The sequence below is a fragment of the Hydractinia symbiolongicarpus genome, chromosome 3, assembly GCF_029227915.1.
Source record: "Hydractinia symbiolongicarpus strain clone_291-10 chromosome 3, HSymV2.1, whole genome shotgun sequence".
Taxonomy (NCBI): domain Eukaryota; kingdom Metazoa; phylum Cnidaria; class Hydrozoa; order Anthoathecata; family Hydractiniidae; genus Hydractinia; species Hydractinia symbiolongicarpus.
Window position 1 is genome coordinate 21,686,200 of NC_079877.1, and position 67,219 is coordinate 21,753,418.

Consider the following 67,219-nt stretch of genomic DNA (forward strand, 5'->3'; position numbering starts at 1 on the left):
TTGTTTGTTATTCTGAATTTTGAATAGTGAAACATACTCCAATACGTTTTTGTTGATACATGTTGTGTAGATTTGAAGGAACACATTCAATTAGCATTGGATTTTTTGGGTAAAATGCAGCCATCACAAAACAGTTCTCAACTATCATGGGTAAACTTCATGAAATGTTATAACAATATTGCGGGGACATTGGTGTACCTCGTGTTGAGGAGAAGTCTGGCGAAGACAGTGACTTCGATTTCCCATGGATGGAAAATACAGGAATCGATGGTAAGTAGAATTGTTGTTACATTTCTTGACACTTCATATATCACGATTTTACGCTAGGTACTGTAGGGTTTAAAAGATAGTGGCAACAACGAAAATGAGCTGTTAAAAAGATGTGAAGAAGAAGTCGGCATACTCAAAAAAGAAATGTCTAGCTACTAGATTTTTTACAAGATATTATGGAATAATTGGAAAATGAGATAGATGTCAATAGCTCCAACTTTTATGCGAATGAGGTATGGTGAATGCTTCTAATTGTGCTAGTTTATATTTATTTTTTTGGTTTTGTCAAATGTACAGGATTCTTCTTTATTGTGTGCTTCTAATTGGGATATCTTGACAACAGCTGGAAGGGTGTCAGAAATTTGCGGGTGTTATTGCCATTGATCAAAACATATCTGCTGTAGACAATGAAGATGATTTGAGCGACAAAAACAGTGACATTGAAAGCGATTTTTCCCTGTCCGGCTCAGACAGTGACCCGGAATAATGTAGCTTTTATCGTCTGTATTTATTATTTGAACCACCATAGCTCATTTCCGGGATTACATATTTTTTTAAGATTTCGTATCGTATCCGAAATTTTGTTTAAACGGGCTTTTTCCTCCTTCGTTTTCTCCTTCTCCTTCTCACTCATTCCACAGAGTATGTTCTATTGTTTGTAATCAATTTATATTATCAACTTGTGTGAAGTCATTAAAGTATGTTTCTGAACTATAAAGGGAATAAAATAAATTAAATTTGTTCCGAAATCTTTTAGCCTGCAAGGACTTTTATTCTACTTCAAGTAGAATAATCAAGAAGAGAAAAACTATTAGCTCTATACTATATTTCAACTATTTGTAGAATATATATTTTTTCCTTTTTAACAAGTAGTTAATTGCTTCTTAGAATAATACAAGACGTATAGTATACGTAAAACTAGCACACCTCATACGTGACACTGTATTATACATATTCATTTGTGAAAATAATTTGAAATCAACCACAATGGGCTATCAAACGGAAATTGAATGTTTCAAAATATCATTCCCGGCATGCTATGTAATATATTAAAAATGATGGCCACAAGCTTGATCATATTTGTTTTGAAGTAATCATATAAAAAACTTCCTATATTAACAAAAAGCAATATATAAAGAAGTAGCAATCTTCTTGTGAAACATTCTGTGATGCCACGGATGCTAATGGTTTTGACTTTCGTAGTGCATGAACATATTTTTGGAAAAAAATAATTATTTGAGGAAACTACAAAGAAATTTTGAGTTACTGTCAGTACATTTATATACATTATGAGAACCATCATAAAACCATTCAATAAACCTGAAAGTATAACTCATAGCTTTCGGTCTGTAAAATACAAAAACACCACTAGATTTCATCAAGAAACCACAACTACAAACTGCAATCGTTCAATATATATTAACAATTATTTCAAAAAAACAACGGATTCTTCTATATTCGAAAGCATAACAGATTAATCCTTAACGAAGACGGCGTGATACATATTTGCCTAAACTTTGTTCCGGTATATGTTAACAAGTTTTAATTTGTGAAACAAAAAAAGGTTTCGTTCAACCAAGAGATAACCGGTATATACAAAAGTATTCAGGTCTTAATTCATCGAAACAAGACGAGTGGAGTGTGTATATGTGACAATACCTTAGACACATTTCATTTTCCGGCCAATATTAAGCGAAACGAGAGTAACATGGAGCGCTTAACTGATAATGCCATAGACAAGTGCCGACTTCGGTGATTTTTGTTCTGAAATTTCATTTTATTGTCAAAATTGAATGAAACAAGAGAAACATGGAGAGTTTAACTGATACTATCACAGACAAGCACCAAATTCGGTAACTTTTGCTCTGAAATTTTATTTTCCGGCCAAATTTGAATGCTACAAAAGCATTATCTAAATGGTTATGAAAGGCCCAATTCACCAAAACAAATGAACCTGTTATGTATAGACTGCTTCTTGAAACATTTTTCTGAATTTTTATCAATGGCCTAGCTCACCGAAACAATCAAATCTATTATGTACGGATTGCTTCTAGAAACAGGATCTTTTTCCTGAATGTTTATCAATGGCTCAATTTACCGAAATAACCGAATCTGTGATGTATGGATTGCTTCTAGAAACAGAAGCTCTTTTCTGAATGTTATCAAAGGTCTAATTTACTGAAACAACCGAATCTCTAATGTATGGATTGCTTCTAAAACAGGAGCTTTTTTCTAAATTTTTATCAAAGGTCTAATTTACGGAAACAACCGTATCTCTTACGTAATGCTGATCACTCGCCTTCACTACTGGTATTTGGAACATACACTGCTTGTGATGTATTCTGTAAGGCTCAAACAAACTGATCATGTATGGATAAACACTTTTTCCTGTATTGGGGGGCATTCTAGGTATTTTAAACTCGTTGCATGAGCACAGTAGAACACAAGATGTGAAATTGAAAAGGAATATTTAACCGGGTCTGCTAAATTGCTTCTTTGTATGTGATATTCTGATGAACACTGGCGAATCGCCCTTTATGCCTTGTTTATCTACCAACTACACTTTATTTGCTGATAAAAAGCTCTTTGTGGGAACATGTCCAGATTTTGTTTCGTTTTTATATAGTGCGAGACCATTATGGCGATGGTAGTCTTTTGAACGCCGTTTTCGCCAGTTCACTTTGACTGAATAGTTAGAATATTTTTTGAAACTATTTGTATGAACCTTTACTGTTGTAAGCCCCTGCGTTTTTTAACCATAGTCTTGGCTCCGCGAATATTTTTTTTTGTAAATAGAGTTTGTACAGTGATGAATTGTAATTGGCTTTTTGGTCACATTCTAAAAGTGGATGACAATGTTGCACAAAACTAGAAAAAGACGCCGTACCACAATCTACTACAGGCTACTACGCTCCACTACACCGTACTACACTCTATTACAGAGTAATATGCTGTACTACTACGCTCTACTACAGGCTACTTCACTCTACTGCAGATAAATACGCCGTACTACAGTTAACTACACTCTACCACATAGAAATACGCTCTACTACGCTCTACTACAAGCTACTGCACTCTACAACAGGCTACTACACTCTACTACAAGCTACTACACTCTACTACAGAGAAATACGCTCTACTACAGAGAAATAGGCTCTACTACAGAGAAATACACTCTAATACAGAGAAATACCCTCTACTACCGAGAAATACGCTCTACTACGCTCTACTACAGGCTACTACACTCTACTACGGGCTACTACACTCTACTACAAGCTACTACACTCTACTACAAAGAAATACGTTCTACTACGGCCTGCCAGAGGAAATAACGTACTGCTACACATCGCTACGAAAGATTACGCTTTACTACATTGTACTACAAGGAAAGTAAGGGCTTTCTACACTCGACAACAGACATTGACGAGCCTCACTACAGTGTACTACATGGAGAATAGGAAATCATTATCTCCACAGTCTTGGGAACGTACACAGGTGTAACGCATGTTGAATACGTTATCTCCTTCATATTCAGAAAGTAATACGTGGACGACTTACCGAAAAAACCCTCCTAATTGGTTTCGTTTGGTCCGAAACTCAAATTACACGGCATCGGTTACAAGAAAATTCAATGATTATTGAAAAATCCATGCTATGTCACATTTTGAATGCCGTAAATATGGGTCAAAGTGGTCAGTTTTTTGTAAACCAATCAGAATACGTTATTTCGGCCGGCAAGCCAATTACATTGCATGAGAATTCTTCGGAAGTCAGTCGCTTTTTGCCCTATCCATCAACTCAGTCACACAAGAGAAAGGTCCGTAAAATAAAGGTCAACGGCCGCAGGGACTGCAGGATCACAGTACCCTATTATTTTTTACAATTCTTAGTAAAAATTATGTCAGTCGCGTGACGGCGCTGACGTACACTGAATCCGCCCCTGAATAGTGGGGCCTGTCCTTTTTGGGTAAGATTTTTAAAAGCACGTCCCTTGTCAATAGTTGGGCCTGTCCCATTTTATAACACATTTTTTAAAATTGCAGGATTCTTTTGTGTAAAGTTGAGTTTGTCCTATTCGATGACCCGGTTTTTAAAGGCGGGAGATTCCTTTGTCAATAGTTGTGCCTTTACCAACTTGAGACGAATTTGCATACATTTGTCTAAAGTTGGGCTGGGCCTGTCAATAGATGGGCCATCCTAGCTGCGAACGCACTGACCCGTCTTTTGACGGGGCGTCCTGTCTAAGAACGGGCCAGTCCCGCGTCCAAATTTGGGCGGTGTCCGCAGTTGGGTCAGAACATCACTATGGACAGTGGAAATGCAAACGGCATATGAGAAAAGTGAGACTTCATACCCTATGTGATACCCGAGACCAGATACCCTGACAGCGATAACCGAGACCCGAGACCCAATACCCTGATACCGATACCCGAGACCCGATTCCCTGATTTTCTTATTTCTTGTTTTTTTTGGCAATGATTTATTTTATTTTAATAAAAATCCTAAATTTTTCTAATTATTTTCTTGTTTTTTTTAACCTAACATATCAGAGATGATATGGTGGTTTATTCGAAACAAGGCGTACCATTTGATCGATCGAATGAATAGTTAATGAGAACGTCCGAATTAAGCCTGTTCGAGGGATCGAATGAAAGGAAAAAGCAAAGAGTGAAGGTCGTGTTGTTAGTGAATTTTACACCGCATTTTTATTTTACATACAATTACAAACTGGAAAATAGATATCAGCAGTTCTTTATAACTGAGAGCGAATTTTATAATATGATCCCGCGACCCAAAGGAAAGCTGAAAGCGATAAGTTCAATGCATTCTTGCTCTATGCTGTGAAAAACAAGATACACCAAGAAAATCTGATATTACTCAGAAGAAGAAAATTACTTCTTTTTAAATTCAAAATTTAGATGAAATACTTCTTCCCAAATTCAAAATTCAGATGGAAAAGACGTCGAGATTGTGAAAACGTTAAATTGGATTCCAGAGTCGATAGTTGAAGAAATACTGAAAGATGCTAGATTGTTAGCTGGTAACAATGTCAAAAATGCTAAAAACGAAAAACAACCATTCACAGTTGGAATAAAAAAGAAAAAAAACATTTTAACTTGTTGTGAAATTTGCTTTCGGTTTAAAAGCTTTGGAATATGTGCGCATACTGTCTGCATTGCATTCAAGTTAAATGTGATCGAATCTTTTTAAAGCAATGCGAAAAAAAGACACTAAATATCAGAAACTTAGTGGACTTTCCTGAAGAGAAAAAACGTGGGTAGAAAGAAAACGAAGGCAACTTAGAGAAGAAGAAGGTCAGCTAACGTTTAAACGTTTGTTTGTCTGGGCATCCTGAGGCTTAAAAAGCCTTTCTGCAAGGACCTTGTTGTAAGATTTCACGAAGGCTGTGAATGTATGGTGATACTTTGTGGTTGCCCTCCTAATTTCGACCCCCTTGTTCTCCAGTAGCTTGGTTACACCCGATTTGAATTCGGAACCATTGTCACATTGGAGGGTTTTGGTGTAGTGTAAAGGTCCCGCTTTGTATACGTCCTTCAACATATCAGCGACTTCGCTAGCATTCTTTGTTCATAGGGGTCTTGCTACTTCTTATATTGAAGCCACGTCAATGCCTGTCAATATGTATTTGTAGCTGTTCCCATATAGCTTGTCATGTGGCATATAGAGTAGGTCGAATTGATGCATTTCATTCGGTGTCGTAATGGTAAAATGGGGGTAGTCTATACGTTTCGGACCTCGAATGTGTCGTAGCCACAAGAGTTGACGGGATAGCCAATGAGTTACCGGCTTTTTGGTAAGGCCGCTATCCTTCGCGAGTAATTTATCAGCCTTGCGGCCAGTCCACAGATGCCCCGGAGTGTAGTAGATATCGCTTAGCCTTTCAGCCTCCTCCTCCTCCTCCGTAACAATGTGTGATGCTTTTGACATGTTTATTATATATGTCAAAAAACGTTCCTATAAGTATTTGTAGGCTATAAAGCTTAGCAGAGATAAGGAGCCAAGGACAAACGTGAGTTCCCCATCCTGTTGCTGCTTACTGGGTACATAGAAGTCCTTCAGCTGAGGGGCCTTTTTGTCAGAGGCAATATAAAATTGATACATATCGTTGTCCAATCCACGAAGGCTTTTTCTGCTTTTATTTGCCTCTTTCCTTTGCAAACCAGTCGAGCTTGGCTTGTCTGTCTCTGCTCCATTGGGCCTGGGCTGTATTGAGCTTTTCAACGGCTTCGTCATGTCTTTTCCTCACCGCCTCCCCGAGTCCTGCAAGTTTAGAAAACAAGAAGTTAGTCCCGCTGAATGCCAATGCGTTAATTGCCGCGCCTGTCGCGATTACGGCAATAGTTGCCATTTATTAATATTCCACTCTGTCCAATCTGCCGTCTAAAATGTTCATCTGGGCGTCCATCAGGAGATATACATAGCATTTGAACTCACCGGTTCCGTCGGCTTCTTTGGTGATGTGGAGGGTGATCCCATCACTCAGTCTTTGTAGAGGCCTGCCGCTACCATGTAGTATGTCATCGGGGAGATCCGAAAGTCCACAAACAGGGCATACCTTTCGTTAAAAAACTGTCCTATCGTGACACTTGAGTCATGAGCTCCAACAATGTTGACTACCTGTTCCAAATGGTCCTTCGGAAGCATGGCATGGGAATACAACTCATTAGGCTCTCCCTCAATGGTGATGCTAATTTTTTTCAATTTTTGGGTTATAGAAGACATCGTTAACGCCGGCATAGGGCTTCACTTTGCCGGCGTCTATAAACAGTAGCAGTACGCCTTTGAACGACTTTGAAGGACTATCAATCTGGAGGTTGTGGCTAGTGTCTGATTTTTTCATGTCAACTACCTTCATCCTGAGTACCCTTTCATAAGGCAGGGCGAGCCTCAAATATCGGCTCATCATTGCGCCCGCGAGACCTTCATTAGTAATCTTATCGAATTCAAGCCTGATATTGCTGATCCTGTACGCGGCATCGGCCACCTTAGCTGCCGTGTTCCCCGAGGACGCTGTACCTGCATCCTTAATAACGTCACCATAAGGCACGAAATTTATAATGAATTGCAATCTATCGTTAAGGTCTGCCGGATAGAATGGGAGGTCGCGGATTAACTCGAACATTTTTCCAAGGGGTATGCAAAACATGTTCCCATAGGCCTTAACGATGGCCTTCTCTTCATCCGTTCCCACGTGATCGCTGGCCTTGACCTGCAGGGCTCTAATGGTACCATCATTGGGATTGATACCTTGCAGAATAAGATTGTTATCCCGATCAAATTTTGGCAGCCAGAGGTCCCGGTACACTGCCAGTATATTAAAATCCGATATGTTTTGGACATCTTTGCCGTTCAGAGTGATCCGTAAGTTTTTAACCAGACTTTTCCCTATGTTTGACACGATGTTACGTTTTGTATTGGTTCCTGTCAGCGTCAGATCAAATAGGAGCTTGAGACTGCCCGGGATAATGACATCATTTTGTGGCATATTCGGAATATCAACGTATAGGTCCTCGTTCTGGTTGATGGTTGAGGGTGTATGCGAGATTTGGACACGTTATCGACGTCCTTTCATACCCAAGATAGGTTTTGAGGATTATCAAACACCCAACAAGAGGATTACATGCCTTTGCTTGAAAAGCTCAAGATACAGGGTCCTTGCCGTTACAAGAGGAGGGGGTGCGGCAGCAGGTGCTGCAGGTACCGCAGGGGGTGGTGAAAAAGGATTCGTGCAGAAGCAACTTGAAAGGCTCGGAAATTTCCTTAAATATCTGGCAGGTAAAGCAGGTGCCGCATTACCCGGGATCATCAGTACGGTAGTCTCGTTCTTTCTGAGGGTAGCGTCGACCATCGTTACATATGCGGCTAAGCATCTCTACATGGCAGCCGCTACTGCTGTCGGGTTTGTCGTGCTATACGTGGTCTTTGGTGGTCTTTGTATTCTCATGTTGATTTTGTGGTTGTTCTGATATATGAGGCGATGTTGCATGCCCGGGAGGTATAGATGGTATGGCCTGTATGGTATGATCAGGAGGTATAGGGGGGGAGGGGGGGTGGTATGCTTTGGGGGTGTAGGTGGTATGGTATGTATAGGAGGTGTGGTATGCCTTGCAATAGGCTTGTTATTTAGGTCAAGCCGTATACCGATCATTGCATTTGAGGGTGCGATCAAAATATTGTAACATGTACACGTGGTGCATTACAGCGGAATTCACCGGGGTCCGGGCATATTGCAACACCTTCTGGAATTCAGTTATGTCATGGCTTACATTCGCCTGACGTTCTACCATAGCCTCAAATTTCTGTACTAGAATTTGCCTTGCTGTATAGTTATCTGCATTGGATCCGATCAGGGATGCCTTGGCACCTGCCTGAGACCACAGCAATAAGACCACGTAAACCCGGATACTCTCGCTTAATTTAGTCAACCCTTCAGAGGTTAGGCCTTGACTTGTGGGCATAATAAACTTGGCCCTATCACCGTCAACCTGCGGCCACCATCTGCCATTTGTCAATGACTACATAACAGCCTTGAATTTATACAAGGAATTAGTATACTTACGGCGTACCTGCGCATACCCGCATGGCGTACTTCGTGAACTCAGAGAATACCACAGAAATATGGGACTCCGTACTCACGTACAGATCCTGGTGCTCCAAAATTGTAACACCAAGTGGTCATTCTCCCCTGTTACTTTTGTACTTGGTCGAGTGGTTGTATTGGTATATATTCATCTTTGTTTTAAAACAAAGGATGAAACAACTTTACATCACTGATATCGATAAACCTACTATATTCGAGGTCTACCTTGGGCAAGACACTCGTATAGCCTTGAAATCGGTAAGTATCAGGCCCGGATGGTTGAACCTATACAGCGACAATGACATTACGATCAGGAAAGTGGGACCCGATCAGAGGGTGACTCGTATCGAGATTATGAAAGGGTTATACAAAATCGAGAACATCGCGGCAATTATCAACAGCCAGGCAGAGGGTAAGATTAAGATTTTCGTATTAAAAAACGGCTACTGCAGGCTCCGTGTCAGCGATGGGTACTCGGTGGTGATTCATCGACCATTGCAGGAGCTCCTAGGCCTACCCTATGACCGGCGAAAAAGTATTATATGAAGGGTGACTATGATGCCTTATACAGGACGGATACATACCAGAGATTGGGACTTTTCTGTCCACAATTGGATGAAGACGACTGCCTTTTGGATAGCAAAAAATCCAAGGTTCTGGCCCTACTTCCCACCAAGGAATTGAACGCTTGAGGAATATGTTAACCCGGACCTTTGACAGTCCTGTATACCCACCACTGAAGGGCTCCACGGACCGTCTAGAGCTTATGCTAACGGACGTTAATCATCACGAGAAGAACGTGACGTTCTTTACATAACCATGTGCATTCTGATAGAATAAAACAATGAGTGATAATAGCAAACTTTACCCAAGTTTACCAAGTGCACCCGCGCAAAACTCTGATCAGGATGAGGGACAGGTTTTCAGGCTTAAATAAATTGACGAAGTTGAACAATATCTCCGGGATGAAATAATCAGCGTAATAGACTGGAAAAGAGACTGAAGATGCCCAATGGATGGGTACGCCTCTGTGACCATGGTCTACTTGGCGTAAGCGTTATTACTTCAGGGCTTGGCATTGGGGCTATGGTGTCAGACCTGGGGGTCCCATTGGCCTGTGCAATGGGAGGACTCGCGATTGCTGCTGGAATAGGGCAAACCGGTCTTCGGAACGCCTCAAAACGATTGCGTGTTAAGTCTAAAAAGCACGAAGGCATCAGGCTACTCGCTGAGGTTAAATTAAACTCCATTGTTGACCTCATCAGCAAAGCAATGGAGAATGGTGTTATCAGCGACTACGAGTATGGCCTCATTAGCCGTGAAAAGGAGAGGTAAATGTTGCACAAGGAGCAAATGCGGCAGAGGTTTAATAGGATCGCGAATGCTATCAAAGAACAGGAGAGAGCCCAGTTAGTTGCCAAGCAGGAAGGTAGAAAAGAAATGCAGGATGAGATTTTAAAAAACATTCAACCTGCACAGTATGTAAGCGGTACTTAAAGTCCCCACCTGAGTATAGGCTATAGATTACTATATTTTATAGGTCTAAAGGACCTATAAAATATATTTTTAGTTCTCACCCAGCAACCATTCCTTCCTAAAGTCTTTGTACCGGCATTCCGGAATATGTGTCTGAGGTTAGTAGCTTTTACCTTGTACATATACTGATGAAATGTCCAGAATTGCACTAGCTTAGCAGGGCTCATCATAGGGTACAGGCATACCATAAAATTTAGTGGTAATTGCATCATTGTAATATTTAAGTTTGGCGTTCACATAGCGATCTTTTTTAACAGGCTCTGTCGTCAATTGCTCAGGTATTAGATCTTCAATTTTTTGCCATATTTGTCACTACTTTGCAACTCAATCGGGGTATTCCTCAAAATCAAGGCTCATTTCCGGTACTGTATTGGTGTTATACCGTGTCACCCCATGTGCGGACCAGATTTTCGGTGTTTTCACCCTCAAGGCAACCACGAGATCTTGTGTATAGTACCCTATAATAAACCGATTATCCTTGGCGGGCATGGGATCCGACACCGTCAAGTAGTCTACATTGATATCGTCAATGTCTGTCAAGGTAGCAGCAAAGTTGTAGAATAGTCTTGGATTGACAAGCTCATTTTCAAATTTTAGCATCCCCACAAAAGTAGCCCTCGTATATGTACTTACCACCATCCTCATATGGGCAGACATGTTTTCCATCACATGAAAAAAGCCTGATTTCGCTGTATGTTTTGTACTAACCTGTGGAGGGTTGTATCTCATGGGGCACCCGACGCCTGTGTTATCTTCGCGCAATTCTCCAGAGCACCAGTAACAGAGTACCATTTTATATACATCCCAATGAGATCCGAAGATTACACCTACATATATTTAAGCATAAAGGGATTCTTTTCAACAATCCTATTGCACATGTCCTGCGTTTTGAATTCATCCGACATATACCTGAACATGTGGGGATCCTTTTCAGCAACCCTACTCCACATGTCTTGCGTCCTGAATTGATCCGGGACATGCTCGAGCAACTCCGATGTCACTAATTATAGGCCTATTTCCGTATTGCCATGTTTCTCAAATGTTCTTGAAAGAATAATGTATAACCGTCTCTACGACCATCTAGTACAAAATAATATTTTATATGAAAAACAATTTGGTTTCCAAAAGCACCATTCGACGGACCATGCAGTCATAGAATTGGTAAGTAAATTATCGGAATCCTTTAATAAAAGGTTGTTTACACTAGGGATATTCATTGATGTCTCAAAAGCTTTTGATACTGTAAATCATAATATTCTTTTATCCAAACTAAGATCTTACGGTATGCAAAACAACAATTTGAAATGGTTTACAAATTACTTGACTAACCGAAAACAATGCATAGCATACGACGATAAATTGACGCTCTTTCAACTAATAAAGTGTGGTGTTCCACAAGGATCCATTCTTGGACCCTTACTGTTTTTAATCTACATAAACAACTTACTTAATTCCTCTAAAATGTTGAGATTTATTCTATTTGCTGACGATATTAATCTTTTTTACTCCCATACTAACATTGTCGATTTATTTAAAACAGCTAACCAAGAACTTGCGCATATAACGATTGGTTTAAAGCAAGTAAACTCTCACTTAATATAAGTAAAACTAAATATGTGTTATTCTATAACCGTTACAAAACTGATGATATTCCACTCAAACTACCATCTCTTAAAATTAATAACGTAAACATAAAGAGAGAAGAAACAATAAAATTTCTTGGCGTACTTTTAGACGAATCATTAACATGGAATAAACATATACAAACCCTTGAAAATAAAATCTCTAAAAACTTAGGGATATTATATAAGGCCAAACGATACTTTGCTTAAAAAACCTTTTTTTTTTCTTTATACGCAGCTACTTAACGTATTGCAACATATCCTGGGCAAGTAACAATGTAAATAAATTCAAAAAGTTGTATAATAAACAAAATCATGCTTGTCGCATAATTTTTAGTTTAGACAGATATGCACTAACACAACAATTATTTCTTCAAATTGGGCTTGAACATTTATCAATTAAATGTGCATCAAGTTTTACTTTTCATGTACGAGATGAAACAAAACATAACACCAAAATTGTTTACTAACTAATTTAGTTTAATACAACATAAATATGATACTAGATTTTCAAAAAATAATTATCAAGTACTAAAGATTTTTTTTTATTGATGGAATAAATTTTTATCTGATGATATTACAACAAACTCAACTCTTAATATTTACAAGAAAAATGTAAAAACAAAATTATTAACGACTGATCTTTTAAAGACATTTGTAAATATTTTTAGATGCACACTCTCTCATAGACCTCTGTAAATTCAACTAATCTTTTTATGGAATATATATAGTTAGAATATTGCTTTATTATATTAAGAATTATTTTAACTCTCTGATGTGATAAGGCAATTTGTGCCTTCTTTTTGCTCCGGCCATTTTTGTATATATTAGAATTTATTTTAACCTGCAACATTTATATAACGGCTAAATATACATATAACCTAACCTAACCTAAAATATTTCATATTCAACGCAACCAATAGTATTAGTAGTAGTAGGGAGTGATTATAATCAGGTTTTCGCTCCTCCTACACCTTTACCCCCAAAAACCCCGCTTTCACCATTTCCACCACCACCTCATCCAAAAAACAAAATAAAACGAAATCATATGCTATTTTCAACAAATAATCATATTCATATACCAATAACCAACACAAAATAATATTAAATGTAAGATACATAACGTCATCAACGCATGCGCAAAGGCATATATGCTAGTATACAAAATAAGGGAAATTCCCTAAAATATCCAATCCTTGACCAAACCAAAAAAAAAATTCTGGTTGAAATTGAAATCTACCTATAATAAAGATGAGTTGGTTCAAAAATGCAATCAGTAAAATATATAATACCGTGTCGGCATCAGTAGCGGCAACTCGCGAAGCTCTCGCTAACCAACTAAGGAGCGTGTGGGATACCGTTAGTTACTACTACAACAAGGCCAGGGATCAATTTTCAGGAACACCAACTATCCAAGATGAGGTTCAACGGATCACCATCGAAGATGAATACCAAGGAATTGAGGACCTCAAACACATGTTTGGGCAAGAATCTAAGCATGCCACCAATACTGATGTAATGGAGGATATCCATAATATTTTTGATGATGACGCGGAAATGTTTGAAGATGGAAACCGCATCAAAAAATGGAGGTTCAACAAAAACCTTAACCAGCCATTGACATGTAGACATGCGTGTGAAGGTGATATACTCATTTGGTTGCTATATTTACCGAGGTGATGGAAATGTTGCAAATTTTCACAAAACCAAGAACTCCGGGTCACTCTCAAGCATGGCTGAAATCGAGGCTTCCATCAATGAATGTGAGGTGAAACGCCTTGATCTGGAAGATGCGGAATTCTGGACGAAAGCCTATTTACCACCAGAAAGGACTATAGAAACACCAGGAGCATATGAAGGCAAAATAATATTCAAGCACGTTCATATCAAGATAATTTCTACGAGGGAACTCCTACTTGGATGTGGCCCATTACCAGATTGGTTGCGCGGAAAAAGGTGCATTTATAGCTTTGACAAGATGGACGAGAGAACAGACAGCTTGTGCTTCTAGAGATGCTTAGGTGTTCATTACCGGGAAGAGCGAAAACTGTGCGAAAAGTTCCTCACAAGGCCAGCCCTCAACCCAAATTAAAGAGGGAAGAGGTACGTGCCACGAGGCTCGTAAATTTGGAGGGTATCGCTAAAAAATTCGAGATTAATATCAGAGTCTTTGAACCAAAAACAAACAACGATAAAGCCCCATGGCGTTTCGTCTATGGCCAAAATCAATACAAAAAAGACTTAGACACGATCAATATTGGTATGCTGTAGGGTCATTGTTTCTATATCAAGAAGATGGATGTATTGACGCAGCATTGGGAATGCAAAGTTTGTACGCAAAGAAAACCTCACACGACACAAACAAAATGACTGCGAAGGTATCAAGACCAAGATCATTTGTAAAGGTGATAGGGTTGAGCGCATGCAGAGTAGCTCTGAAAAGGTATTCTATCCCGATAAGGGTTTCAGTTACGCGGCATGCCAATGGATTGAGGCCATATCAGAGCAAACAGGTAGACAAATCCACCACGCGCTCTGTGGACATGGTGGAGAACGTGTGATACGCGACGGTAGTAAGGCTGTATACAAGATTGATATGTATGATCCTCAGACAAAAACAGTATACGAATATCACGGATGTAAATGGCATGGACATCCATGCCAACCACAGCGAACCAACGTAGATAAAAATAATTTCAATCGTACTAAATTTAAAGAAGACCACACTCGGGGGCTGGGGTACAATCTTGTCACTGCATGGGAGTGCGAAAAGCCTCCCAAGGTTAAGAGGCTTTCAAGAAAGAATTTCGAGCATATCCCCACTTCATCGTTTTTGATTTCGAGGCTCTCCTTGCACCATTGAACCAGCAGCAAACGTCTGATCTAAAATATATATCAAAGCATATACCCGTCAGCGTAGCCATCCACGATAGTCTACAAGCACATCCTACCTTCATCATGAATAAAGATCCAAAGGTGCTTGTGCAAAAATTTGTTGGTCAACTGGAGCAGAGACAGATCCGTATTGTCCAAGAAGTCGAACGTATATATCCCAAGCCGGATGATTTTGATATGCTCCCGGAACAAACTCAAAATGCTTAGCACGAATGGGTAAATCAAGTGACGGTGATAGGCTTCAATAGTGGCAAGTACGATATCAACATGATAAAGCGGTATTTTGTTGAACGAATTGCGGATGATGATAATATCAAAGTGGCGAAAAAAGACAACGATTACATGTTTCTAACCACTTCAAAGTTCAAATTTATCGATATTAAGAATTTCCTCGCACCAGGCCTAAGTTATGAAAAATGGTGCAAATCACTGGATTGCAATCTCAAGAAGCTCGTGTTCCCATACGAGTGGTTGTCCTGCTACGAAAAGTTGAATTATGTTGGCCCAGTCGATCATGATGCGTTTTATAGCACACTCAGTGGTAGAAACACACTCTCACCCGAAGATTACCAGACGTTCAGAAATGAGTTTTTTAAGAAGGGATGCGTCACGATGCGGGATTGGTTAGCCGAATACAATATGGCGGACGTAATACCATTTATCGAGGCCGTCGACAAGACCCGCAACACTTATTATGAGGATGAAATTGACATTTTAAAGGATGCAGTGAGCATTCCGGGTGTTTCGATGCGGTATGTACTGAAAAAATCCTTGCGGTTGAACCATGATATGCAGCTTTATGCCCCAGGTGATCCCTGTAAGCATAAATGTGAGGCTCGTTGCACCAAAGCCCGATGCGAAGATTGTAAACAAGAATCAAAAATCTTATACACTATGCACGTGTGTTTGTATATTAGACTCGAGCATCCTCGGACTTGGAGTATATTGGAATAAATAAATGTCATACATAAGAACATTAAAAATTAGCTGGCTGCTTGCCATGAAGAAATGGATAGGATCCCACATTTAGAGCGGAGCATAGAGGTCCTCCAGGAGGAGCTTCATGAATCACTATATAGGGAAAGGATGCGATGGTCTTCTCTTCGTTATTACCAACACGGTCACTGGCTTTGACTTAGAGTGACTTAATGGTGCCATCGTTCGGATTGATACCCTGAAGGATCAGGTTATTGTCCCTATCAAATTCTGGCAGCCAGAGATCACGATAATCCGCGAGCACGTTGTAATCTTGTATGTTTTGTATTTCGTTGCTGTTAAGGCTAATTCTAAGGTTTTGAACCAATGCTTTGCCGATATTGCTCACAATTGTACGCTTGCTGTTTGTATTAGTCAGCTCAAGGTCGAACATCAACTTTATTGAGACGGGGAAAATGACCTGATTTTCACCCATATTAGGAAGATCCACGTACAAATCTTCATTGGCACCAATGGTAGAAGGCACGTGGCTTATCTTTACCCTTTGCCTTTTGCCTTTCATAGAAAACATAGTCTTGATTTCCCTGTATGGATTTAGTTTATTTCCGAATATGTTAGACATGTTTATTTATAGCAGTTTGGAGTTGAAATAAACTATGGATAATCCGGGATATGATGACTTTACGCCAGAGGAAGATATTCCAGACAAGCCTGAGAAGTTTAGTAGCGAGATCCTTTGACCCGAGCCTGATGTCAGCCTAACACCAGGACAACGGCAGGGAGGTGCGCGTAGGCGATTGGATGTTGAGCTTGGGGAACAGAACTTAGAGGAAACCGTCAATGATCTTTATGCTAAACTTAGCGAGCATTTAGGATTAAGGCTGTCAGCCGATAAAAATTATCATTATTTTAGGGTCGATGAAGGTAAAAAGCTTGCTTTTAGGGCGGTTACGCTGGAGAGTAAAGAATATAAAGAGATAGCGCTTACGACTGCGATCGGTGAGTTAAGAGCTATTACAGCTATAAAGACGGCTTTAGGACCTACGCGTCTGAAGGCCTTAGGTTTTGCCGACTATGTTACACCCAACAAAGGCAGTAAAATTAGAGCTCAAAAAATCCTGAATAATATTGATACAGTCGCGAATAACCCTGGTGAAGTCGAGATGCTGACGCTACTCGAGAACGTGCTCGATGACACGGAGAACCTGATCGAAGATACTTCCTTTGGTGGAAATATCACAGAGCGTGAAAGAAGAGGGTTAAACCTCGAGCTTCAAACGTTACATAGTAACCTCAAGCATCAGAGAAGCCAAGGTGAAAGAGCTCGAGAGCAAGAAAGCCACATCTGGGGCATCTGATGAACAGCTAGCTATCTGGGACATGGATATAGCCAAGGCCAAGGAAGACCTGGAACGACTACGTGATCAAAAAGAGGCTACTGCAAAAGCGCACAGTTTACTATCATCCGACACTCAGAGCCAGCTGCTACACATTAAAGACACATTAATGAAAATCGCAGGGGATGATAAAACTTTGGTTGAAAAGCTCAAGTTTCTCTTCAAGGAACAAGGCTTGACTATAGCGAGTATCATCTCAGTCGTGGGCTTACTGATATCTACCCTAGTCCTAGCGCTCAAGGGTGGTGGGGCAGCAGCAGGGGCAGGAGGAAGTGGTGGTAGCAAAGGTTTCGTTCAAAAACAATTGGAGAGACTCGGGAAATTTTTAAAATATCTAGCAGGGAAGGCAGGGGCCGCATTACCTGGCATTATTGGTACCATCGTGTCGTTTATCTTCCGGGTAGCCGCTAAAGTCGTGGAATTTGTGGCAAAGCACATCTATTTAGCGATTGCGGGAGCTGTGGGTATAGTTGTTGCGTATATAGGTAACAAGAAGAGGAGTAAGGGCAAATCGCACTGAGAGTTTAATTTGTTGATCAACAAATTAGACTTACTTCAACCAAATATATGCGAGTATCAGTCCTACTCCCAACGTCATAACGGTGGCCTTGGTATCCTCGTGCTGCCTGTGGGCTTCCTTGGAGGAGGCTGGTGGGGGATGATGCCCTGATCTTTCAGCCTGGGAAGGCTGACGTTGATGCTTCCTTGTGACAGCCGCATGCAGAGCATTAATCTGCGGGTTAACACCGATATTGAAGTAATCTTGACTGATCAGAATTTTGTTGTTGAAATTGGCGACATTTCCTATACTCAAGTTCATATCTGAGTGAATCATGTAGAGCAGCAATAACGACTTTACTATACGTAAGGTAGGGCCCTATCAGACGGTTACTAGAATTGAAATAATGAATGGTTTGTACAAGATTGAAGATATCGCGGCCATCGTCAACAGTCAAGCACAGGGTAAAGTACAGCTTTTTGTGCTTAAAAATGGACTATGCAGGCTACGTGTTAAAGACGGGTACACTGTGGTGATTCATCGACAACTGCAAGAGCTCTTGGGTCTACCCTACGATCCTAGTAAAAAATACTATATGAAGGGTGACTACGATTCATTTTACAAGACTGACGTATACCAGCGACTGAGGCTTGTTTGCCCTCAGTTAGATGAGGATGACTGCCTGCTGGATGGTAAAAAAAAGAAAACCCTAGCCGTATTGCCCACAAAAGAGAACTCATGGGGAGACATGTTAACTTGGAATTTTGATAACCCCGTATACCTTCCTTTGAAGGGCGATGAATATCACCATGATAAGAACGTATCATTTGTAGGAATTACCATACACTTGCTCATAGAATAAATATGACAGATATTATGAAATTATATCCGAGCTTACCTTCTGCACCTGATCAAGAAAATAATAAAAGTCAGGTCTATCGGCTGAAGAAAATCGAAGAAATCGAAATATATCTACGAAATGAAGCTAAACAACGCGAAAAACTCGCTAAAAAATTTGGTATGCATGGTACCTGGATTCACTGCATGGACCACGGATTGCTCGCAATAAGCGTGATCACGAGCGATGTCGGTATTGGGAGTATGTTATCGGGAATCGGAGTTCCCCTAGCAGTGGCTATGGGAGGGATCACCATCGCAGTAGGGTTGGGACAGACTGCCTTAAAGCAAGGTGGGAAAAAGCTGAATTAAAAACGCAAAAAGCATGATAGTATAAGATTATTAGCGGAAACTAAGCTGAACTCCATCGTTGATTTGATTTCGAAAGCCATCGAGAATGGAGTGATAAGTGATTATGAATTTTCACTAATAAACCAAGAGAAGCAGAAATATATGATGCTAAAGGAGCAGATTCGCCAACGTACGAAAAAGATCGTTGAGACGATTAATGTACAAGAGAGACAGCAATTAGTCGCGCAAGGTCGTGAAGAAGGTAAAAATGAGCTTCTTAAAAAACTACAGTCTGTGAATTATGCCAACGGTACCTAGAGGCACCACCTGAATATTCATAACGTATTGTTAACAATACATTATATTACACCAACTACTTCACTGGTACTAGCGTCAACCATAAAATAACTATCATATAGAATGGTTCGCGTTTGTCTCGCCTCGAGGCCCCTAATATATTCCTCTAAAATTTTCATAGCCGCGATACCTGAGCATGGCTTGCAATAAGGACCGTCCGTCTGTGCTGATCCATCCTTGTACTTCACTGTATGGATCGCAGCGAGAAAATCAGCTCTCTTGAGGGTTGAGTAACCGCGAATGCCCAATTCCCTGGATTTTTTTTCAAATCGTTCATTTATTTATGCTACGACGAATTGGTCCTCGTCATCTGAATCAAGGTGTCGTGTCCTGGATTGTTGCACTGGTTTATACTTACACTCTTCTAGTATAACCTGCAGATAGTTCTTATTCGCTTGCCGATAGATACTTGATAGCTTTAAAATGCAGATGCAGTCACAGGGCTGCTTCAGTGGTACTGGTTGATCATGAAAATCAGTATTAATCTCCCTATTCCATTCCTTTACTTTGGTAATAACATACTCTTTTTCAACTGGTGGGGTAGTGAATTCATTACCGTACAGTTTCTCTATCTTGGTGAGTATACTCTGATACCTTTCAAGCCAATCAGGATGATTGTGTAAGTTAAATGACATCGTAAGTGAGGAACTATCATCGTAGCGGGATGCCCCATTGCTATATAGCCCCCCCCCCTGGTGTTCTGATTAGTATGGCGGTAATTCTATTATCATTTTATAACCAATCACAAATCTAGCATCCTTGCCTTTATTGGCTTTTATTGGATCGCTAAGTACAATGTTTTCGATCTTTATATCAAAGATGTTAAATGCAGCTAGGTTTTTGTTTCAATATCATTTCCATAAATTTTAAACATCCCGTTTATTTATGAGAATTAGACTCTAACTAGGGTGTTTACAAGGACAGCACCCACCATTGTACGTGATAAGCATCATGTAATGCTTCCAACACAGCATTTTCCCGCATATAATTAACCTCCGTCTACACTTGCATCTATCATATTTATCGAGATCAATCCCACATTCATCACAATACTCAGTCATTTATTTTTAAAGGCTGCGGGTAACCATGGCTCTGAAACGATCTGGATCATACTCGAACATCAAGGGATTGCGTTCAACGGCTCTGATACCCATTTCTAAGGTCTTGAAATGGTTGGGGACATACTTGAGCAACCATGGATCCTTCCTAGTAGCCTTGATACACATGTCTTTTGTTTTGCAGTGATCTGGAATAGAACAGAGATACCAGGGGTAGCGCTCAATGAATCTGATATTGAGCTCTTGATAAATATCCATATTTATTTTGGAATAATTCAGGGGACAAGATTATTTTTACTCATATTATACAGAATATGAGTATATTCTATTGCGCATGCGTATTATCAGAATCAGTATTTCTCGGATTTTATTTTCGGATGACGTCAGATTTACCGATTTTGGGTGGAGGTGGTGGTGGAAGTGGTGGAATCTTCAATACTACCATCAACGCAACCTATTCCACCTTCAACATAACTCTCAAGGTATCTGCGCCGCTTGAGCTTTTTGTACTGAATATTTCCGTCTACCTTATCGGTAAAAAAAAGATCGGCAAAAAAAGAAAGTGGGCAAAAATATTAGTCACTTGGACAAAATTTAGTCACTTTTTGCCGACGTTTTTTTTACCGATAAGGTATACGGAGTAAACTTATCGCTATACGAAGTTATACTCCGTATACGCATTCCTATACGGGGCCGTACTCCGTATAGCTGCACACTCCGAATGGAACATTAGCTCCAGATTCCTGTGCGTGGTGGCAGCAAAAAAAGACTTTCGTGTCAGCCTCCTCCTCAGTTGTACCTAAGCTAGTCTCAGTGTTATGGTGACAGATTTATCCTTTGTTTTGCAAACTGTTTTAACTGTGGTAGAAGAAAATGTTTTTAGTTTCATTCATTTTATTTGAGGAAAAAATGAAATTTCATTCAATAGTAATCTTGCCCTAGCTATCTGCCAACAATACAACACTTCAAAGGAACCATACAGAGTTTTTGCAGCAAACATTTAAATTGATTGTCAACTCTGAAAAAAAATTACTTAGTCAATGCTGTCTGTGCAAAGTAATGCTATCTATACACAAATTGATCACTTGCCAATGCTATCTATGCAAATTGCACACTTAGAGAATGCTATCTGTACAAATTGATCATTTAGCGAAGGTCACAATTTGCAAATCGAAATGATGTCTTTGTGAATCACTCTACAAAGACAATCTTAAAATTGTAAATCACGTTTTTTTAACAATCGTTAGTACCAGCTATTTCAATATGATGGTTGCAACAACATTCAAGACCACAGCAGGACTGGTCAGGAATCGCCATTTACATTAATAATTGCATGCTATCTTCCGCTCGCCTCAGCATTGTCATGGCGTGTTATAAAAAGTGCTAATGTAAAAGACACATCCATATTTGGCATTATTCCATCGGAAAAAGTTACAACTGCTGAACAAACTTAAAACATACTTATCTGATTTTATTTTAAAATTAGGGGGTAGGAATTTTTGTAACTGCACAACTGTTTTGCCGTTTTGCATGTCTTAACATAACTTAGGCGTGCGATGATGATCGCACACCATCACTAATTTGGGAGAGTGATGTACCGCACGTGGGTGATTTTACTCCTGACCAGGCCTGCCACAGCTGTAAGGAGACAGAATACCTGTGTCCCTTTTTGGCTCTCATGCTTCAATGTCTGCCCTGCTTTTGTAACCCTGCTTTTTAGCATAAAAGGAAAAAATGATGAGTTTAGTTTGCTAAACTAAGCTGTAAGGAGATTTTCTGCTCTCCAGTTTGGAAATTTTTGTGAACTAAATTTATATTCCTAATTCGATCCAATACATAAGAATATCCAAAAAACTTGAATTTCTGTATTGTTCATTTATAATTGGGAGCTTACAATTCTTTTTTTTAGTTCTAAAGTGCAAAATGGCTATTGTTGACTTTGCACCACTTCGTATTCCGTTTTATAGGAGATTACAAACTCTTGCTGTTGTAATGTACTATTATTCATTTTATTTTGGTGCTCTTCTCGGCTGTGCCATTATACTTTTATTACTGTTCAGTTCATACTATCCACTAGCCCTGCTGTATTTAGCTTGGGCTTACTTGTATGATGCACAGACTCCCAGTCATGGTGGAAGAAGATCAAAATTTATGCGAAATTTAAAAGTATGGAAGTACTTTCGCGATTATTTTCCAATCAAACTTGTTAAAACAGTTGAGTTAGATCCAAATAAGAACTATATCTTTGGTTACCATCCACATGGTATTCTTTGCGCTGGTGCATTTGCTACATTTGCAACTGAAGCTACTGATTGGAGCAAAACCTTTCCAAACATAACACCCCATCTCCTGCCCTTATTAGGTTGGTATTTTATATATATATATGTGTGTTATGTACATTAGAAACAGTTTACTCCATTGTTTGTGGTTTGTAACTTTGAAATTTTGCCCTCCTTTGCAATAATTTCCAGAGTTGCCTTTTTATCGCAGTCCTATTTCAAGAAAAGATTAAGGATTAGTCTTAAAAAAACTTTTCATAACTAATTTTATAAAAAAAATCTGATTCTTAAAAGGGTTAATTGCCACCTTAAATTTAATTTTGACAGCAACAAGTGGATGTAAATAAAGTTTAATGGTATTAGCAACAATAACTAAAAAAAAGTTCATGCTTGATAACACTAGGTCTTTTTAAATGGTTTTAATGAAAATAAAAATTGTGTGAAGTGTACTGACAATGATGGGTGTTTTTAGTAATTCTTTACCCATTCCTGTTTGTATATCTGGTTTTAATTTCCGGTTGTTATGTCACAGGTAAATATCGCATTTGCTAGCAAATTCAAAATTAGCCGTAATGTGTTTGGTAAAGCTCACACAGGGGTATAATAATGTTATTTTATCCTTAGAGCATTATTAAGAGTAAGACAATGAAGTATATTTTCTTTCATCATTTTATAAACTTATTTACACTCTTGTGTTTGCATGAATAGAACCCTTTTAAGCAAACTAATAACCTTTGTATTGCAGTAAATTTGAATCTGTAATGTACGTTTACAAAATATACGCTTTGAATGGGAAAATTCCAATGCTTTTATTTAACCCATAATTCCTTGTCATATTTAAAAGAAACATATTCGTAAATGTACATTATTTTTTGACGAAAACTTTTTGAATTGACGAAATTTATTTTAACTTTAGCCTTATTCAAGCCACCATTGTTCAGGGATTATATTATGAGCTCTGGCATGTGCAACGTCTCTCGTGAAAGCTGTGAATTTATCTTGAAAGAGAAAGGGCCGGGAAACTCGATATGCATTGTTGTTGGTGGTGCGCCAGAAGCATTTGATGCTCACCCAAATAAGGATTACATTTTAATAGTGAAGCCAAGGTTGGGTTTTATAAAATTAGCACTAAGAACAGGGTAAGTATTGTATTTTATTGTTTTTTAGTAGGCTTCTATCATCAATCTGACCCCCAAAACTGTATGTTGTATAACCAAATGTATGCATCTACCTCCAAACTTCCATATGCCTTGCCTGTTTAAATTATGTTATAGTCGAGGGTTAAGGTCGTTGGTGTTATTTGTAAAATGTTTACCAACGTAAAAACTTCGTCAGCTGCTTTAACAATGGGGGGTTAAGGCAGAATAGCATTGGAGATGTTTCTATGAATCCTGACAAGAACATACATTACTTTCCGATGGAAACCCATGATCAGATTGCCCCCTCCCCCCCCCAAAAAAAAAAGGGGGAGGGGGCTATATAAAAAAATTACATTACGAATTTTTACAATTTAGAAAGTTGCATTGTTTAATTGGCATCAAAATTAAGTTGTACCCCCCCCCCCCCTGGCCCCCGGCACTGTTTACCTCACCTTATTTAGATGAATTTTTTGTAGGCAGTAGCTTACTCTGTATTAATTAATTACTATTAATTTTTAGGAATTTGTCCAGCCAGGACATTCTTGTTCCACACCCCTATTAATATTTTAAAGGTAGTGTCTGCTAAAAAATTAAAATATGAGTATCAAACAACATAGTGGAAAATAAAACAAAACCTATCTTTAAAGTTCGCCAGCTTTATCTTGTGTCAACATAAACAGAAATATATTCTTGGCCATGTTAAAACACAGCGCTCAACTTTTCAAATGACTTGCGCATAAAAAGGACTGGGTAAATAATTTAATATGCGTAATTATGTATTTGACGTAGACATTTGTATAAAAAAAACAGACGCTCAAGGCGAGTAAAAACACTACACCCCTAGATTCCTAAGGCGGATCTCCACGGGACGATTTTTACGACGATCGTCATCAATACTCAAACTTGATTGGTCGCGATTTTCGTCAATTGGTTTCTACATTTTGTTACAAAAATCGTCGCGAATTTTTAAGAACTAAGTTTTAGCAGAGCTTAAAAATCTCGCCTTCTTCATTTTTCGCGCATTTCCAAAATAAGAAAATTTAAAAGCAACCAACTTTGACCTTTGACCTTTGACCTTTGACTTCCTTGATTTAAGCTAGGTTTCCATTAAAGACAATAACTTTTGTGCAACTGTTGTGCAACAAGATAGAAGGTATTATGCGGGAAAGAGTTTATGCAGTGATGAACTAACGACTTGAACCTTTTAGCCAGCTCCTGGCCATTCCCCCTGAATGTTGCTATGGACCAGTAAAGGTGGTTAACTATGGCTGGTGCCCATTTTCCTAGGATTTTTGAATCTAAGGAAAAATTCAAATTACAAGTTTTTAGGAATTCCTTTTCCAATATGCCATGGATCAAATTAATGATGAATTTTGTTGAACCTGGGTTTATTAATAAATAATTTTTACATATTGACATTGACTAAGTGTTTTAACCACGCCACACTTCAACAAGAATAACAAATTACCATGGATCTATCCTCATGATTTTCTTAATTGACGCGTGCCTATCGGTTGATAGGAGGGACATTTGCAGATTGAAACAGTTTTGAATGGTATTGATGCAACGGATCAATTGTTGCTTGTGGGAGAAACGCGATGGTACCGTGCCTTTCACGAGGCGTCGTTTACCAGTCTAGATGTGTAGTACAGTCTGTTCTGCATTTCCCAACTTATGTCAAATCTTTCTCCCCGTTAAAACGATCAGAACATAAATTATTTGTAAGATTTTTCCTAACTCAAAACCAACGGCAGCACACCAAGACTGTAAAATTACGAAATGGAAAAACATCTGTTTCGGCAAACACAGTATAGAAAATCTCCCGCGCAAATTTTGCCTTAATGCCTCTCACTATCGATTTTAAAACAAGTTTACTCAGCATGCGAAACGAAGAAAACTTTGCTATATTCGTTTCATATAGACAACTGTTAAAAATTAATTTCTCTTTTTTGGAGGAAAAATAATAAACAATATTCTTATTGTTTTATTCTTCTTGCTTTTTTTCATTAATTTGTTTTTTTTTTTTGACACGCATGAAGTCATTACAATGAACACAGGTCTTTAAAAAATTTCCAGACTTGGTAGCACGTGCGCTTTATAAATAATTCGTTTAGCTTTTGTCTCATTTGCAAACGGGGGTAATAATTATTACTTCGCTTAATTTTGTGCTTGATTAAAAAAAAGAGTAGTATATTTTCTTTTGATTTTTTCTGTACAAACATCTAACTCATGCGATACATATTATAACAGCCTCGTGTTTGTTTTAAAGATCGTAAATAAAAAGTAGCGTTCGTTGAAGGTGAGCAAGCAGGAAAATAAGGAAATAATATTGTTAGCTCTGATGAATACTTAAAGGACAGCCTTCGAATTTCGCTTCGGCACTCGGCAATTGCCGAAGTAATTGCCGAAGTATTAGCAGTTATAAGGCTTCCGCTTCGGCAATAATATTAGACAACAAATTTGTACTTTATACACTTTTATGCTCAACTAAGTAAACTATTATTCTTTAGCAGACACTACCTTTAAATTTTAGAATTATTAATTAAATTTTACGATTATGATTTGTATCTTTTGTTGTCTTAACTGCCACCATGGATAAAAGGGAGGGCTATTTTCATATTTAGCATCAGTTTTAAATGACACAGAATTAAGGTTTAAATACGTAACTAAAACAAGATTTAGCAACCTTTATCTTTTTCCAACACAAATACAAAATCGAAAATGTCAATTATGATGTGATATTAGATTTTCTGCATTTTTTGTGAAAATAGAACCAATTGTTCTACCGTAAAAACATTGCATGTATAGCTATCTAGAATGTTTTCAGAACTAACAACCTGAGTCTGAATTTTGTTAGAAAATAAGAACAAACTAGAATCTGTATTGTCTTGCATTTTTTTTAAACTACCATAAAGTCTCATAAGTGAGAACAAAGTAGGACTGAATTCAGAAGTTGTGTAGGCATTAAAACAACCCAAGAACAAATCAGAAGAAAACGGGTGCAGAAAATGATAAAACAAAATCTATCTTCTGGAAATTTTAATTGCGTGAGTTTTGAACATTTCTAAAAGCATTTTAACAATACAAAACATTTGAATTTAACTCCATTTTTTTACATAAAAACGTGATAATCCAGTCTTTTAAATCTAAAAATTTACAAAATAATAATAACAACATATAGGGTTTAATTTGTTTGTTTAATCACGTCTGGCACTTAGTTCGATTACATTCTTGTCTATACATTAAACTTCCAGCCGAGGTGTAGCTAGATAACCTAAAAAACCAAAAGAAACTCATAAGAACGACAACGAAAATTATTTCAACACATCATCCAAGTTACAGGCATAATCACAATGAAGTTTTACAAGTTAAAATAATCGTTTTTATACATAAAAGTGCACACACAAGGCTTCATTCTAATAAATATCAGTTTGTCTGCCTTACTGCAAACAAAAAAAACGTGTTTTTATAATAAGAAACATGATCATAAGAAACACTAAGCTGATGGTACAAGAACTTTTAAGTTCCTCTGACAAAATTTTCTTTCGTTTTCACAATTTCCTTTAGAGGAGGAAAATTTGTCCATTAGTTTATTTACTGAGTAGTATGGATGGTCATTCTCTTATAAATTTATTAATAAGTCTAGTATGTTTATTTTATTGCAAAAAATAATAAATGAACTCTTCCCAAGGTTATTTTTTTATTTTGTTCCAAAAAAGAACCCCTGCCACAATATAAAAAAAAACTCAAGAAATTCAGCATTTGACAGTAATGCACCACAAAAAGATTTCCTGAGACTGAAAAACTAACATGCATAGTAATCTACCATACTAAACACAAAAGTTACGAAAAACAGGAAATTCTGTTAAGGTCTATTATTTGGTTTTACATCTTTAAAGGGTTATTCAAGAGTAGTTTTTACATATCATAACTTAGCTTACAATAATGTGGTATAGCTATACCACATTATTGTAAGCTCATGAAACACAATGCAAAAACATAAGGTTAGATGTGTAAAGAAAATGATGAAGCCCTAAATTTTTTTATCTTTTTAAATATTTTAATATATCTCCTAACTTAACCTCCAAAAAACAATAATAACATTAACGGTCACCACCAAGTCCACTTGGTCATTCGTTCATATGGGCAATTGAATATTACTATAGCTCCGGGTTAACCCAAGCCATGTGAGGTACATTGGGAAGATGGCGCACTGTGTGGGCCGTTGGATATTACAGGGAGTTGTCTGGCAGAGCGCTGACCCTAATTGAGTTTGCGTAGCTCAAAGAGAGCATTAAATACTCCAGGACTTCCCGTCAAAGCCATGGCCTCTCCTGGAAATAATAGACAGGATATATCCCTCGATATTTGTGAGGCTAGCTATGTAAAATATGCACATCTATCTATCTATCTGACTGTAGCTAGCTACATCAAACCAAGGAAAAAAATAACATTTCAAATCATCCATACCTTCGCAACTCACTTTTCTTCTGCTGCATGAAAAGGATACCACAACATGCCAATTTAAGCTTATAATTTGCTACTTTAAAATCTCCTTTTTAATGAAGCGATTAATATAACACGTTGTTGCGCATTCTAAACGTTCAAATTAATATAGTGTACCTTCAAAGAAAAGGTACAAGCTTTCCAACTCAAAATGTTAAGAGAAAAAGCATGCCAGCGAAGCCCATTATTATCAAGACTTGGTATAAGCTATGTATTTGTGTTAGGTCTGTAAAATACACGATAATTCAAATTAGCCGATAGCCGTTTTCTGATTGCTTGAGTGCACTTCTAAACTTATTTGTTCTAGTAGACAAAAAAATACCTACCTTTTCGTAAAAAAATATCAGTCATATTTCCTTACGCTGATTTTATATAATTTTTTTTCTATCGAAATTTTGAGAATCTCAATAATTCTCTCGGTATACTTCGCGTAGCAAACGTGCTCCACAATTTCGCTTTGCTGGCGAAGCTTAATTGCTTCGCAACAATTATGCATATCTACTTTTTGCAAGCTAAATCAATTTGTGTGAAACCGCTTCGCCTACGAAATGAGTGTGAGATCTCACTTTTTTCTTTAAAAGCACAAGGCACTTCATGAATAGGAAAAACATTAGTTGTGTTCCTTTTATAGCTTACTTAAATTCATATGAACGAGCGCTTATTTTAGGGAAAACCGAGCTTTTTAGGCTTTACCTTCGTATGTGTTTGTTATATTGATAGAAGCAGTTTAATTCCTGTCTTCGCATTTGGAGAAAACAATCTGTTCCACCAAGTGAGCAATTCTCCTGGTTCAATGCTGCGTAAAATTCAAGAAAAAATTCAAAGCACGATAGCGTTTGCCCCAGCTTTGTTTTATGGCAGAGGTATTTTTCAATATACCTTTGGAATGATACCGCACCGAAGACCTGTGCATGTTGTTGGTACGTAGGAAATAATTTGTAAACATTAATTCTTGGCGTGTGCGGTTTTAAACTTTGGCTACTTGTCTGTTTGTGCTAACGATTTTTTTAATGATGTAAGATGCGTTATTTTTACTATTCTTTTTAATGCGTATTACAATTTAACTCATTTTAGTCGACAGTTATATTTTTGTCTTTGTGCATAGATTTATCGTATTTCTTTTGCTTTATTTTCTCAGTTGGCCAACCCATCGAAGTATCTCGTAAAGAAAATCCCACTTATGAAGAAATCAAGGATGTGCAAACTGCTTACATCGAAGCGTTAAGATCGCTTTTCGAAGAACATAAACAAATGTATGAGATGAACAAGGACATCAAGTTAATCATAAATTGAAGTCATGTGAGAATGATTACTTCGAGGTCGTACTTGGAGTAAGTTGGCGATAAATTATAAAATGCCGACTGCAAATAGAAAAAAAGGGTCATTTTTTAAAATAGCAATGTTACACTTAACGTAGTTTATCTTTTGACTTTTTTAGTGAAATCATCGAATGTATAATATTTCTTCCGTATAATCTCCGAGGGTTATTCTTGTTACCCATTTCCATATCAGCTAAATTACGTACTTACAGGTCGAAGCATCCCGATCTTTATAACAACATTACGTACTCACTGGTGAAAGCATCCCGATCGTTATAACAACATTGCGTACTTGCAGGTTAGAGCATCCCGCCCGTTACAACAACATTACGTACTCACCGGTCAAAGCAATCTTTCCGGGCCTAAAAACCACTTTGATGACCTCAGCAAGAACAGCAAAATTTTAGCAGTATGAAAAAGGCAATTAAATTAGTTTGATGAAGATATTTTTGGAATTGGTCGGTCGTCAAACAATTTTTTTTCAAGTGTACGACTTTAAAATTAGGTAAATGAAGTAATAAAACTCCTTGAAGATAATATGCAATTATAAAAGGGAAAAGCAAAAATGACTGAACTGGGAAATATAAACGGCTTTCCTTATTTCAGCACGTTGCCCACGATAAAATTACATGACACGAGCGAAAGAGGCAGCCCAGCTTTATTTATAGGGAAAATGAAAACTTAGGACACTTTTGGAAAGGAGAACTAACGATTAATAACAAGTTGTGCTTAAGATGTTCAATGTAATTTTTTTATAATTTTTCTCGAGATATTTTAGCTCAAAAGTAGTACTACGGTCGCTGGTGTGATTGTGGTGGATAAATTTTGGCGAGGATTAAATTTGGCAAATTTCGGCGAAATTACCAAATTAAATACCCGTCAAAATTTTGATAACTGACTATTCTCCAAATTAAATACTCGCCAAATTTAACATAATTTGCCGTTCGCCAAATTTAATCCCCGTCAAATTTAAAAAAAAACACGTTTTTTTTAATTAAGAAAAGAAAAATGTTTTATTCCCAAAAAAAACGAAATTTTCTTTAGTGACGATGATGAAGAATAGAATTTTTAAGTCTATAACAAATCTTGTGTTGATTTATACGTTATTATTATTTAAATAAATCTTATAATTTTAATAACCCCCCCCCTAAATAAAAAAAAATCTTGATTTCTAATTCCTAAAATTTACTAAGATAGCTACTATAATAACAAACAAATAAATAACTATATTTCACAACTAAGTATCCATATATCTTCCTGGAAATGTTTTTACAGAATTCTCATGGCTAAATGGAGTGAGAATAAAGTAGGTTTTGGATGTACCTACCAGTAAACATCAAAAATGAGATATTTGACTTGAGATAACCAAGAATATTTTACATACCATTGTATTTCTTGCTATTTTGATCTTAAACTTCATCTAATCACTTTGTGTACATTGACCCGTGACCATTACAATAAGGAGAAATATTTCCCTTTGTTTTTTAATTTAGCCACCCATTTGGCAAATGTGTAAAAAACTCAATTATATTATAAATAATTCAGCACTCGCAAAGACAAACAAAATTAATTTATAATGGACTTTTTCATGGAGCAGACGACCAAGCCAGTCGGTCTGATCTTTAAAATCAGCACCCTTTGTGAACTTTTATTCAGCAGCCGTGCCGCAGCGCTTTTTGCCTCTCCTTTAACAAGGATTGTCGAAAATTTGCATTTCGGAAGCAGAAAATTAACGCAGTTTTCCGAAAAAAAAGACATGACGGGAGTGTATGAAATTAACGCGGATTGGGCAAAAGGGTTAATTTAAAATTCCTTAAATTCTTAGATGCGTAAAGAATTGCACTTGAAATGATTTTGTGGGAGCTAAACAAAACAAAAACTCAAAATTTTTATTTCTTTACCTAGTGAGGGCCACTATGTAATTTCGTGTGCACATGTGTGTTAAAAGTGATTTTTTGATTTAAAGTTGTTCCTTAGGTCCCAAATTACCAAAAAAATATAGGTGGCAAAATTTTTTGTCCCATCGGACCAAATTAGATGACGTCATCACTTTTACAGTCAGCAAAAAAATAATTTCACATTTATATGTCATATTATATATCGTTGGAAAGAGGAGATCGAGTTGATCAAAAAAAATGTAAGAACCATGTCTTCAAAACGTAACGTTCGAAAGATATTACTATTCAAACTTTGTACAAATTACAGACCGGTAATTTACTGACCCAGCCCAAAAATGACTATAACCTGCTTAATAGCGAAGTTTTTTTGTTGAATTTTAGTATGGTATTGGGTCACCCTAATGTCTTTCTGTTTGATCAAAATTTATTGTTCAAATCACTTCAAGGGATAATTTACAGACCAGTAATTTACAGACCAAAGCACGTGTTTAGTTGTTTACTTTAGTTTTGAAAAGCAAGTAGCGAATTTCACTTAGACATTTTGTATGTATTAGTATCAGTATAATAACAAGTTTTGTTTTATAATTGTTCGATTTCATAGACATAGACATAGAATTCGAATGTTCTATTTCTAGAAAACATTCTATTGTTCAATTTCATAGCTAGACTGTTTAATTTCGAAGTGTTAGTGAAGTGTAATGTGAAGTTTATAGTATAGACATACATGCATAATAATAAAATGAATAGACCGAATTAAAATGGATGTTAACTGTGTAAAAACAATAAATGTGCTGGATTTTGGGAAATGTATAGTGTGTCAGAAAGATACATCAAAAAAGGTACCGCCTTACTTAAACATTTTTTCCCATTCCTGTTCTGAGTTCTGAGATTTTTGAGAGAAAGATTTTTGTTTGATACTTTCACCAAGATGTCATATTTTGTTTAGAATGTTGGCAACCCAAAAGAGCAGTATTTGAAAAAGTTATTATCATGTCTGGAGGAAAGAGTTGTGGTGATTCGAAGTATCTAGATTTTTGGGAAAAACTGAAGTCATATGATATTGTACAGCTTGTTGAAGGAAAGTCTTCATACCATTCTGATTGTTACAAAATGGCCACAAATAAAACAGAGATAGACAGGTTAAAGAAACGGCCAGTATCAAAAGAGTCTTCGGACAGTTTTAGCCCATCATTTGTTGTATCTGTGAAACAAAATGAAAAAAAAACATTGCGCTCAAGTGGAATTATGTTTCAAAAACACCTTTGCATTATTTGTCAAAAAAGGGGAGGAAAGATACATAAAGTTATGTCTAAGACGGTAGCAACAAAGATGCTGGAGGTCTCGAAGCTTATAGCAAATAAATCATTTTTCATCCGTATGAACAATATTCCTAACGCTGATGCTATAGCAAATGATGCCCAATATCATTTAGCATGTTGGGTGAAGGTTCAGAGAGAGGCTTTAGCATTACATCAAGACATATCACAGCTACAAAATATGGAAGATACAGACCGCGCACTTGCAGATGTTGAAATAATTAACATAATCAAACATTTATTGGGGGAATCACACGACAACGTAATAAGTATGAACGATGTTAACTATACATACAACAACTTAATGGGAAACTCCGAAAGCAACCAAATCAATTACAAGCGATATTTAAAGCACTTGTTAACAGAAAATATTGAGGACATAGTGTTTTCAAGACCTCCATCAAGAACAGAATCCGAAAGAAACAGACATGAAGACCTGGTCCTACTTGAAAGAGAATTTCGCAATTGCCAAAACCAATATACCATTCACTGCCATTGGGTCCGATCACGCAATGGAGCAGGAGAATAAGGTAATGAAGGTCACTGGAGGCATTAAAGGACTGTTACAACAATCATCTACATTGAACAGATTTTGCCTTGTTTCTTCTATACTTGCATCATTATCGAAAGAGTTTTGTGATATACAAAATGTCAATGTTGATCAAAGAAAGCAACACTACCAATTGAGTGGCTCAACATGTAGCAGGATAGCTTCTAACGTCAATAAATTGCTTTGTATCATGGATGACTTCGATGTCAACTTCCGACAATCCGATTGTGTATTTAATGTTGTTTCAAAAGCTGTTCTTCACAATTCACAAATACTTCAACATGCTGATATTGGCTCAAAATGTTATGAAGAATTTGTCACGGAGAGGATAAAAGGAACAAAATCGATATGGGTACCGTTAAAAAAAAGTGAAAATAGTAACTTTCAAAGATCTTGGAAAATCTATCAAAAAGAGAGTAGGGGATAAAGTTATACAACTCAAAGAGGAAAAAACGCTACTATCAAGATTTTTAATCACTGCACGGAAATCTCGAGTTGGATTTGGAGCACTGTATTGGCAACTTTGAGTTTTCTGTTGTACCAAAGGCCTTGTTCAGTGCTGATGGAATTCCATTGGCTTGTTTAGACAAATCAAAATTGATTCACGGTATAGAGGAATTAGCCAGCAAAGGACAAACGACCAATGGTTTATCTGGAGAAGTCGAAACAAACAAAGTAATCATTATAGATGGAATGGCTGTTGTGAATCAAACTCCAAAAACACCGGCAGTTAAAACATGCAAGGTATGTATTCAATTTATCACTATCTTACGTAATTTTCTGACGCACTTGTGAAATACTCTGTTAATTTTTTAGGATTTCGCATCAGCTTTCACAGAACGTGTACTACAAATTTCAAGAGGATGTGATGAAATACGATTGGTATTTGATCGCTATATAGAAAACTCCTTGAAAGCACGGACAAGAAAGCATCGTACATCTGGTAATGAAGTTCGATACAAAGTATCAGACAACACCAATATTTCATCCATTAGTCTCAAGCAATTTCTTTCCCACATTGATACAAAGCAAGCTTTAACCATCTACCTGGCAAAGAAAGTGATGGAGGCTCTTTCATCATTGCATATTCGGTATATAGTGACTTATGATACTAAAATGGAATCAAATTTTGTTGATTGCAGAATACACGACCACGAAGAAGCTGACACAGCACTTATATATAATGCTATGGATGTTGCACAACAATCTCCTTTCACCAGTTGTATTGTTTACTCTCCGGATACTGACGTGTTTCTACTGCTAATTTACTACTATGAGATGTTACCAATAAATACCATTTTTAGAACAGGGCGAGGTTCTACTCTACGTGATATTGATATTCGTAATTGCTTTGAAGCCCTTGGTGCAGTACACGCGAAAGCTATTCTTGGTTTTCATACGTTCACAGGGTGTGACCAAACTGGGCGTTTCAACAAGAAATCGAAGTCTGCTTGGCTGAAGATTTTTTTACAGGCAGATAATGAGGTGGTTCTGGCATTATCGACACTTGGAAGTACTGTCGAACTTCCTAATCTGGAAACACTGGAAAGCTTAGAACGTTTCGTGGTTTCAATGTATAAGGGGAATAAATGTCCTGCAGACGTGGTATCACTATCTCAATTGCGTTGGAATTTATTCTCCAAATTCCAGTGTGATGCTGATATGTTGCCACCAACATTAGCTGCATTAAAGTACAAAATATTCAGGTGTCACTTCATTTCAATGGTTTTACGAAGCTCGCATATCCTCATTCAACAACTTCCGAATGCAGTCAATTATGGTTGGGATACAGATGAAGTCGGTAACTTATTCCCCATAATGACTGATGAACTTCCTGCACCGTTGGCACTCATCGAGTTAAGTTCTTGTAATTGCAAAACAAGTTGCATATCCAACCGATGTAAACGCCGTAAAAATGGTTTTTTGTGCACTGACATGTGTAAATGTACGACGTGTCAAAACAGTGGTGGCGCAAGCGATGAATCCGAGTCAGATGAATATAGTTCTAGTGATGATGAGTGAATGAAACATTGTACAAGCATTGCTGAAGTTGTTTTTTGTCATTATTTTCAGCAATTTTTTTAACTTTGTGAAATTGCCAGAAAGAAAGTAAACAACTAAACACGTGCTTTGGTCTGTAAATTACTGGTCTGTAAATTATCTCTTGAAGTGATTTGAACAATAAATTTTGATCAAACAGAAAGACATTAGGGTGACCCAATACCATACTAAAATTCAACAAAAAAACTTCGCTATTAAGCAGGTTATAGTCATTTTTGGGCTGGGTCAGTAAATTACCGGTCTGTAATTTGTACAAAGTTTGAATAGTAATATCTTTCGAACGTTACGTTTTGAAGACATGGTTCTTACATTTTTTTTGATCAACTCGATCTCCTCTTTCCAACGATATATAATATGACATATAAATGTGAAATTATTTTTTTGCTGACTGTAAAAGTGATGACGTCATCTAATTTGGTCCGATGGGACAAAAAATTTTGCCACCCATATTTTTTTGGTAATTTGGGACCTAAGGAACAACTTTAAATCAAAAAATCACTTTTAACACACATGTGCACACGAAGCTTTATATCAGAACATAGCAACCCTCACTAACCCTCTTGTGGCATGTTTTTTCAATTCTTCAAATTTTTTTTCTACAAGGATGTTGTTCTACTAGAATTGACCTTGTCTTCTTCATATCGCTCGCGATAAATTTAAATAGCTTTGAAAAGACGAAGAAGTAAATCTTCATCAGTCGGATTTGTAATCCTGTTAAGCTATGCGTGTGACGTCACAAATTAACAAAATATGTACGAACTAAGTTCGATAATGGCTGCGGTCGTTAATGTAATGTAATTATCAGTTGTCCTCCAAAAAGGCATATCACGTTAACGAAATACAATATGCATGAATATTTTACAAAAAAGCATATATGTAAGTTTTTTTTGCTAGTTCTCTTTTAATTCAACGAGGGGTGGTCGTACGTTCTCCTGCTCCATACTACCTACGTATTTCGGAAGAAAAATTTCAGGCCAAGGATGGTAAAACACACTTTAAGAAACTTGGAAATCTCACTGGCATACCACTCGCAAAAATTTGCGTTTGAGAAATGATTGTGCCACGCCATTGATAGACAAATCTAATGGTTGGAAAACATGTGTAAGATTTGGTGGTACAAAAAAAGCTAACACGGTTATTTTTTTCTAATTCAGTCAAATACTTTTTGAGTACATTGACCTCTAAACACATCATACACAAGCAAACATTTCGGCTCTTCTTCTAAGCCCAATTCAGTACGCTTAAATTCAGCAAAAGGAAAGATAACGGATTCGAGATGTTCAATGACCTTTTCGTCATTACTCCAATGATTTCTTGTATGCGTCACATTAACCCATTGCGGAAATTCGACTCCTGTTGGGTGACATCTTTCTTCATCCAAGATTCGATTCGTTTCACCTTCATAAATAAGCTGCATCGGTAAGAATATTCCAGACTTAGTGGTAGAAGAACCCAATTATGGGATTTTACTTTCCAATAAGAGGAAACTTTTCCAACCTTTTAAATAAAGGGTATGGTTTGGGCTACATGCATACATAGGCGGTGTTTGATGAAAGTTTATAATAAAATCGTCAGGTATATATGTAGCTTTGTTTATTTTAATAAACCTGGGGCGATTGGGATTTTCGCAGTTGTAGCTTTTCGTCTGCACATTTATTTACCATTTACCTTCTTGCTCCATCCTGTAGAAAACGTTGGAACCCCATTGGTGACTTAACGAGATGTAGCCGCCATTCTCAATTAGAAGAGATCGATCGTGTGCTATAATAAATCCTTTTGCAACACTGTTGATGACTTCCCCTGTTACTGGTGCACCCTTAAGAGATAGATAAATATTCCTTCTGGCGCAACGCACATCTCGCGCACGCCACAGTCAACCACAACAAATCCCTGATCCCTGAAGTACTTACAATGCTGTTCTTAGTCATGCATATCAAGGTAAAGTCCATATGATGCTGTGCTTAGTCATGCATATCAAGGTAAAGTCCCTACGATGGTGTGTTTATTCATGCACATCAAAGAATGCGGCAAATGAGTAAAAATAGTTCTAGCGCACATAGAGTTATATTCCCCCGCACACAGCTGACATCATCGAAAATCAACGCATGCGCAGTAACGCTCTGCAATCTTCGGACTTTATTGAAATGTGTATATATAAATGTCTGGTTCAAGACGCAAGGCATGTGCCACAAGGCTGTAGGAGAGATGCCCGACATGCTAGGTGGGTACCATACCACTTCAAGACCCAGGACATGTGCAACGGGGCTTTCCTAAAGGACCATGAGCTGTTCTGGTTTATTCCGGATCAATTCAAAACGCAGGACATGTGCAACAAAGCCGTTGAATATCATGCCTGTTTGCTAAGGCTTGTGCCAAGCAAGTTCAAAACACAGGACATGCGCAGCAACATGTATCCAATATGTAGGTGAAATCCTTAGATGTTGTTGGAATGTATATATAATATGGTACTCTGTTATTGGTGCTCTGTAGAACTGCGCGACAAAGTGAGGTGTCCATGAGATACAACCCTCCCACGGGTGAGTACAAAACATACGACGAAATCTGGCTTTTTCATATCAAAGAAAACATGGCTGCCCATGTTGACGACGGCGGTGAGTACGTGTATGAGGGCTACTTTTGTGGGGATGCGTGCTGCTTGGCTTATGTGGAAGAGCGGAAGGTGTATGGTAGTGCGTACGAAATGTCGTTGTGGCTGTTGAAAAAGTGCTACAAGGGAAGGCCTGCTCTGAAGATTTGGAGGTGACTTGACGCAAAAGGAATTTTTGGGGTTGGTTTGAAACCAAGGTTATCTTACAACATGGTTGTAAGATAAAAAAAAATAGTATAAATAAATGTGTCACACGCTTTCAAAATTCGAGGCCATAGAAAACGTAGTAGCCCTACTATTTAAAGTCGGCATTGGTGTTTCCCTCCCACTTTTTTTTACTGATGCAGGAATCATCGAAAGAGAAGGAGAATGAACGAAGGATTCAAGACCTAGAGGATGATGGTCCTTGTAACTGTAAGTAAATGGAACTATGTAAGGACTGTGACCGTATGCTGGATGCATATGATAGATGCACCTGCGGACGAAGGTTCATTATAAAAGGCTAAATTGTTGTGTTGGTACTGATTTCAGGAATATATCACATATAACGGAGGTAGCTGTGAATGTAGAACGAGAAGCAATCCTCGGACTTTGTTTCAAATTCAATAAAGGATATGCTGAAATTTGAGAACATACTTGTAAACCCTAAAATTTTCTACAATTTTGCTGCTACGTTTACGGATATCAATGATATCAATATAGATTACCTCACGGATCAGATCCCATTCCTGCCAATGGGGGTAAGGATCAACGTTATATTGTATGGTATCATACGAGAGACCTCGTAGTAGCCCTCAGGGTACAGACGCCTAAAATCTGGTCTCCACATGGAGTAACCCGGTACAACGCCAGTGCAGTACCAGCGATGAGTCTTGATTTCGAAGAGTACCCCGATTGGGTTGCGAAGTATCGTCAAATCGGGAAGAAAATCGAGGAGTTGATTTCTGAGCAATTGATGACAGAGCCCGTGAAAAAAGGACGTTACGTGAACGCCAAGCTAAAATACTACAAGGACGCGATAACAACCAAATTCCACGGTATGTCAGTACCTTATGATGACCCATGCTAAGCCAGTGCCATCCTGGCACTATCCTCGATGTATGTGCAGGGTAAAAACTACTACCCTCAGGTACATGTTGTGGAATGTCGATATAACTTCAAAAAAGAATGGTTGCTGAGTGAGGATTAAAAAAACCATACATTGTATAGGCCCTGTAGGGTCTATAAAATATACAAAATTAAGGTTTGTAAACAGGTAGCGCTTGCATACTGAACAAAAGTTTTGATGAAAGTTTTTTTAAAACATCGTTTCTACCTTCCTACCGACCTTTAGCAACTAGCTTAGCACGCTCCTGTTCATTGATGGTGTTAACATTACGGCTAAAACGTTATCACATCTGTTCCTTTAACAACTTATACTTTTGCTTCTCTTGGATAATGGTAGTGAATTCATAGTCGCTAATCACCCCATTTTCCACTGCTTTTGAGATAAGATCGACAATAGAGTTCAATTTTCTTTCATCAAGTAGCCTGATACCCTCATGCTTTTTGGATTTGACACCCAACCTCTTCCCGGCGTTCCTCAGACCGGCTTGCCCTATACCTACAGCTATTGTGATACCGCTTATGGCAATACAGAGGGGGACTCTGAGGCCCGGGGCCAACGCCCCGATCCCAACGCTAAAGGTGATAATGCTGACACTCAGCAGTCCATGATCACAATACCTCACACAGGTACCGTGCATTTTAAACTTCTTGGCAAGCCTGTCCCGCTCCTTGATCTAATCCTAAAGATACTGTTCAATCTCCCCAATCTTGTCAAGTCTATATTTTTGGCTTTCCTCTGGCATGGCGGCGCTTTGCGCAGGTGCACTTCGTAAATTTGGGTAAAGCTTGGTTATATCGCTCATTTATTCTATCAGCAAATGCATCGTTAATCCAGTGAAGGATACATATTTCTCGTGATGATATTCGTCTGTTAACATGAACTCGAGACGATCTAAATTGGAGTATTAAAACTCCAGATCAGCATATCCCCCAAGCGTTTAGCTCCTTGGTGGGAAGCAAGGCCAGAATGTTTGACTTTTTTCCATCCAGCAGGCAGTCGTCTTCATTCAACTAGGGACAAACAAGGCGTAGTCGAATATAGACGTCAGGCCTGTAGTATACATCATAATCACCCTTCATATAGTACTTTTTTGCGGGATCGTAGGGTAGACCCAGGAGCTCTTGCAGCTGTCTATGAATCACCACCGTGTACCCGTCACTGACACGGAGCCTGCAGAGTCCATTTTTCAGGACAAGCAGTTTGATTTTGTCCTCTGCCTGACTGTTCACAATAGCCGCCAAATTCTTGATCCTGTACAGACCGTTCATGATCTCAATCATACCATGAGCATCAGGACCTGCACATGTCTACAGAATCACACATTTCTGTGGTATTCCCTGAGTTTAGCAAAGAAGCTATTAAGATACCAACAACCTACCTTAATGACCCTGTCAGAGTGGGTTGGACAGAACAGGCCTTGGACTACTGGAATATCCAGGTTAATTTCGCTACCCACTGCGCAACTACGGCATTAGGCATCTCTGTTAAGCACATGACCGGCTCCGTTCCCCTTGTCAACTCGATCTTTAAATTTCACGTCTATTACCACATGCGCCGTATTCTAGCAAGAATGAAGGTACCCATGCCGCATGACGACGGTTTTTCTCAGTACAAAAATCCCTACTCAACATCCGGGTATGCACAAATGTGTAGGGAATATGGTGCAGTTCCTAATGATTTGTAAAAATTCAAGGCTGTCATGTCGTCACTCACCAACGGTTCATGGTGGCCACATATTGATGATGATTGGGCTAAATTCATCATACCAAAAAGTCAGGGTTTGACGTCGGAAGATCTGACCAAGTTAAGTGAAAGTATCCGGGTTTACGTGGTCTTGTTGCTTGGGTCGCAAGCGGGAGCCAAGGCATCCTTACTCGGATCTGGTGCGGACAACTATACAGCAAGGCAGATTCTGTTGCAAAAATTTGAAGCCATGGTACAACGTCAGGAGAATAGAGGGCATGAATTACGCAATTCCAAAAAGTGCTTCAATACGCCCGAACTCCGGTGAATTTTGCCGTCATGCCAAGCGTGTACATGCTGACTTCTGATATGAACCTGCGTACCCTACAGGGGGAACAATATGAGGATACCAAAACAGTGTTGAACACGACAAGGATAGGCCTCATCATTACATCATTACATCTGGCTTAAAAAATAGCTAATATTACGCCTTTTTCATCTTACCAACGTATACCACAAGAAACCCAACGGCAGCAGCGATTGCCATGTACAGATGCTTGGCTGCATATTCGACAATGGTTGCCGCTACTCTGAGAAAGAACGAGACTACGGTACCCATATTTGAGGAATTTCCTATTCTTTCCAGCTGCTTCTCTACAAACCCCTTCCCTGCGGCACTTCCTCCTGCAGCACCTCCAGCGCTCCCCCTGTAACTGCGAGTACAATGGTGTATCAGTAGAACAACAGCGAAAATTATGCTGCCTATAGTCAGGCCCTGCTCTTTGAACAACATTTTAAGCTTCTCCAGCAGAGACGTGTCATCTCCGGCAATTTTCAACAGAGTCCCCTTGATGGCCTTCAGCTGGCTGTAGATATCAGAGGAAAGTTAACTATGGACATTTTGCGCAGCCTCTTTTTTATCGTTCAATTTTTCAATCTTATCATTAAGATTTTTTATTTCTATATCAATATTAGCTTTTTGTCCTTTGGTTTCTCCGACTTTCTGCTTCTCGAGTTCTTTCACCTTGCCCTCCACCTTGCTAATCTCGCTATCATATAAGATCATCTTGCTTTTCAAGTTTTCTAAGTTACCCCTTATAGTCTGTGCTGCTTGGTTAAACCCTCTTATTTCACGTTCAGTGAGAACTTCATCAGTACCACCAAATAAAGTTTCTTGGATAAAGCTCTCCGTGGCATCTACAAATTCCTCTATCGATTCCATCGAAATGATATCATCGGCCCTGTCCTTCCTCACGATATCATCAACCTTTTGCCCAAGTACCTGGGCCACTGCCTTACCCCTGGTGGATGTAGTGACACGCACGAAATCTCCCTTCAATTTATTGATCATCTCCCGGACAGCTCGCAACCTATCCCTATCTTTTGTAATTAATGCTGTAAGGTCTATAGTATTGAAAGAAATACGTTTCCCTTCCAGCCTAAACTCGTCGTAAAGTATCGCAATAGGCTTCCCAACTTCTCCTCAAGACGTTCGTAAAGGTCTTCGACCTTTGATCTTAGTATTTTTTTCCTCTGGCCAGCCCCCTGTAACACCCTGTTGTTCTCCTGACGTTGAAGGCCCTGGCGTTGATGGAGGTTTTGGCGTTGATAGCGTAGTATCATCAGCTTTATCATCTGGACGGCCCTCCTCATCCAGAAGATCGTGATCAAATACTGGGTTAGTTGGCATTTATTTAAAAACAAACTATATTAAATAATTGAGTGCATTCGGAACTACATTGGACCCCTACGCAGAAATGAAACAGCTTTTTGGTATTAAAGGAAGAAGGCAGCGCGTCAAGGTAAGCCACGTACCCTCTACTATTAACCAGAATGAGGACCTCTATGTTGATGTGCCCAGCCTAGGGCAGAACGATGTCATATTTCCTGGAAGTATCAGGTTACTGTTTGACCTGGTGCTGACAGGGACAAACACGAAGCGTACTCTGGTAAGCAACATAGTGAAGTGAAAATATAAGCGACTATGGACCCCTCGCGGTCTACAGAGACTTGTGGCTGCCCAAATTCGATCGGGAAAACAACCTAATTCTAAAGGGTATTAACCCTAATGACGGTACCATCAGGGCCCTGCAGGTAAAGGCCACTGACCATGTAGGTACCGACGAGGAGAAAGCCATTGCTGCCGCCTATGGGAACACCTTTTCCGTCCTCCTCGGTAAAATGTTCGAACTAACGAGGGACGTACCGTACTATCAAGCGGGATTTTACGACAGATTGCAGTTTGTCCTATATTTTGCCCCACATAACGACGTTATCAAAGATGGAGGTACGGCAGCCTCAGGGTCTACCGCATCCAAGGCAGCGAATGCCCCGTTATAGCCGTCTTGCACTACCCTACGAAAGGATACTCAGGAGCAAGGTGGTAACCCTTAAAAATCCAGATACCAGTTATAACATCCAGATCAATACCCCTGCAAAAGGTCTAAAGGGCGTCTTGCTACTCTTCGTGGACCCTGCAACAGTGAAGCCCTATGCTGGAAAGAATGAGGTGCTTTACAACCCCAAGATCGAAAAAATATCCATCACTGTGGAGAGTGAACCCAACGATTTGTACTCACATGCCATGCTTCCCATGGATCATTTGGAACAAATCGTGAACCTTTTTGGTAGTCACGACTCGAAAAATGGTCAAACGACAAAGACATGCATCAAATGCCTGGATAAAAAGAAACAGCGGCGTGTCAAAAAAGTGCTTCCATGGTAGGTGCAGGGATCAGTGTAAAGAATGCAAGTAAAGTCAGATTTGCGAGCATGAGAGACAGAGGGCTGGCTGCATAGACATGAAAGGCGGAGGGCCCATTGCAAAGAGTGTAAAGGAAGTCATATTTGCAAGCATGAAAAAGAAGATCCCAGTGCAAAGACTGCAAGAAGGGCAAACAATAAATGGCAACTATCGGTGTTCTTGTTGCAGGTGCCGCGATTAACCCATTGGCTTTTAGTGGGACCAGTTTCCTGTTTAGTAAACTTGCAGGACACGGAGAAGCGAAACGTAAAAGACATGACAAAGCTATGGAATAATTGCAATCAGCCCAAGCGCAGTGGGTACAAGACCGACAAGCAAAAATCGACTGGTTCAAGAAACAACGGCAATTGCAAATACAGGCTGGTAAGAGCCTTCGGGAACTGGAAGATGACATGTACAAATACTACATTGCATCAAATAGTAAGGTTCCAAAATTATCTGATTACTATACACCTTCAAAACAACAAGATGGGGAACTCATTTTTATCATTGGGTCCTTGTCTCTGCTAGGGTTTGTGGCATACAAGTATTTGTCAAACGTTTTTGACAAGTGATAAAGACATGTCAAAGGTACATATCGTTACCGAGAAAGAGGCGGAAAAATCAAGCAATATCTACTATACCCCTGAACATCTCTGGACTGGACGAAAAGCCATCAAGTTGCTAGCCTCAGAAGCTCGCCTGTCAAAAACGAAGGTCACTCACTGGCGTTCTCGTCAACTATTCTGGTTACGGCACATAAAAGGTCCGAAGCGTATCGATTACCTTCATTTCACTATTACAACACCCAACGAAATGCACCAGTTTAATTACTGTGCATGCCCCAAGATAGGGTATACGGTAGCACCTACAAGTACATATTGACAAGGGTCGACGTGGCTTCAAGATACAAAGTAGCGAGATCCCTACGGACCAAAAAAGCCAGCGAGGTCGCGGGCATGATCAAAGATATTTATAAAGCAGGGCCTTTACGATACCCCAATAGTTTTCAATGTGATAATGGTTCTGAATTCAAATCAAATGTAACAAAATTGTTAGAGGATAAGGGGGTGGAGATTAAACGGGCTACCACTAAGTACCACCACACGTGTACGTCATTTGTGGAGTCTTATAATAAGGTACCTGCTGAGAAACTCCAAGATGCACAGGAGCCGGTCTCTGGGGAGCCTAGTACAATTTGGGTGAAACACTTATACGCTATCGTTAAAAATCTCAACAACAGCAAGACTGCCATGATTGAGATGAAACCTAACAGGACGATTAAACTCGAAGATGTCCCGCTTGCGAAGGGGCAAAAATACCCCGAAGAAAAACCCTTACCCGAGGATGGTTTGTACCCCTATCTGTTACAGCCGGAAGAGGAGCATGACGACTCTGAAAGACGCGAAACTATCACCTTTTGGAGCAGACAAACTTACAGGTTGGATCGTATCGTGGTAGATAGTCGTGTTTTATACTATTTGAAGGACAGCCCTGAAAGAAGCTTCGTGTCGGAGAAATTGATGCTTATTCCTGAAGATGTTCAGGCACCTCCAGAGGATGTAAAAGCTTGGTAAAAGTTATTCAGACGTTCATCCAAAGCATCATCTTCGTCATCTTCATTCGGATCCCTTAAATAATCCAAAGGATGTAGGGTGTAGAACGGGTATCCATAGACTATACCTTTGATAACATTGGGTTCATTTTCCAAATCAATATCGACTAGGCGTCTATCTGGTATCGGAAAGTTGCGTATATCGCCTATTGTTGCTATATCAGCCAAATCCGATTGCTTCAACTCCTTATCCTTGATGACCTGATAACAGAGTGCTCCATAGTTTTTCTCTTTAACATCAACAATATGGAGCCCCAGACGTTTAATATCAGCCTCTAGATCCTCATCGATATCTCTTCTCGCAAATGTTCCCAATGCTTTTTCGCCCAACGTTAACCTGTCTAAAAGGTCCGCGTCGGTAGGGTATTCAAAACCTTCATAGTAGATTCCATCTCGATATTTAAAATTTTCCAGGCAGGTAGGACAATAACCAGTCACTGACGCCGCGTTGATACAAGTGTAGTACAGGTACATGGATATTGTAATCCCTTGTAAATTGATTTTTTTGTACATATTCTTCCATCTTTTGTAATATTCAGGTAGAATTAACTTTTTTGTATGGACAAACCTTCCATACAAAAAAAGTTTACATCATATTATTCCGTGAGATCTAGGAGACGTTGATGAGTATGATGTTCACCAAGCCTGAAATGTCTCACACGCTCTGGGTTGACTTTAATACAACCACGCTCCCTGAGTCAGTTGTAGTGAACAATAGAATTCGGGGTCTCTGCCAGCACGACAATCCCACCGCTGGGATAGTCGACAAGCTTGTTTCGTATTTTTTGTGCCACATACCCCTGTTGGCCACAGATGGCCAGGTATGGAAAGGGGTCGTTGTTGTTCTTCTGGATCACAGCCATGCCGTTATCTTTCCCAGGATCTTCGAGGTAAGGCACGGTACGTTGCTGTAGCTCCTCAATTTCTTCCCCCAGCACCATGAGTTGGTCTCTATCCTTAATCTCGTCCCCGAGATTGAGGATAGAGACAATTCCAGGGCCATATCTCTGTCCTCGATGGTCTCCTGTAATTTTTCCACCCCCTTTCCGGCCAACCATTTTGTCAAAGCTACGGCCTTAGGCTTTCTTGATTTGACAGCAATCTTTAGGGCCCCGTTCAATGTAATGAAGACATCGTGTGAGTTTTTCCCTCTTCCAAGCCCCCTTCCACCCCACAATTTCTTGCCTTGTTGTGGTTTCTTCGGGCAAATATTGATAATTGCACTTGATATTAGCAATACCCAAAAACCTACCAACATCAGTTCTTTTGAACATAGGCTGATCTTGTTTGTCAAATAGAGTCTCGATGGCTTCTGCAGGTATGGTGTTGAATAGCGAAAAAGACATTTCTAATATACCAACGTAAGCCAGAAGATTTCACTCCAAAATTTTCCAAGTCTTAAGGTGTTCCAACCTCACGTATAGGCATGCATGTTTGGATTTTTTCAATTCAACCTTTATATCATCCCAGTCTGAAATCAAGTTCGCCTCTTCGTCTATCATCCTCATGTCACTTCTTTCATGAGGGTACCACAAAAACAAGGCTTTTTTCTGTCTTCTCAAATTTTTGGGCAAAGCAGTATACGACTGCGTTAATAGCCAAAGACTATGCTTCCTATGTCTACCTGAAATAGCTAATTCAAGTAGGGATTTTCTCCGCTTGTCTAGGCTCTCGTCGGCTATACAGTCGTCCACGACAAACAAACTCTTCTCAGCTGCTAGTAACGATGATAATTTCGCTATCCATTCAAACAGCTGGTCCTTAGGATCGATCAGGAACACATATTCGTCCCTCCAGAGCGAGACCCTTTTTAAATAGGTACTGTTCCATTCAATTGTTGGGCACAGTATCACTATGTTGTGATAGTGTCCCCTATACTCATTCTCGAGCAAATCCAGAACACGTTGCGTCTTGCCACAGCTTGTCGGACCCGTAAAGATTGCCTTGTGGGTGTCTTTTACTACGTCTAACATTTTATTGATAACACCATTTCTTATTATGTATTTTAGGATATATCGCGGCGCAGCTGGTACAAATCCACACGCCCTCATGATGGTTCACTAAAGACCCCCGGCAGGCAGGGCAGAAATTGGTCTTTCGGGTCTTATATTCGATAGGCTGTGTTTCAAACGATAGCTTACCATCCAGGAAACGAAGTACTTTGCGGTACCTCTTGACGAGTCGTGCCTTCTCCTGGCTGACAGGGCTGGGTCCTGGGTTAAAAAAGGTATCTTGATCGGTGTCTTTAAAATCTCGGCGTACCGAATTACGATGTCGTATGTGAATAAGGTATAGGGAGGCAAGTAAAACTCGTCTATTCTGATGGGGTCTACTTCGTCGTAGATATCACGGTCTTGCATTTGTTTTTGGCACGCTGCCCCTTCGCCTTATCCAAGCAACCTATGAAACTTTTCGTTTGACTATTCCCCCTGATTCTATACTTGTCCGGGGAAAGATAGTGTTTACATTTTGAGCATTTCTTCTATATTTGTATTTACCCTTGGGGCTAACACAAATTTTTACTGTTTTTTTCGGAGGTATCAATTTATTTAGGCTTCGGGACTATGGACGCGGGGATCCACCCTTTCTCCACAGCCATTTCACGACTTGCTCTCCCTGTTGCAAAATAGGCCACCATCTTAAGGACATCGTTTGTATCCATCTTGGATACATCTTGGATGGTCTTGTTATACCCAGAAACTTTTTACCTGCCAGGGCATAGGCAAATGTGAAAGATAGATCCACGACGGTTTCATATAGCATGTCCAGAAGCTCCTTTTCTTTTGGGGTTACGTTGCTTGTACTCATTTATTTAGTGTAATTTTTTGAAAAAATTCAATGCATCTTGAAGATGTCAATCTGAGGCTGAGATTTCCCCTGCTGAGGCTCTGGATGAGTCGCTGGCTTGTGAGATTCTCCATCATTTTTGCCTCTACAAACTTTGTACCAGACGCCTACTCCTACCGCTAATACGGCTAGTGTTCCTACACCGTACATGTAGACTGACTGTACGGAACTGGCCTCAGAAGAGGTTTTGACTGTAGGTTCTACAGTACCCTCTTGTTATTTCATTTTATTTAAATTCAAAAATTTAAATAAATCGGTTCCATTCGGCAAGTCGCCTGGCAGCAGCAACTCTTCCCGACTGCTTTTTGTTTAATTCAACAATTTTTTCTGTGGCCTCAGGTGGTTGCTGCTGATTGATAATAACACTACACACGCTACTCATCTTTGTTCTTCTTAGCCTCCGCTCCATCCTCTTTTTTGCTCATATGCTTCATGGTATGACTAACAACCAAAATTGGAGCTAGACATCTACCAATTGTAGAGTAAACCAGTATACCGAGGTCTGCCATAGCGTCCCGGATTATAGGGTCTTCTTCAACATTTTTTCGGAGGCCCTCGTCATTGTCGATTTCCACAAAATTTCCAATCAAATTTACTGCAGATTGACTACGTGAGTAGTCAACGCCTTGGCTGCTTTCGCTCCCTTCTCTTGAAGCTCACGTTGTACGTACTCGGCGTGTACCTTCTCGACAACCTCATCGGGAGCCTTCTCAACAAACCCCTCCGTACATTTTTTCGGTAGGAGATGTCCTTTACCTTTCCTCAGGGCCCCCTTCAGGACCTGGTGTTTATCGGTGGGTTTCTCACATGCTCAAAACTTTCTTCTGCAAGCTGACTCATTCTCTTTATTGTACGGCGATATCGAAAAAAACAAAACGCGATCAGGGCATACGGTAGAAGTATAGCGATGGACACGGGCTAGCGTGGAAACTTGGTCCTGCTGCACGAGCCTCTTATCATCCGCCCTCTTAAATGCTAACTTTTTCACCTGTTTGGTGTATACCTGATGGTTCTTGTTCTAAAATAAGACCTGACTTTTGTATATATCAGCGCCCTCCTCCAAGCATCGCCTATAGTCGTCGAAGTGATGGACGTCTTCGTAACGCATCTTTTAACGCCCTTCGTGTTCCTGTCACCGCCCTCTTTTCTAAGGCTCCCGTAGGCATACAGTTTTGCCCTCAGTGTTATAAACTCCGTCATTATTTTTCCACCTGGCTCGTCCTTCATTAGACCTACCACTTTTTTGTGCTTACCAATGGGAAGAGGTCTCCCATCATCTGGATTATAGGCACTCGTATCGGAACGGTCCTCAACATCCTGCGCAATGTCACGATAAAAATCTTCTGTTCGGATGTGGTACACAAAGGATTCCGTGTCCATGTAACAGAGCTGCAGCTTGCTACCATATTTGTAGAAATCCTTCTCAAACTCGTTTTTTGCATTTGTTCTCAACATCGTGTTGTAATCTATGCACCCCTTAAGCCATGGCTTTTGATTAAACTAGATGACTCTATGCACTTTCTTCAGCTCAAGCCCATGCTTTATAGCTTCGTGGAGAGCTCTGATATGCACCACATACCCACGCTTGTCTTTTAAATTTGGTACCAATTTTTCGATTTTGTTGAACGTCGTGCGTTCTGGTAAAAATGGTAACTCATTATGGGTATCATGTAACCTCTCGGGGTAGTCAATATCAACCTCCAAAATGTACCCGTACTTGTTCTTTTCGATAAGTTTCGCAATTCGCCTTTCAGTAAATGCCTCGACGTTGGAGATCCATTTGAAGCCATCTGTTGGGATATCTTGACACATTGCCCATCCGTATAGGTTATTGGCATCTAGGTACTGCAGGTAGGAGGATTCATCATCCGGGTTATACTGACCTCATATATACTTGTTGTTTGCCTTGGCATAGCGATGTACCGCCTGGGTTATACCTCCCGGATACCTTTTTCCATCATCAATAGCATGTTGGGATTCGTAAGGAGCTCTAACCTAATTCCGGTATACTTGAGTGCTGCTTTCCATGCCAGGCCAGGTGCGGAGTAAAAGTGCGCAGGATCAAGCTTGTAGTTTGTCAAGCACACGTCTCGAAACGTTTTAAAAACGTCGGCCAATAGCAGGACGTCCGTGGTGAGGTACACATCGTGATAGTCTCCCATAGTGACGTTATCACCTTCTGGAGTTATGCAATTCCATTTCTTTTTCGCATATTCACAATCCTCATCACTAATCTTCTTCATATTCAGCTTGCTGTAAAAAGCATCCTTAGGAGGTAGCTCCCACTCTTCAAATCGATGCCATCCATCCATGTACTCATACGGGTATACGCCTTTTCGAAGCATTAGTCGAAAAGTATTATCTTTATCGATGAATTTTACCATTGATGGTACGTTCGCCTTCAGCTTTTCTTGACTTAATTGCTTCATAGTTTCCAACTTACAAATTTTACACCAAAATCTTGCTATATAGTCGGCATTTATACTTTGGAATTTTAGACATTTTTCTGTACAATGTTGACATTTCATGTCACCAGCGTTTGTTCAAATGAGGTCGCTTGCCAATTTATCCAGGCTTGATGCCATAAATCTACAGCTGTCAATAAACCTGATTTCTATCTTCTTGTACAATTCTCCGCCACCATGCCCCATACCTGTAAGAGGTATCTTGATTTTAACATTGCAGCTGATATATTTTTCAGTATTTTCAGCTATGCAACCAATGTCCTGGGTATTATACTTTTCCCCCAATTCCCGGATAAACAGGTGGGCGTCGTAGCTACTTAAATTATGGAAGATGACAAGTATATGACTAGGTATTAAATAATAAATAATATTAAATAAACTCTAGAAGCTTTTACCCAGTTATGAGGTAATGTCATCTCATACTCCTCAATTTCACCATCCTTCTGTGGCTCTACCCAAACAGCTCTTGTCCAATACATTATTATTTTCAAGACTATTATGAAATATTATGTTATAAATCAATTTCAACACAAGGTGTTCCAAAAAATTATATCTACACAAAGAAGGTATTTTGAACAAATTATCCGTTAACCAAAAAACGTTTGGTTCTGTATTTCCTGTATAAAGTTTCCGAAAAAGCTTTACATATCTACCTTAAGTTGCTTAATTCTCGTGAGGTTCAAACAGAAGCCTTAACGAAGATTAACTTAATGTTTACCATTTAATATTCCATACAGTGTAAGTTAACATGAACAATAATGAAGAACGACTATTAACATAAACCAAGCAATTATAAGAAAAAAATGTACAGTACACCATATCATGTAACTACAAATTTGTTCCTTCTATATAAGTTCCTTCTCTGTCTGGAATGGCAACAATTTTTTTATCAATGTCACTTTTTAAAATAGTGTGGATTACAAACTCACTGTTTTTTGCAGGAAACAGATTTTGAGGACTTTCGAGTTGAGAGGCTCAGTAAATAAGGATGATGATCTTTGGAAGCAATACAATTTTGGAACGACATGGTCTGCCTCATGTTCCAACCCAACAACCTCACCAATTTTATTGCTTCTTAGAAGAAACCAAGAATTCCGATCACCACCAATGGCTGGTTTTATTGTAGTTTGCAGGTTTTTTGATTGGTAACCCATATCACTTATTTCCATATCCTTTATACGTTTTATGACCTGTGAAAGTGTCTGGTGATTTTTTCGTACCATTCTTTTGATCCTTTGCATAAAGTTTTCAAAGAGAAAATGCGGATAACTTTTGAAGCCCACATTGTAAATTGTCAACATCCTGGTGAATGTGAATTAAAGAATGAACGTTGTATGATACAAAGCAGTCTCCATAAATTCCTGAAGAAGTATCAACAAACCATTTTAAAAGATGTTTAGCAAAATTTAACAGTTCTAGATGTTTTTCATCATTGTGTTTAAAGGAGAGCATGATAGTAATTGAAACACTTAGGCTCATAAAATGATTATAAACTTTTTTGGAGACTATTCCTTTCATAACAAACATCCCAGTATACAACAAAAAACTGCTTAAATTTGGTGGCCTTCCATTTTTGTAAGTCTGACACTTTTGCAAAGTGGATAAAATTTCTTTGATAAAGTCTATAAAACATCGTCTATAAATTTGTTCTGTAAATTACCAAACTTTGACGTTAAAGCAATATTGACGTCAAAGGAAAGTATATTAAGATTAGTGAAGCCATTGCATTGCACTTTTAAATTTAAGGCTAAATAACTTGGAAACGGGTGGAAATAACTGACGTCATCTCCTGCGTAGGTAACTAGGGACCACCTTTGACCAATTTGGGTAAGTTTCCCAAACCTGGGTCCCTGAATCCGTTTCGGGAATGGACGGGTTGATGACGTCATCAAAAAACCTTCAAACCCTAATATCTCTGCAACCGTTTGTCAAAAATACACGATCCTATACATTTTCTTGATCAGCGTTTCAAGATCTATACGATGAAGGCAACAGGCATACACATTTCTGAAAAAAAAAGTTTTGTGTTCTGACATGTCTCTGCTGACGTCATCAAAATTTAAATGACGGCTATTTTTCTCTGTTATCCTGCCTAAGTGGATTTTTCCACGGGCCTTATCGACTAGTCTATATAATAATAAGCCAGTTCTGTCTGTCTATCACTTTTGCAAAGTGGATAAAATTGCTTTGATAAAGTCTATAAAACATCGTCTATAAATTTGTTCTGTAAATTACCAAACTCTGACGTTAAAGCAATATTGACGTCAAAGGAAAGTATATTAAGATTAGTGAAGCAATTGCATTGCAGTTTTAAATTTAAGGCTAAATAACTTGGAAACGGGTGGAAATAACTGACGTCATCTCCTGCGTAGGTAACTAGGGACCACCTGGGATCAATTTGGGTAAGTTTCCCAAACCTGGGTCCCGAATTCGTTTCGGAATGGACGGGTTAATGTCATAAAAAACCTTCAAACCCTAATATCTCTGCATCCGTTTGTCACAAGTACACGATCCTATACATTTTCTTGATCAGCGTTTCAAGATCTATACGATGAAAGCAACAGGCATACACATTTCTGTAAAAAAAATTTGTGTTCTGACATGTCTCTGCTGACGTCATCAAAATTTAAATGACGGCTGTTTTTCTCTGTTATCCTGCCTAAGTGGATTTTTCCACGGACCTTATCGACTAGCCTATATAATAATACGCTAAGTGTGTCTGTGTGTCTGTAACAGGCAAAGTGGATGTCTTCATTTTCCTTTGATGTTGCCGAAAAATGCATGTCCAATATGTTAAATTTTCTGATGTTACGGCGCGAAACTTTTAACGTTAAAATAATATTAACGTCAAAGGGAAGTATATATACTAAATTAATAAAACCATTATAGTGCACCTAAAACTTTGAGGCCAAATAACTTGGAAACGAGGTGGTGAAGTCAATGATTTTTCACGGGTGGGTAACTAGGGACCACTTGGGACCAATTTGGGTAAGTTTCCCAAACCTGGGTCCCCGAATCCGTTTTGGAATGGACGGGTTGATGACGTCATCAAAAAACTTTAAAGCACAATATTTCCGTAACCGTTTGTCAAAAGTACATTATCCTATACATTTTCTTGATCAGCGTTTGAAGATCTATAAGATGAAGGCAATAGGTATACAAATTTTCAAAAAAAATTTTTAGGTTTTGGCGGGCCAATGATGACGTCAGCAAAATTTTTAATCCCTTATATCTCCTTTGACGTTCCCCGAAAACATATCCTATACATTGTTTTGATCAGCGTTTCAATATCTACACATTACAATCAAAAAATAAAATGAATTTCGCCAATTTTTTAGGAATTTGCACTGCTGACGTCAGCAAAATATCTAAAACAACCTATTTTTCCATTGTCCATCTGTCTAAGTGGATTTTTCCACGGGCCTTATCGACTAGTTAAAATAATAATTTAGAATGGCATGATACAGAGCAAACCTTTTTAAAATATGACATTATCAGCAAAAGTATTTTTAACAACCAACACAGTGATTTGATGTAACTAAAAAAGACTTGATATACTTTACTATCTGTTATGTAAATGTTTCAAAGAAAATACTTTCGTTGTTTACATAAAAATAGAGTGAGTTCAGAAGTATTATTCAGTTATATTCTAGATACTTTTAGCTATATGCATACATATTTTTACTTTTTTTTCTCTCTAGTTTCTTACCTATAGAAAATTTTCAAAAATCTTAAAGATTCATTAAGGAAGTGCGTAGACAAAAGGAAAGGTTTGTTCAGATCGGGAGCAGTTGCGTTAACAGTTCCAACTTGTAGATACTTTAGAGTTGAGTTGAGCTGGAAATTTAAGTGATATCAAATAGTTCATTTGTCCTATTATCAACATTGCAGTCTCCACAAGATGTTTAGTCGCTTTTCATTATCTCGAATGATGCCAGCTGTGCTAAAAGAAAGCGTGCTTCTACCAATGAACATATTGACCAATTTCTTGAGAAAATAAAAGCATAGATGATAAAATGATGAAATGTATGAAAAAAAATATTGATAATGAAAAAGATGAGGCAACATTATTTTGTGATAGTCTAATACCAGTACTAAGAGGCAGGGAGAAAAGGCAGTTGAGATTGGCAAACCTGAAAATTCAACAGCTTTTATATCATTTGCAGCACGCAGACAATTAGCTGAATGTATGTTTTTTGTTAAGTTTTCTTTGGAGTTGTAAGACATTTAGTTACAGGGATATGTAAAAAATATATACACTTTTAAATATAGTTTAAAAGAATATTAAAGCTCAAATGTGATAAAATTTGCTGTATACATTCACTTTCCTTATGTACATTTCCAGCTGAATGCACTAGTAGAATATATTCTAGGTATCAGATGGTTGCCACATTATTGGGGATACCAGGAATTTTTAGGAATCTTAGATATTATGCTAAGATGGCCTATCCATTAAAGTGACAAATAAGAGTAATTTAAGAATATATTAGGCTCAGAATTGAAAATTTATTAAAGTATCGAGGCTCAGTAGAAATTAAAGTAAACTTATATGAAAATAGTGTATATGTAGCATCTAAGTATATATATTTATATCTAACAACGAAAAGGTATTAATCTTAATTATTTATTTTGAGCGAAGTACTAAATGCCATTGCCAATCAACTGCACCTTCGTTATTGAAGTAATAAGTGAATTGTTCTCGACCCATTTAGCATCTTCACTATAATTATTAGATGTACCAATTTCTAATCTCTTTCAATTCATTGATATTATTAGCATCTTGTTTCCACTCACCAGCTTTGAATCCGTTAGGTTCATCTTGATCTGTAAGTGGTTGTAGACCAACCTCATTCCCAGGGTCTTGTGGCCCCTGAGCCGTTATTACAAAGTGGCCAACAATGACCCTGCAACAGGCTGGTCAAGCTGGTCAAAAATGCTAAGATATACTGGGCATTTTTGAAATTCCAAAGATAATGAGATACAAATTTGGCGCTTTCCTTAAAAGCAAGATTTAGAAATGGCGGGAAAAAAAGACACAACAAACTTTTTTTGTCGATTAAAGCAAAATTATCAGAATATTACTGACTTTAATCTATTTATCTGGCTTAGCTTGATTGTTTAATATTGACAAAAGGCCATTAAGTTAGAAAATGTTTTGTTCTACTTAACATTCATGAGCTGTAGCTAGCTAGCTGCGCAGTGTACATGGCTAACCTGGAATAAACATATTCAATGGCTATTATTTTCCAGGTGGGTGATTTTGTTGAGAACACGTTAGGAATTGTATGAGAAGAGCTGGGTGGGTGCACACAAATATTTCTAATACACTGCATAATAGAAAACTTTGTCAAAATTTGTGCCATAACAATTTTTTTCTATTTTGAAAATCAAAACTAAGAAGGGACGGGTTGTAATGCTAAATTTATGGATTGTTCTTGCGTCGGGTGAATATACTTGACATTTTTTTGATCATTTTCAACAAAAATGACCAACATATTTAAATCCAGCATCAACATTTATGGAATCATACATTTTTCAAGTTTATACTCTGAGTTAGTGGCAAAACATTTGATGTTTTATAATGAAATGACTACTGATGCTTTTTAATGAAATGGCTATACAAATTAACTGCAGTGAAAATGGTTCACTACAGTTAATTATTAAACTCTTGTAGTCAAACTCTTATAAAATTTAAAATATAATAAAGCCTGTTCTAATCATATGTTACTCAAAAATTATCATATAAAAAGGTATCATATCATGTATATGATTTATGGTGATAAATCAAAATGTGCAACTTATTTTCTCCAAATTTTTTTTTTTTGTATTTTCTTTTAAAATGATCATAACCGAGAACCAAGAATTAAAACTCTATTCCTACCAATTTAAAATATAAACTTTTGCCTTGTTGTTCTTAATTGTATATACCTTATTACACGAAATTAACGCTGTGTGGTTATTAACGCGGTTAAAAATAACAGGTCATTAATTAACGCGGTTGCTTGAGAAGACCTAGTTTAAGTGTGTGGAAATTAACGCGGTTAGGGGCAAGTTTTGACAATTTTCATGTGACTAAACATTTTTTATTCAACAAAAATTCAATGTAAAATTTAGTAGAAATGTCTACTCCATAGCATCGAATGGGTTCAAATGAACATAATTTGTACCCATTTCCCGAGTATTTTCAACGGCGGCGGTAATACCAGCACTTTGCCTACCATATTTTATAATACTAACTCCTTTCTTTGATTGGAGGAACTCGTACGCCTCGACCATCACTTTGGCATGATACGGTTTCAACGTAGACAACTTCAAATCTACTTTGATTGAAGTTATGGTAGATACACATTTTAAATTTTTCGCTGCACTTAGAGGTTTTCATGTTTACTGCAACACTGTTAATTGGGAGCTGTATGTTGAGCAAAAAATATCTTTTAAGCGTGAACACAATAACAAGTACGATAAGTTTGCGGTGGCTGGACAAGCGCTCTTGAGAGATCGATTAGGAGAAATAATGGGTTAGACATATTCCTAGAGAACTTTCCCGTTATACTTGGTATGCTATGGCAGGAGGAGCGAAATTCAAAGCTTTTGTTAATGATGCAAAACAGAGGCCATCCCCTTACTTCAGGGTGGGCTTGAAATACAAATCAAAATGATATGAACGTCTCCAGGAATTAAATTCTGTCATACTGAGGCTGGGCATTTCTTAACATTTTTAAGATTTTTTTTAAAAATTTCTTATTGAAAAAAACCCTGCGTATTTTCAATTACAGGTCAAGAAGCAACACAATTTTTTTACTGAAGTTACATCCTGAAAAATTTATTCTAAAAATAACAGTCTTTTTTTTCTCAACGAAAATAGTGTTTTAAAACAAAGAAAAGAGAAGAATAAAAAGTAAGACAGTTTTGGCCTAGAAGCATTTTGCTAGTAAAATTGAAGCCGGTCAAAAATAGGAAAAAAAACGTGTATACAACCAGCTAATCTAGCAAACTTGTGGATTACAACAGGTTAACACCTAGTATTTTATAAACGATTTTCAGGTTATAATTTATTTAGGAGTGGGAGGTAAGCTGTTTTAAGTGCATGTTTCAATTAAAATTATATAGCGTCACATACTTTTTAACTTGATTTTGTGAGGTATTGGTATTTTAGCAGACATAAGTTTGTTAATTTTTGCTATTGAAACAAAAAATTACAATGAATTTCTTTTCTTTTTTTAGGTTCGACAACCGTGACTCGGCAGAGTATAAAAGAGAAGAAACTCGACAGAGTATAAAAGCTAGTTATTCAGAACATTCAGATATTCAGAATTAATTGAACTTACTGAACCTTGAACTTGAATTTACTTATCGGTTAACTTAATAGTGAATTAATAGTGAAATTATTGGTGGACTTAATAGTGAACTTATCCGTGAATTTAGTAGTGAATTTATTGGTGAAATTACAAAATGACAGAGGTTTCTCTAGCTTTTAAGATTTTTTTTCTCGATCACACGTTACCACCGCTAATATCAACCCCGCATATAAAAGCTGTCACCGTATGGTACTTTTACTTTCTGGTGATGTTGAAACTAATGCCGGGCCTTGCACTATTCTAAAGTCGGTACAGGGATCTTTTCATCAAGGGGATGTTAGGCTTGGAAATTTTACTGGTACACAATGTATGTGTAATTCCCTGTTTGCGATCGTTTGGTCGGCTCTTAAAAAAGTTTCTTTTTGGAATCCAGGTGATCTTGATCATATCCTTTACGAAGGAACAAAGTGGTACACAAACCTAAGATACACAAACCAGTACTTTAGCGCAATTGAGCTCCCAAATAGTTTGCTTCTTGTAAATGAGGTCATACAAATACAAAATTTAGAAAATGTTTCTCATATTATTACAGACGATAGCACTTCATTACGCACTTTTCATAATTCATCTGATTCCGATAAAGGGCAAGCAGTGCTGGGCATTGTTAGCGGCGTTAGTTTTGCTATAGTTTGGGACCACCCACAAATTTATTTATTTGATCCTCAGCCGAACTAGTTTAGGACAAATAACTGAACAGGGTGCGTCAGCCGTTTTAAAATTTGATTCATTGCAACATGTTGAAAACTACATACGCGAAATATACGTCACCCCTGGCGAAGCAATGTGTCTTGAAACTCAATATTTCAAAATACTTACAACTGAACAGATAACTGGTAACATTATGCTTAACATTCGCAGAAAAAGAAAACTAGAACAAAACAGGAAGTACCGTCAATCTGAGAGAGGCCGAGTGAAACAAAGAAATTCAATAGGCAAATATCAGAAAACGGAACACGGCCAAGCTAAGTTGAGCGAGTCGATAAGCAAATATCGGAAAACGGAACAGGGGCAAGCTAAGGTGAAAAAGTCAATAGTCAAATATCAGAAAACAGAAAAGGGACACGCTAAGATAAAAGAGTCGATAGACAAATATCAAAATACAGTAAATGGTCGATCCAAGCTAAGAGAGTCGAAAAGTAAATACAAAAAAACGGAACAGGGACAAGTGAAGCAAAGGGAGTCCGTAGGTAAATATCGGGAAACTGAGCAGTGCCAACAGGCACAAAAAACTGCAAAGAAACGCCATGTAGGGGAAGGTAAAGCAACAAAACGGAAGCGTGTTAACAATCTGCCTGATTCTGATGAAAAAATAAACCAATTTAAAAAATGTGTTGGGAATAGGCCATTTTATACTTGTGTCATATGTAATCGTTCTTTATATAAGCGGTCAATTAAATTTTTTCGCCACATCGATTATCCTGCCATTCCAGAAGAGCATTTTCGCTTCAGAGTACAAAGTTTTGACGGCAAAGAATACATATGTGCAACATGCCTTTCAAAACTTACAAAAGGAAAAATTCCTTTCCAGGCTGTATCTAATAATCTCCAAATGTTTGATCTCCTACAATCAATGAGCACATTACGACGATTGGAAAAAAAAATAATTATACGAATTGCAATAATGCCTAAAGGTCAGTGTCCTAAAATAAAAGGTGCAATATGTAATGTTCCAATAAAAGCCGATGAAATAAGCAATGTCTTACCAAGAGGAAAGGATAATAATGGTGTAGTGCAAGTTGCGTTAAAGAAAAAACTGAATTTTAAATCTAACGTTTATTTAGAATCCGTAAGGCCAGATGTTATTCGGGAAGTTCTTTGTTATCTGAAACTGGTTAACCCTCTTTATTCAAATATTGAAATTAATCTTACAAACATACCACCTTCCTGGATTAATTTAACATCTGAACATGAAACTGGGGAAAGTGAAAATAAAATGAACGTTGATTTTGCTATAAAATCGACAACAAAAAATAATATTGGTGATGTAAAAACCAAGATTGAAGATTACCTGGACAATAGCGAAGAAGAGAATGAAAACCCGTTAAACGAATATCGCTTGCCTTGCCAAGAAACGTCTTTTGTTCCAACTATTCCACATGATCAAATTGATGATGGAAATGTTGTTATTGCTCCAGGAGAGAACAAATTTCCCATACCAATAGTTTCTGATGAGCATTGTGAAGAACTTTTCCACCCCTATCTATTTCCAACAGGTAAATTTGGATATCACACGAAAAGACAAGTACCACTTTCCCCAACCAAGTATTTCAACCAAAGATTACTGAACTATAGACAGAAGTGTGCCTCTGATACTGACTATATATTCTTTGCTCATGCAGTGACTCAACATCTTAATTTAAATAGTCGCATAAACATCGCTTTGCAAAAAATTTAAAGCAGATGGTCTTACAGCAGGAAAAATGTCTGCGAATTTTAAAGAAAGAGTTAAATCGTTTATAGCCAGTGACGACGCTTTTACGTTTATGAACACGTTGAAAGGAACTCCTGCATATTGGAAACGATTTTTCTTTGAAGTTTTGGCTATGGTAAAACAGCTAGGACTTCCAACATTTTTTATGACTTTGTCCTGTGCAGACTTAAAATGGAATGAACTGGTTAAAATCATTACTAAATTAAAAGATAATGACAAATCTGAAGAAGAAATCGAAAATCTAAATTATTATCAAAGAACAGAGATTCTTAACAGTAATCCAGTTCTTCTAGCAAGACATTTCCAATACAGAGTTGAGACATGTTTTAAAACCATAGTTGTCAACGGGCCATTAGGTAAAGTAAACTACTACGCGATTAGAGTTGAATTTCAGGTTAGAGGTAGCCCACATATCCACTCTTTATTATGGGTTGTTAATGCACCAATTTTAAGTAGCGATAACAAAAAACAATATATTGCCTTTGTGGATAACATAGTTAAATGTCAGCTTCCTAATAAAGACAGCAACCCAGATCTCTACAAACTAGTTTCGACATATCAAATCAAACACATTCTCATTCTAAATCTTGTCGTAAATATAAAAACAAGAATTGTCGATACTCTTTCGGCAAGTTTTTTACAGACCGTACAATTGTTGCTGAGCCTTTACCTGATAACCTCTCAAAGAAAGAAAGAGAAACACGGTTAAAAGAAAGAAAGGCTATACTAGAAAAAGTAAAAACTTACATAGATTCAAATTTGAATCCAAGATTTAATAATATTTTTCATCCAGATGAACCGAATTATAACCAACTTGGTACAATTGAACAAATCCTTCAAAGTTTAGCGATAACAAAAAAAGAATATGAAAACGCACTAAGCATCTCGCCTGATACAGGATTTCAAATTCACTTCCAAAGGCTTCCAGATTCTTGTTTTATCAATAATTATTTTACTGAAGGTTTGAAGGCATGGGAAGCTAACATAGACATTCAACCTGTTCTTGATTTTTATAAAGCAGTTTCTTACATGTGTGCTTATTTGTCGAAAGCTGAAAATGAATCTTCAGAGGCAATGAAAAAAGCTGCATCGCAGGCACTAGAAACTGGTGATTCATTATTTGAACAGATGAAGTCAGTCGCAAATGCGTATCGAAATCATCGCGAAATGTCAGTTCAAGAAGCAGTAGCTACCATAATGCCAGAAATATGGTTACGAAAGACATTTCCAGCTGTAGATTTTGCAAATAGTAACATTCCTGAGAAGCGATACAGGGTTTGTCGTAACAAAGAAAAAATTTTAAGTTTACCACCAGACAGTACGGATATTTTTAAACGAAACATGTTGAATAGATACATGGATAGACCAAATTTAGAATTTAGGCAGATACCCCATGTTGGAACAAATGTGTTATGCTGAGTTCTTGTCAAGCTATTCTATGAAAATAAAACCGAAACCAGAAGATGAAAATGACAGTCAACCAAAAGTATTTAAAGAAATAATAGCTGAGATTCTAGTCGAATCTCCTTAACCAAAAAACTATACCTCTGATTTCATCAAAAGAAATGTTGAACTTGCGAAAAGAAAAATGTGTTCTAAGATACCTAGTCGAGACAAAAATTCAGAAGGATATGCACATCATTTGCTCTTTATGTTTTATCCTTTTCGCCAGGAAGCAGAATTGTTAAGTGAAAACTCGGGTACTTACTTAGAGAAATTATTGGAAAACGGTGTATTAGAAATTAAAAATACAAATAAAAGAATATGCGAACCATTTGGTGAACTTGTTGAAGAAGCAATGATAAATTTTCACGCAAATGTAAATAATCTTGATTCTTTCGCCGAACAGGAAAACGACGATGTTACTGATGAGATTAGTAATATAAGCAACCATGACACTGACGAAATTCGAAGTGAAACCGAAAACATCCTAGTTTTTGGAAACACTTTTTCATCTATTACTGAGCCTGGAATTTCCGAAGACGAACTCCATGAAAAGATTCGAATATTAAATAAAACACAAAGGCAAATTTTTGAAGTGGTAAATGATTGGGTTAGAACTTACGTAAAAGGTTTAGTTTTCAAACTATGGTTTCAAACAAGCTACTTTTACATATTCATCAACGGCTAACCGAAATATTTGGATGCGCAGATGACATTCCATTTGCAGGAATATCTGTTATAGCATGTGGCGATTTCTACCAACTTCCACCAATTCAAGCAAGGCCAGTTTACGCAGAATACAAAGATGCATTATTAAATCTTTCACATTGCTGGAAGCATTTTAAGATTGCTGAACTAACGGAAGTTATGAGACAGCGTGGTCAACATTTGATTGAATTATTAAACAATATCAGAGTAGGAAAATTAGAAAGGCGACACGAAGATTTACTAAAATCTAAATTTATTTCACCAAATGACCCACATTACCCCAAAAATGCAATTCATATATTTGCTGAAAATCAACCCGCCTCTGAGCATAACAAAAAAATGCTTAATAGCATAACATCGGACGAAATAAATATCGAAGCTATTGACAAAATTCCAGAAAATATACCCGTGCAATTAGTCCAAAATCTTAATTCTCGCACTCAAATGGAAACAGGTGGACTTGCGCGAAACCTTCTGTTAAAACTTCATGCAAAAGTCATGTTGACGTCAAATATTGATGTATCTGATAGACTCATTAACGGACAGATAGGTACTGTTCATCGGTTGAAAATCGATAGCTCAGGAAATGTAACAAGAATATATTTGAAAATGGAAGACCTGTATACTGGACTTAAAGCTGTGAGAACAGATCCATATGCTATTCAAGAAAATGTTGTTCCAATTAACAGAGTAGAGAAAGAAATCAAATTTAACAAACATAATCCATCTTCACCTTCTATGAGACGGTTGCAATTCCCACTAATGCTGTCATGGGCCTGCACTGTTCACAAGGTTCAAGGAAAAACGTTTGATAAAATTGTTGTCTGTTTTGATTTATTAAAACAACGAGCCTTTCACTCAGGACAAATCTATGTTGCATTAAGTCGAGTCACAAGTTTAGACGGTTTATACCTAACGGGTACATTTGCTAAATCAACCATTAAGTCAGACACACGAGCAACAGAGCAATACAATTACATGCGAGAACATTCAAAATTGACACAAAAAGAAAATGGTGTAATTAGCGAAAATTCTATTATGGTCACTTTGCTTAATACAAGATCCTACAACAAGCATAAAAGCGATATTAAATCCGACCGCGTTCTCATGGAAAGTGATTTATTATGCCTAACGGAAACTCAGATACCATTTAATTCATACTGCGACACAAAACTAGATTACTTTACTTTAATTCCGAACAACAATGTGGACAAATGTTCTAGTCTATTGGTCATAATGAAACTATACAATTGTTTGATGTTGTAAAAATTCCTGGTGCAATATTTTTTAGAATGACAAAAAGAACGTTTCACGAAAACGCTATTAATGTTTTGCTTCTATATCGTAAAAATTCCCTCAATAGAGATGAGTCATTATACCTTATTCAATATTTTTTGGGAAATGAAACTGTTGATATTATACTCGGAGATTTTAATGTGAATGCATTTAGCGATGAAAACTATTTCCTTGATTTTCTTACTGGATATAAACAAGTCGTAACCTCGCCAACTCATATATCAGGTTCACTTATTGACCATGTCTATATCCGTGAGAATGTTTTAAATACTCTTAATGTCGAGACCTTCGTTAAAACTGTCTATTTCAGTGATCACGATGCAATCAGGCTTAAATTCTCTCTCTCTGATTTGAAAAAAAACAACATATGGAACATAAAATCTTTACAGACGACTTCAAACAACTTTTTTCTTCGTGTTTTTAACCTCCTTTATTTTTTTGGCATTTTAAACTTTTAAATTACTACTGTCCTCGATCGCAACGCATATAATTGCTTTCCAACACGTTTGCTTAAGGCGGAAATCTTCAAGCCACAGGGCTTCTTGTTCTACTTAATAAACCAAGTTCTCTTCCCAATGTGTAGTTTCAGTCGGACCAGCTAAATGCATGTTCCAATTTTAAACAACTGATCTAACTACTTAACAAGTGTAGAAAAAAATGTTGGTCTGTTATGTATAGCTAGCTAGCAGACACACCACACTTGTACAAAATTTAGCCACAAACGTCACAGCAAACTAGAAAAATGTGATGTTTTGAAGTAAATTTTGAGTCTAAAATCAACACAAAAAGAATTTACAGCTAAATGAAATTATCCATAAGACATATTTTGATAAAGATCCTAAAAACGTACTAGCCAAAGACAAATGTTAAGTAAGTAGCTATATAATACATTTAGATAATAAATAAGTAGACTAATTTCTGGTTACTTGGGCCAGACATTAGATTGCTAAGGCCTTTCTTCATCACAAGTTTCTCAGGTGGTTGTTTTAAGCACCTTATTTTACCAATTCAACTGGGAAAGTTCCTAGCTGAGGGAAGGGCAGGGATCGTAGCGTAATTATAAGGACTGAAGTTTGTTAAGCAAGATGCTTAATTTTTGACACAATTTTAGACCTAGTTTTATCAACTGGGTTGCTGATAAAAAATTATGTAGCCAAATTTTGTAATACCTTAAAAACATATTTCAATCGATTTTATTTCCTTACTTAATATATAACTACCTAGCTAGATGCCACAATCTAAGACTTACACTTTTCCCCAAAGAGGTACTAGACATGTAAATTATAAAGCTAGCCAGCTAAATTCAGCCTAGGTTGTCTTCTTGTATCAGTATATCCTAAGGAAATTAGCTTTATCACACGTTACCACATTTTGTTGATAAGTAATGTTTCATTTCATCACTACAAAATATAGTTTCAGCAAATAATAACTTGGTTTGAAATAAAACTTTCGACAGTCAAGCGTTGAAAAACATAAAAAACCAAACGACATCGTTCTCAACATGTGCATGTGAAGAACGAGGACTCGATCAAGTTGCTCCTACTAACTGCAAAATTGTAATGGCGAGAGAAATCATTATTTATTTATAGTAACTAATATACTGGTTACGAAAAGCAGCCTGTACCAGGGTCTTGTTTAGCCGTCAAGTGAGCGCTAGCGGCTTTGGCATAGGCAACAAACCCCAGGGACGAGGATGGCCAAACGGGTGTCTAAATTAAGAAACAATGGAATATCTTCTCTCTATTGTGCAGTACACACAAGTACAGTACACACAAAATAATAAAACAAGAAAAAGTTGAAGATCAAAATGTAAAAATGTTGAATAACAAGTGACGGGCAATTTTTTTTTATTTTTACTACATAACTTGCTGAACAAAGTTGTGAGTAAAGATACAGTTAAGATTCGTAAGTAAAAATGAAGCCACCATATTGCGCGTTCGATTTGTTGTTCAATATTTCCGGTCTGTATATTAATCAAATTTGGCGCCAGTTCATCACAACAAACGTTATCGTTTCAAGCTGGTAGTATGTTACAAAAAAGGGATTCAAAACATGAAAAAAATATTGTTGTTGCATATGAAAAATATTTCTTAAGTTCCAAAAAGTTCAAACAAAGGTTATAAAATGCTGCTACTACTATATTACGTAAAACATTCTTGCTTATTTTGACTGAGAGATTTTTTTGAAGTTTACTGATAAGTACACGCAAAACCTACTTACTTTCCCATCATACATCCATGACAATTCTGTAAAAATGTTGCAAGGAGGATATATAGATACTTAGTCGTAAAATATAGTTCCAAAATCACGTTAGTAAAGTTATCTTAAGATAACTGTATTAATGTGACTTTGAAATGTCACGTATAGTTGTTTATTTGTTATTCTAGTAGTTATCCTAGCCGATTTTAGGATTTAGAAATCTATATTTTTTTTCTTGCTTTAAGGCGCGTAATCACCTTGTTGTTGGTCCCTATTTTATTGTAAAAACTGAAACATATAGATGAGAAAACATTATCCTGAAAATAATATTGAAAAGTGAAGATCAGAACATGTTCAAATTCTTTACTGAAATAGCAAACTCACCCTAATTTTCTCCACCTACAGAGCCATTCATTCATTCATTCATTCCACGATTCACACGATCATAAACGCACGGCAACACCGACCACGTGCTTACTGGGTATATATTATCACACAAAGTTTAATCAATGAGGGAGAACATGTGTAGCTGCATTTCCATTGTAATGGTTATATTATATATATCAACAAAGTGTCGACTATGATAAAACGATCAAAGTTTCTGTATTATTCTCTATGAATTAAACATTTTAACTTACTTAAATTCTTGGCCGGGAACGAGTGACCAAGGAAATCGTTAAATATGGTGACTGGAAAAAACAACAAGAACTTTAGGAAGTTAAAGTACCATTATTTCCAGTTCTAGTAACTTTTAAATCTTCAAATTTTCAGGATAGTCATACCTTATCCTGAGGGAAAAGTGGATATGTTCGTCTTTAAAGTTGCCAAAAATGGATGTCTCAGATGTTAATCGAAAAACTTAAAACGTCGCGACGTCGATAACAATAATATAACGTCATTAATGAGGCCATTAATTACCATGAACTTATAACTATACTTATAACCTCGATCCCAGGATCAGTTGTCTCCTTTTGCATATTGTAAAGCGAGACGAACCTTCACGTCATGGGGACGAGGTTTTATGAGGACATATAAATTGAAATAAAACCGTGAATAGACGTTTTGAAAATATAGCAATAGTATTGTATTCATATTTAAAGGAGACAAGTATTTCAACGAAGTTGTTGACAATTTGAACTAATAAGTAGTTATTATTTCTTGTGGTGTGAGTTGTTTCTTTTGCAGCCACATTATTTTGTTGACGTGCCGGGGCTATGAGAATTAACCTTTAAGATTAAAAACACTCGTTAATTTAAAGTGTTTCCCTTTTATTTTACCAGGTAAGAA

The 67,219-nt window shown here is 37.8% G+C and overlaps 2 protein-coding genes across 4 annotated transcripts; both read left to right on the forward strand.

Annotated features, from left to right (window-relative positions):
• The first annotated feature begins 21,665 nt into the window (after positions 1-21,665).
• Positions 21,666-32,288, forward strand: LOC130636192 (2-acylglycerol O-acyltransferase 1-like). 3 transcript variants are annotated; one of them, XM_057445834.1, is made up of 5 exons: positions 21,666-22,722; positions 23,556-23,778; positions 29,005-29,204; positions 29,423-29,615; positions 29,816-32,288. In XM_057445834.1, the coding sequence occupies exons 1-4, from the start codon at positions 22,284-22,286 to the stop codon at positions 29,575-29,577; spliced, it is 1,017 nt and encodes a 338-aa protein (XP_057301817.1). In that variant the 5' UTR covers positions 21,666-22,283; the 3' UTR covers positions 29,578-29,615; positions 29,816-32,288. The 3 variants fall into 3 exon arrangements, with proteins under 3 accessions (XP_057301817.1, XP_057301816.1, XP_057301815.1); XM_057445833.1 differs by lacking the exon at positions 29,816-32,288 and adding an exon at positions 29,723-29,758; XM_057445832.1 differs by lacking the exon at positions 29,816-32,288 and having other exon boundaries at positions 21,669-22,722; positions 29,423-29,758.
• Positions 32,289-33,855: 1,567 nt separating this feature from the next.
• On the forward strand, positions 33,856-37,588 carry LOC130636191 (uncharacterized). Its single transcript, XM_057445830.1, has 2 exons — positions 33,856-34,111; positions 34,184-37,588. The coding sequence occupies exons 1-2, from the start codon at positions 34,061-34,063 to the stop codon at positions 35,387-35,389; spliced, it is 1,257 nt and encodes a 418-aa protein (XP_057301813.1). The 5' UTR covers positions 33,856-34,060; the 3' UTR covers positions 35,390-37,588.
• The last annotated feature ends 29,631 nt before the right edge of the window (positions 37,589-67,219 follow it).

Bases quoted from the DNA above. Each gene is read 5' to 3' on its own strand.
- LOC130636192 (XM_057445834.1), top strand. From the start codon at position 22,284: ATGGCTATTGTTGACTTTGCACCACTTCGTATTCCGTTTTATAGGAGA. The intron at 22,723-23,555 runs GTTGGTATTTTA...TTTTAACTTTAG, and splicing joins CCATCTCCTGCCCTTATTAG to CCTTATTCAAGCCACCATTG. The intron at 23,779-29,004 runs GTAAGTATTGTA...TTATATTGATAG, and splicing joins AAATTAGCACTAAGAACAGG to AAGCAGTTTAATTCCTGTCT.
- LOC130636191 (XM_057445830.1), top strand. From the start codon at position 34,061: ATGGCTGTTGTGAATCAAACTCCAAAAACACCGGCAGTTAAAACATGC. The intron at 34,112-34,183 runs GTATGTATTCAA...TTAATTTTTTAG, and splicing joins CGGCAGTTAAAACATGCAAG to GATTTCGCATCAGCTTTCAC.